Source organism: Maylandia zebra, linkage group LG22 (assembly GCF_041146795.1).
Source record: "Maylandia zebra isolate NMK-2024a linkage group LG22, Mzebra_GT3a, whole genome shotgun sequence".
Taxonomy (NCBI): Eukaryota; Metazoa; Chordata; class Actinopteri; order Cichliformes; family Cichlidae; genus Maylandia; species Maylandia zebra.
The window spans coordinates 22,187,971-22,258,483 of record NC_135187.1 but is presented as its reverse complement, the minus strand read 5'-3'; the positions used below and the strand labels follow the sequence as shown (position 1 = coordinate 22,258,483).

At 41.2% G+C, this 70,513-nt stretch overlaps 4 protein-coding genes, 1 non-coding gene and 1 pseudogene across 7 annotated transcripts; 4 read left to right on the top strand and 2 right to left on the bottom strand.

The window, feature by feature from the left end:
• The first annotated feature begins 33,394 nt into the window (after positions 1-33,394).
• On the top strand, positions 33,395-34,691 carry npvf (neuropeptide VF precursor). The gene is made up of 3 exons (XM_076879553.1): positions 33,395-33,567; positions 34,023-34,399; positions 34,511-34,691. Exons 1-3 carry the CDS (start codon positions 33,403-33,405, stop codon positions 34,578-34,580), a joined length of 612 nt encoding a protein of 203 aa, XP_076735668.1. The 5' UTR covers positions 33,395-33,402; the 3' UTR covers positions 34,581-34,691.
• A 2,260-nt stretch (positions 34,692-36,951) lies between these two features.
• On the top strand, positions 36,952-37,947 carry LOC101472417 (cytochrome c iso-1/iso-2 pseudogene; annotated as a pseudogene).
• Positions 37,948-39,569: 1,622 nt separating this feature from the next.
• On the top strand, positions 39,570-47,186 carry LOC101471647 (uncharacterized). Its single transcript, XM_004547861.2, has 18 exons — positions 39,570-39,976; positions 40,556-40,676; positions 40,761-40,870; positions 40,984-41,103; positions 41,344-41,388; positions 41,564-41,590; positions 42,409-42,480; positions 42,582-42,644; positions 42,734-42,760; positions 42,860-42,904; positions 43,070-43,105; positions 43,184-43,264; positions 43,433-43,529; positions 43,629-43,768; positions 43,950-44,069; positions 44,306-44,435; positions 44,947-45,049; positions 46,314-47,186. Exons 2-18 carry the CDS (start codon positions 40,574-40,576, stop codon positions 46,381-46,383), a joined length of 1,389 nt encoding a protein of 462 aa, XP_004547918.2. The 5' UTR covers positions 39,570-39,976; positions 40,556-40,573; the 3' UTR covers positions 46,384-47,186.
• Positions 47,187-47,260: 74 nt separating this feature from the next.
• LOC101471944 (peptidyl-prolyl cis-trans isomerase FKBP14) lies at positions 47,261-51,574 on the top strand. Its single transcript, XM_004547862.3, has 4 exons — positions 47,261-47,584; positions 50,195-50,346; positions 50,822-50,949; positions 51,117-51,574. Exons 1-4 carry the CDS (start codon positions 47,388-47,390, stop codon positions 51,273-51,275), a joined length of 636 nt encoding a protein of 211 aa, XP_004547919.1. The 5' UTR covers positions 47,261-47,387; the 3' UTR covers positions 51,276-51,574.
• A 53-nt stretch (positions 51,575-51,627) lies between these two features.
• On the bottom strand, positions 51,628-61,840 carry wipf3 (WAS/WASL interacting protein family member 3). 3 transcript variants are annotated; one of them, XM_004547865.6, is made up of 8 exons: positions 61,272-61,840; positions 59,086-59,183; positions 58,596-58,737; positions 56,617-56,778; positions 55,779-56,501; positions 52,821-52,955; positions 52,576-52,677; positions 51,628-52,472 (listed from the first exon to the last, which is right to left on the bottom strand). In XM_004547865.6, exons 2-8 carry the CDS (start codon positions 59,164-59,166, stop codon positions 52,432-52,434), a joined length of 1,386 nt encoding a protein of 461 aa, XP_004547922.1. In that variant the 5' UTR covers positions 59,167-59,183; positions 61,272-61,840; the 3' UTR covers positions 51,628-52,431. The 3 variants fall into 3 exon arrangements, with proteins under 3 accessions (XP_004547922.1, XP_004547921.1, XP_004547920.1); XM_004547864.6 differs by having other exon boundaries at positions 52,573-52,677; positions 61,296-61,838; XM_004547863.6 differs by having other exon boundaries at positions 52,573-52,677; positions 61,272-61,837.
• A 635-nt stretch (positions 61,841-62,475) lies between these two features.
• On the bottom strand, positions 62,476-64,431 carry LOC101472909 (uncharacterized). Its single transcript, XR_003021997.2, has 2 exons — positions 64,053-64,431; positions 62,476-63,624 (listed from the first exon to the last, which is right to left on the bottom strand). It is a non-coding gene; the product is annotated as an uncharacterized LOC101472909 (transcript).
• Between the last annotated feature and the right edge of the window lie 6,082 nt (positions 64,432-70,513).

Below are 70,513 nucleotides of genomic sequence, written 5' to 3'. Positions count from 1 at the left end.
GTCTCGGCTCAGCCGCATCTATCAACAAGGAGAAGGAAAAAAATGTCTCCGTCTTCAGTAAAATATGAGGGGGTGTAGTTCCAACTGTGATGTGCACCTTGCAAAGAATGACTCAGTAGAGGCAGCGAAACAAAATTACTGCCAAGTTGGTTTGTGCTGTGTCTTTGCCAGATGTTAAGCAAATAGTAAATCAGAATCATGCTTCATGATCCCCGAAGGAAGCAAAATGTTGCTACAAGGCCAGCGAGCATAAAGTGTAAGTGCGCAGTAAAACTTTATCTCTCCCGCAAAAGTTTTGCTGGTACAAAAACTGCGTTTGTACCATTTAATAGGAAATAACAACAAACAACTGTTCAATTAAATAAAATTTTATTTACATAGCACCAAATCACAGCAACAGTTGGCTCAAGGTGTTTTATATTGTCAGTTAAAAACCCTACAATAATACAAAGGATACAACTTTACCGCATTTGATCTCTAACATAGAATTTCGACCGCAGCTTTTGGCAATAAGATGCAATAAGTCTTCTAAATTATATGGACATATCTGTCACTTGTTCCTAAAAAGAATTTCCTTTGTTCTTTATTATATTCACAGTATGGTTTAAGGTGAATACTTTCTTGAAGTTAAGGGATATTTGTCATCCGGATAACATGCATTTATTTAAACAGCCAAAACCCGCAGTTCTTTCAATGGACCCAAGAGGCTGGCTATGAAAGTGAGTCACTCCTCATGTTACAATTACCCAATTTACAGCAGTAATACACATGTTTACACCCTGGTGATATTAAATTGGTTTTGTCTCTATAGCTTATTCCCCCCCCCCCCCCCCCCCCCCCCCCCCCCCCTTCATAACGACTGGGGTGTGACCATAGACAGTAAATAAAAATTTTAAAGAAAAATAGCTTCGGGCTTTGAAAACGTGGTCAGTGCAGATCTTTTATGGTCACAGTTTACCATATTTTAATGGCTGCTCGGAGCATAAATTAGCTCTACGTCTAAGTAGTTAAATGTTTCCAACATGGGCTTTGAAGTAAATCCAACTTTTGTGAAGGTTTAAATGTTCTGTTTTTGTTTCAGATCATCTTAATTTCTGAGTGCAAAGTTTGATTTGAATGTTTGTTTCCAAATCACTGAAAATGACACATGTGGGACGACTTGGAGAGGATGAAGGTCTGCTTGGACCTCCAGTGATACTGAATCTGCTGCTGTCTGTCTTTTAATCATAACTACGAGTACATTTGTTTTTTATTCTGTGGACGTGAAATTTAAATGTTCGCAAGTGTTGGCAGTCCCCAGGAAAAATAAAAGTACTGCTAGATGCCTGTCTTGTGTGCAGTAAATGTTCACCGCAGTGATTAATATTACAGCCTCTACAAGACAGTTTGTCTCGTATGACAAAAGACAGTAAACCGAGACATCAGCAGAAACAAATGGCCAGCTCTGGGGACATAAATAGCAAGATGTCAACACTCACAGTAAGACCCTGACAAAAGCCTTATGAAGCCACGCAACATAATTAAGAAGTACAGATGTACAAGTCAAACTTCCCCACCCTGCTTCTCAATTTCTTGTGTGTGTATTTTGGGTGGGGAGTTTGTGTGTGCCTCTGAGAGCTCTAAGAGCTGTGTTTGCTCTCTTGTCTTGCCTTTCAGCTCGAGCATTGATAGCTGTGACAAGGCAAGGCAAGGGGAGAGGGAATCTACTCTTTTCAGCAGGCTCTATTGCATTGAAGCAAGGGAATGCAAGGGTCCACCCCCCCACCCCTATCCCATCCTGCCTTTTTGCCCGATCAGTCAAGCAGAAGAAATCGGAAGTCCACTCTCCAACAGAGAGCCAGGACTCATTTAGATGCCTGTTCTCAATGACCCTACTAACTGTCAACTCTTCAGGCGTCAGGTTGGCCATAAAATGTATTAGAATGGATCGCTTTCAGTTCACTATTTAGTCTAGTCGGATTTGGCATTTTTCCTGTCATCTCTGTCCTGATATTCAGCAGATAATCTATTGCTTTCTATTCTCTTCTCTTCGTTTTTTCACTTCTATGTGGCGCTGATTGTCTTTGCCATCTATCTGTCCCTCCAACCATTTATTCCAGCAACATCTGTCATTTTTGTTGTCACTTAAATCATGCATCCATCAGAAAATCCATCTTTCAAGCAACACTCTCAGTGTATCCCTTCCTCATTCATCTCTCCATTTTGTCTTCTGTGAATTGAGTCGTGGTTGCAGCTGCTGCTGAAATACGGTGACAGGTTAGAAGTAGGAGACCTTCCAGTTGGCAATACGCTTGTGTGCTTTCATGCAGACAAGACCAAACACACCTGTGTGCCTCACAACATGCAAACATACTTGTGGAAATAAGCTGCTTCCTATGACCCATATGCCTACTCTTTTCATCTTGTATGCCAGGTGTGCTACTGCTCACATATAAGCTCTCAAATAAGATTTACACAGACAGTGAAGAGAGAGAGTTCACCTCTGTGAAGTGAACCACTAACCGGCCCGAGGTAAATGAATAGGGAGAATGAATTTGCTATGTTTGTGTGAGCGAGCGTATGTGAGCATGTGCATAAGCGGCTGTGTTTACGTGCATGTCAGCCTATACATCGATTTGACAGCGGGGTTAGAAGCCAGGGGCCTCTCGCGAACTCTCTCTTTTTGGCGTGTGAGTGAAATACAGGCCCCGTTGTCAAGGTGACAGCCTTTTGCCGCGCACACATAACAAACACACACCCACATACACATGTCCCTCTCTTTCTTACGCACTCCATCCACACTGTATTACTTTGTCCAGAATGTTAACTCACTGATTTTTTTCCCCCCACATTTCATTTACCAAATTTCTCCTCTTGCCTCCTGTGCCTGTATATCTTCTTGGCAAGTTCATACACGGTAAGAGAGCTCTGCACACACAGATCAACTTGCCTCATGCTCAGGCAAGTTTCAGCACTCAGAGTACTCGGGTTGCATTCGGATGCGCTGGCGTGAAGCAAACATTTGGTGCAGTTTTGCCACTCATCCAGGTGAGGGCCAGGTGCTGAGAGATGAGGGAGCAGAGTGAGAAATCACACTGAAAGTGGGAGAAGAAAAAGGCATATGAGAAGTGACACATTATCATTCTTTATTCTAATGTTTTGTTGTTCAGTAATTTGTATGTACCCATCCCAGCCTACTCTGCTATTTGTCAGTCACTTTCCCTGCATCGGTGCTCTTTATCTCTGGTTTCCTTAGATGATCTGTTTGTTTGACAGCTGGGAGGTCTTCCACCATGCCATACCTGTCAAAACCTGTCAAAAACCTCTTTCTGCCCTGTGGACACACACACACACACACACACACACACACACACACACACACACACACACACACACACACACACACACACTCAGACCCAAAGAAGACAGACAGATAGAAAGAGAATGAGAATGCATGTGCAGTAGATGAGCTATTTGCAAAGATACAGGAACAATTTAACAGTCACAATTCTTCTAACAAGCAGGATTCGGGAAAAGCAGAGACACTAAACCACTGATGGTTCTCAGTCTGTCCATGGAGCCTTCCTGCTTTTACTACAAATTAAATATATTCTCCATAAATTCAATCCTATTAGCTTACAGATTCAATATGTTCCAATAACTGTCATCACAATGGCTGTTTACAGCCGCTTGTTGGATACAGCTCTGCTCTCGTGCTTCTCGTTCGCTCCCAAATGGGAGTTTATTGTGGGATTGCAGGTTGATTTCTTCTCGTTAGGATGGAAAAGTTCACTGCGAATGCTTTCAAGTTGAATCATAGACGCTTTAACCAACACAAATAAAAGTGATTTATAATCACTGGTGCAAATCACAGGCATATGATTTAAAACAGAGCCATGCCAAAATACAGGATATCACATCACCACCAATTAAACAAAGCCAAACATTTACATCAAGAACTTGTTTGTGAACTTGCTTTCTCTATTAAATTACATTCACGCCTCTTGTTAAAAGTTCTTGATGTTACAGCTCCTGTCTGCTCTGACTGTCTGAAACACCATTGAGCTTTAAGTGAATAGTTAAAAAAAACTGGGAAATTTAAAAGAAATGAAGCTCAAATGTTTGGCCTTCTTTGTGCTGCACTCCTCGTAATATCAGCAAACACAAACAGAAAAAATGCTATCTTTCAGCTATGCTGTAAAAACAGGGTATCATTTTTTAATGGAAGAAGACATAATGATCAAGCATCAAACTGACAGAAATGTATGTAATTAGTAGCTCTGGATAGGGAGGGGTTATACAAATAACACAGCGTGTTTGTAAATGTATGTATTTCATGGATCACACTTCTTGTGTGCACCTAACCTAAGCCCCAGGGGTGAGCTGGGTGAGCTGCGCCTTTGGGATTCGACTGACTGAGAGACTCCTTCATTAATCTGAGGCTTTTGACAACTGTCTGTCGGCAGCTGAGGGGGGACTTCCACTCTTTTCGTCTCTGGCTGGGTTTGAGAACAAAACCCCTCATTAACGCGAGGCATAAATTTTGACACGGCATCTCTCATCACTGCCCGCCTTGACGTCTCAGAGAGAGTCTCACAGCTGACTCGGGTGTTTCCCTGAGTCTTGATTTAAGCAAAATGCTCAAAAATGAAAGGCAGGCGGTTACACAGTTGCATGCATTCACGCTTCCACCTAAGTACACAATCGTCGCTAAATTACTTTAAACTTAGACTTAAGGAATGCTAACCTGTCTGTGCGATCTGCAGAGTGCAAACAGTCCGTGTCGGTAAAGAGTGGATAAACAAAAGCTGTCGGGTCGAAAGTGATGACAGTGAAATAATAGAATCTGGAAAAAATCAGCTAACCGCTGACAGTCTGTCATTGTGTCTGATACAGTTTATCAATTACTGTTGATGACAGGCCAGTGTTGGTCTACAAGTTTAACAAGTGCTGGGTAGTTGTTCCTTCAGGTCTTGAGAGTAAAACACAAGACAGAAGACAAGAATCTGTGAAATTAAACTCTTTGATATCACTGTTTATTCCATAAAGAGCTGGGAATTCTCTCTGGTTTCATCTCTTGTCTGGTCTCATCGATTAATCTGTCTTCATGATCATAAAACTGTCACTGTTGTTCTGTCATTATAGTAGTTGTACTTAGATGGTCCTGACATGCTAAAAGATGGACAGTATGTGCACTGATGGATTTTTATCATGTGTGTGTGTGTGTGTGTGTGTGTGTGTGTGTGTGTGTGTGTGTGTGTGTGTGTGTGTGTGTGTGTGTGTGTTGCGTTGCTGTGGGTTTCCTTCCATGTGGGCTCAGCTGCACATCACGACACTTGATCTGCTCTCTCTTTCAGGCTGCTTTGCCGTCATGCTATGGCGTGACATGACTTCATTTCTTGAATATTCCGCATGCCGAAGCTTAGACTCTCAGTCACTAGAGGGAGAGATCTGTATCTCCACAAATCTACCACACTCATGTGTTCAAACAGCACTAGACGAAGTTTGCAAAGCAGTTACACAAAAGATAAAACAAACGTGAAAGGCTTTCTGCTGTCACTGTCGTGCCTTTCTTTGTTGGTTTTCCACTCCATGATGAATGACTGCTGTTATGTGGCTGTGTGTGCGCATCTGTGCTTGCATGTTAAATGTATAGATGTGCGCATACATGTGCACTCCTTTTCTGCCCTCGTCTATCCCACTGTCGTAACAGTTGCTCAGCTTTCACTGTCGTCGCTCGGAAAGACATCACATGTGTTCTCCTTCCCAGCGTATGGAGACTCACACAGCTCCGCACGCCAGATTCATTCACCACCTCCATTGTGTTTGGTTTATGTTATAAAGTGGCTCATCTTCATTCATACTTTCATGCCTTGATTATAATATTATGCTGATTTCCGACTACCATACTGCTGTATTTCTGGGACTCCAGGGGTCTTGGAGGTGCAGGGGGTCCCATCTCCCACTCACTCTCACCAAGAGCAGATGGCCCTGGTTGGGATGCACTGCGTGAATGAACCCCTATTGTCTCTGGATGTAGTGTAGCCGCCTAGCCCAGATGGCTTTTGTACCTTTTGTGTCTATGCTGACTTTCTGAAGAGTAAGACAGTGCATGCTGTCTGCTCCAGTGGGTGGTAGCCCTCTGCTTGCTTTCATTAGATTAATTCACTCTCTGTTTCTTTGTCTCTCGTGCTCTTGTTTTCCAGTGTGTCAATTCATTTCAAGTCAAATGTGCTTTACTGGCATGAGCGTGAATTAAGATTGCTGCCAAAGCAAAGTGCACAAATTTATGTTAATAGTAGGTGCTCAATTTTCACAGATACCATATAAAGCCAAAAGTATGTAGTCAGTCAAACTAAGTGAAAACCTCAATATTACACCAGTATTTAACAATCAAGCATGTTTTTTTCCACGAAACTAGGCTTTCCAATTATCCTAAATGATCAGAAATTTTGCACAGAAATCTGGTAATAAGGTGTGGCTTGGTATTGGTGTTCCGGTTTATGCCAGACTTGGACTGAATGGGACTGAGATCATGGCAGTGTGCAGGCCAGTCCTCTACAATAAACACGGAAAACTACTTTTTGTGAGTCCTCATCTCTGTGGGTGGAATCACTGACGTGTTGCATTCTTTAAACAAAAAGCTGAAAATACACTGATTTCTAACAAATCCTTGCATGTCGTACAGCTGTAATTCTATTGTAATTGCCGTTAAGGGGATTATCCCAGGCCATACAGAAGAATAAGAGCCAAAGATCAAAAGTGCTCAGAACCACGAAGATGAATGTGTCTGTATAGTTTGATGTCACATTCAGATCACCTGCAGGTTTTTGACCTCACTGCATGATCTTCAGCACAGATATAGTTTCCACAGTTTTCCTGAAGCCAGACTTTCTGGCACAGTTTATACTTATTAGCGTATGGCAACATAACTACAGAAATTCAATGTTCAACATTGTTCGCTCTTTGTTTGGAACATACGGCACGTCTCAAAACCTGCACGACATGTTGTTTTGTTTGAGGGCTTAAGTGGAATTCTGCATTTGTGGCATCAGTGGCTTCTCTTTAAAACTGTACTTTTTCCCATGCTCGGGCTTAAAACCACAGTTATATAGCCAAACACACGCACACACAAAGATATGACTTAGCTAGTTTGACAGTTTAGTTGATAGATGCTCTGGGAGATTATGAAGGTAATCAGACTGTGTAGGTATCTGTAAAGTGAGAGAGATTTAGATAACGCTCGCATTATATCAGTATATCTGTATGTGTGTGTGTGTGTCTCTGTGTGTGTGTGTGTAGTCTGTCATCTTCACCAAACCGCAAAAAGTCACATCAGCACACCACTTCTCTTCTCCACTCATTCCCATCTAATGGCTAATTTAGTGCTTAAATCAAGTCAAATGTCTAATGAAGCTACACGTCTACGCTAACACAGACCTCAGATGACCCTAACATACATACACGGTGCTGTTAGCGTGCACTGATCTCATCACAGGGAGGCATCGTGAGTTCCCTCGTGCCCGAAGGGGCCTCTACAGCATGATGCTGATGCTTCAGAGCACTGACTAAATCCCTGTCAGAGAGAGTCAGCCTGTCTGCCTGGCAGGCTGGCACTTCAGCAGAACATATTTACAGCAACCTCTGGAAGAAAAGGATCTGATTACAGCAAGGAATATATACAACTCATCAATCAGCAGGGAGGGAGAGAGACAACAAGGGGCAGACAGAGAGAGAGAAGAGAGGAGGAGGTGTGTGGTTCGGTGTTGTGGTTTTACTGGTGCTCTTAAACCTTCACACAGACATGCATAAAAGTGCACACACACAGACGTTCACACAGTTCTTTTTTCTGGCAGTGGATGTGGGTCCAGAGAGCAGTCTGGTGTTTCAGTTTCAATCTCCCTCTTTGCCCAGATCAAATACATGAGGCGGCAACTGAAGATGATGTCACTATCCCACAGCTGTCCCTACCACTCAGTGCTACACTCACGCAATATGCACATATGACTGTGTGTGTGTGTGTGTGCTTGCGAAACGCTCCACTGAGGTCAAATCTCTCTCTGTCTCCCGCTCTTTAATTCTGTCTTCGTTCAGGATTTTGGCTATCCTGCACACCATGTTAAAAGCCACGGCCTGGATCAGGTTCTCTCCATGTGGATACGTGACACACACAAATGTGCACACACACACACACACACACACCGGGTACTCCGATTGTAGCTGCCGGGAATGGCATGGGGGAAGAGTGGGAAAGGGAGGGGAAACGAGGGAACGCGGGGAAGCTTTTACAGCTGGCCTATCAAAAGCAATCAAAGGATAACAATATTTTATTCACACAAAAAGAAGCCACACGGAGAACTGATCGTGTGCGCGCGCCGTGGAAATGGAGCGAAAGTCGATACAGACAATATCGCACTTCAGTGTCGTTTTGGGGTCTATGTTTCTCATTCATTCTTTTTGTCAAACTCAATACTGATCTCAGTTATTTTTCAGTAATTTACTTACATTTCTCTGTTTTGGCAAAAACCAAGTTAAAGGGTTTTGTCTGAAACAGAGTAGCTAAAATCATGACAAATCACATGAGATTTAAATTCATCTACGTTTATAAATGGGTTAACTACACCATAATGTAGCCACACTGTGACAGCTGGTATTGAATTCACCTCCTGAGTCTGTGCACATGTGCATGAGGACAGATTTCGTCAATGCAATAATGTTGTGACTGAGAAGGACACAGCTGCAAAACTTTACAGGCTTGTAGTTCAGTGAAAAATGAAGGCCGAGTTCATAGATGAGTGTGTGGTCCATGAGTAAAGGCTAAAGGACCCTGGAAGCACTTGGGCCAAAGGAGCATTGGCCCTCCCTTTTTTCACCCACGTCCCAAATTCCTTTTAATGTGAAAATACTCGCGGTCCAAGAATGCATCGGCCTCATGGCTGCTGTGATCCCAGTGCAAGGCTGTTTCTCTTTAAATATGTTACAAATAAAATTAGATTTAGTCTTCAGTTTTCTGTGGATTGTAGTTTATGTGTTTAACCCTCTCAGGCTCAAATTAAACTTTTTGTTGTTAATGCGCAACCAAGTCCTGCAGTGGTACTTCTGAGTAAAAAAAAACCTCATAAAATATGTATGTGGTTGTTAGTTTTTAACTGTTGCAAATCGGCAACGCCTGCCTTGAGAGGGTTAAAGTGATGACTAGGGCATTACTACGCAGTGAGCTCTGTGCTGCCAGTGTGACTGTCATGGGATTCCTCGCAGAGGTAATGAAGAAAAATAGAGGTAAAGCTTGATGCATATGGGAGAGATTTGCCTCTCTAACATGTACTTATTATTGTGAAAGGGTGCATTTTAACCCAAACCCATGATCTTTTCCTAAGAATAACTGAAGTTGTTTTGGTGCCTAAACTGAACAACACAGCAACTAGAAAACAAAAATTCACACACAAAGGAAAAATGAAAATCTTAGTTTTTCTAATTTATGTAAAACTTTGCACGTCGACAGCATCTCCTCTGATCTCCCTGTCATGTCTTACTACTGCATTCACAACAAGACGATAATGTCTTCTAAAAGGTCTAAAATACAATATAGAGTTGGTTTTCTTTTGTTCTTTAAGAGCATCTGGGTTGGGCTACAGCCTGGGTTCTCAAACTGCGGAGCGGGCCCGTCGTGTGGTACAAAGAGCCAATGCAGGTCATTTTTAAGTTAAGCAAGTTAAGCATGATTTTTGAAGGAGGAAAAAAATATAGTAAAGGAGGGAAAAAAGGAGGGGGGAAATAAGATGCTATCAAGCTTAACTATATTTCACCAAAATCCAACTTGGGTTATATTTTACTGCTAATGATTGGGGGAAAAAATGAGATGTGGGATGTGAACTTTTGCTTCTGAACAGAGGCCAGCCAGAAAAAGCTGCGATGCCCTGAACTAAAGGGGTGACTCAATGCAGACGATCGGCCAGCACGAAATTACTTGGATGATGTTCGGCACTTAGCAGACATACAGCGTATTTATTTTCTGATGTAACTTTTAACTTTTGAAACAGAATATAACCGCTGAAAATGAGACCTTCTTATGTTCAACCAATATTATTAACATGTCTTTGCATTTTCCAAGACAGTTTAATAATTTTATGGGGGGAAAATAATAAGGGAAACACACCAAGTGAAAGGGATTACACAGAGCTGTGCGGTCTTAGCACGACGGAGCACTTAATAGAACATTAACTACTCTTCTTCTATGGGGGGTTAACGTATGAGAGGTGGAGAACTTCCTGGAAGTGAAACATGAGTGCTCGTACTGTAACTGTGCGCAGCTACGTTTATGCACTTCAACACTTGCATTCAGGCCTTGAATGCAGGACTTTTAGAGAGCTGTTATATTACATCTGCAATGATTTAATTAAAGGTTTTTCATGACTTTTCCAACACTATGACAAAAGCAGACATGCACTCTGTTACAACTAAAGAAAAAAATGACATTTGGAGCCACTTAATGTAACAGTGGACTTGTTTTTCCCTCATCTGGTGTGCTAAAGGAAACCGGTGGTAAGTGAAGTGCAAACTCAGCATTTGGTGAGCTCATAATGTGCAAGTTAGGTGAAGAATATTTTATTAAATTATGTCTTGATACTGCACCGTATGAGGCTCGTGTCTGCTTTTAACCAAGCGTTTGCTTTGACCTGCACAAGGACACTGAAGGAAAAAAATAGCTCACATTTTTAAAAAGAGATATTACTTCAAAATCAGATTTGTTTCCTTCTCCTGTGAAAACCCCACATAAAGTGAGCAGTAAATGAATCAAGGCAGCACATGTTTCCTATCGCCCACTTTCTATATGAAAGTCTCAAATATTGAATTAGTGATAATCCTGAACAGACACATCTGTACTATTATGGTTGCTTTGGGAATTCTTAGAAAATCTTTTTTTTTCTAAAAATTCCCAATGTGGTAAACTGAAGTGACTTTGAAGAGACTGAAAATATGCATGCTTGCACTAAAACTAATAAGATTTTTTTTTCCTTACATGTTCAAAAACGTACTGTTCCTGCCTCATTTGCTTCAGGCGCTGCAGAGGGTTCAGCTGCATCTTGGGGAGAGGTCGGAGGTCGCAGCGCAGCTCCCTGCGTGGGTGTCTTTTAACCATTTGACCTCCTCTGACCCGGTGAACAGCAGCCGAACTGGCTGTCCAACTGGGAGCAGAGAGAAGGCCCAGAGGTCAGGAGAAGAAGCCTTTTCTCAAACTTGAGCTTCTTTTCCTCTCTTATTTCTGTATCTCACTTTTCTTCCTAAAATGTAAATATTTCTTACAACAATATTTTTATTGTCTTAATTTGGCAATAAAAATAAAGTAGGGATTTTTTAAAAAAGAAGAAGAAGGAGAAGAAGAAGAATTGTTTTATAAGACACCAGGGATTTTCTATTTATTCACCAGGTTTTAAAGATGTTTCCAGAGCCCAAGGATAATGAAAGTCACTCAACAGATAAATGGCTGTGCAAACATTCAAGGAAAGCAAGAAAGTGGCAGGGGTTTCTTCTTGTCTTATTTATTTTCACGTGCAGAACAGAAAGTGTTTCAAAACTCATTTAATTTATTTCTGTTTTCCTTTTTCTTCTTCTTCTCACTACTCTATTTCTCTCACCGCCGGGTTTCTGCTTCTGTTTTTACATTTTATTGCCGGACCTCAATCACTCATCTTCGCTACCATCCATGTGTTGTTTATCTCTTTCCACTTGAAAAGACTGTAGGCTTTTATACTTGGGGTGAAAGGATTATATCTTAGAAGACAAACTAAAGCTGTGGCAGATTTTTTTCAACCTGGCCAGAGCATTTTACACTCTCTCTCTCACATACACACACACACAAACACACACACCCTCTACTTGGGCCCCTTTTAACTCCCCTCATTCTTCCCATCCTCCAACTCCCCCCCTTCTCTCTCTCCATCTCATCAAGGGTCATTTGCTCAGCTTCCTGCCTGCCTGTCTTCGCGTTTCCTCTCCTGTTCTTATTGGTGGGTTTCTGCTAGGCTATGATTGGTTTACACTGAGAGTACCTCCCCCTCCTTGACAGTCATTAAACACCTCCTCCTTTTCTGGGACACTCCCTCTGTCCATTAAGGGCAGCCCCCTCCTGACTCCGCCTCTCCTGTAAGTGCTCCTCCTCCTCTGCAAACTGGGGAAGAGGTGTGTAAGAGTGCCACCTGGCGGAGAGTGCGTTTTGCACTGAGCATCGTCCGGCTTAAAAACTCTACATGCTGCACTAAATGCGCTTCTTTTACATTCTTTTTTAAAAAGTCGTCGAAAAAGAATAAGCCAATAAATAATTAAAGGAAAAGGTGTGAAAGCAAGAAAAAATGTCAAAGTAAACTGAGAAGATTTTTTTTCTTTGCATTTTAAATAAGATACAGGTGAAGAAAACATGAACTTATTCATTCTAAGAGAATAAATTGAAGCCACAGAAAGTTATAACTGTATGTATACTGTATGTATACTATATTTCTTCAGTGAAACTGACACACTTTCCATTTGCTTGAGCTCCCAACAAGTGCAGAGTGCCTTTACAAAACCAGCCCCATGTTTTGTTATTTTAGATTTTTTTTTTTATTCATCTGATAAATACGTACACTGGTTTTAGACTAATGTGTTAAAAATCAAAAACAGATGGTTGTCAGTCATTTAGAACCTCCGTGTGTATCCAGGACCCATTATTTAACCCATGGGTTAAATAATCCAAATTCCAGCTTTTCAGCAACTAAGAAGCGTACTTGTTTTAGAAGACTGTTTTATGTTTATGATCCAAAACATTTCAATGAATTCCTTTAAATCATTTAATCAAAGGCAATTTGGGCAATCTGACCCTGATTTTTCTCTATGCAAAACACACAATCTCTAAATTACTTGTTAGCTCCACAATACGCTACTTGTGAAGATGCTGTGAAATTGCTCTCAATTTTCTCTGGGCATCTCAGGCTAATCATCATCTGAATAGGAGCCATCAGTTCAGCATACAGATGATAGACGGTGTGTACGCTGAAGGATAAATTGCCAAGTCAGGGCTGATAAAAATCAAAGTATATTTGCGGGGTGACAGGTAAACTGACAACAAGTCCAGTCTCCTTCTTTTTAAGCTCCTGAGACTACCAAGGCCTCAATAACTGAGAACCTAGGCAGACATCTGATTTGTTTGTGGATGTTTCTTAATATAGTTTATATGTAAATTAGACAAAGGGGAGTTGGGGTTTGTTTGTTTTTTAAATTGTGGACATATGTGATGATCTGTGTCTATTCTTCTCAACATTTGTCAACAGATCCTAATGACTTGGTCTAACCAAAGCCTGACAACTCTGTGCTGCAGGGCTCCATTGTTCCTTAAAAGCTACTCAAACTCTTAAATGTGACACATAATGGCATTTAGCTAACACTATAAAATGAAACAGACCCTAACAGATGGGGTAGTTGCTGTTGCTAAAGATTGCAGTGCTGCCTTATTTGTCTTTATTGGTTAGCAGTAGAGTTGATAGCCACTCAAAAGCTGAGGGGATTTAGATTTGAAAAACAGGGAAAAATACATTACTGGTTTTGGTCCTTGCTTAGGACTTATTAGAAAATATTTGTTGTTTTTTGTGTAATCCTGTTCTGTACAGTTACCACATGTCACACCCTATCTAAGTGGGATAATTCACGATCTTGTCCTGGGATTATCTCCATAAGGGCATTGCAGTCAAATTCTGCCTGCGTAAAAGGCTAAATACTTTTATATAAAACTCTGTCTTTATGTGCTAAGACATATTTCCAAATGCTTTTCATTGGGCTTCCTTTTTCATGGCTGTCGTGTGGTAGACGTAGATCTATCTATCAGCATCCACCACCATCCGAGACACAGAATCACTCGAGCGTCTGTCTGCCCAGCGTCACTTTGTCTTCCCTTGCATTATAATGCTGTAATTCCACATAAATTGATCTGATCATTGATAATACCATACCCCTTCACCAAGGTTTGATGAATGTGTCTCCTTGCTGAGTGTACAGGCATGTGGAGTGTTGTGATGATGACCTGGCCGATGTCTAAGTGCGGGGGGAGATAAAACTTGACATAAATCAGCTCAACGGGGCGATAACAGCGTGCTCCCACAAATCAACGCAGGAATCTGAGGGTGTCCCTGTGCTCGAGAGGAATTCTGGGAAGTTTGCCAAATCTCAGCCAGACACTGAAAGGGACAACCAGGAGTCAGTGGACTCATTCTTGTCTCTTTCTTGCTCTGTTTATATTCCTTTTCTTTTCGCTTCTGTCTGTATTTGCTTTATTAACTGAAGTTTTTCCAGTTAATAAGATTATTTTAATTGCAGGTGATTATTTTGAATTTGACATCAGCAGTAATGTTTTTGTTTTTTGTTTTTTAAACTGAGGAAAGGTGATACAAGTTATTAGTAAAATGGCTTAGTCTTTTAGGCAGTAACACATCTCAAATATAGAAAACTTTGAGCACTCTGTAAAAGACTGTGTGGACGTTCAGGTTTAGAGGAATCCATTTTGAATTTTCCTGAGCTATTTAGGATTAGTGCTGAGAAAAGGTGAATATGTCTTCATATGGGGACACTGGGTTTATTTTATAGCATAATGCCATCCAGTTACCATTGCTGAACAAAGTATTAAACACTTTCTTCAGCAGAATAAAGTATAAGGTGCAGAAAAGCAAAGCTGTAATGTCCCCGTATGTAGAGTCTCAGGAGGCTTCTCATCATCAGGGGTGCAAGAGACAAATCAGTCAGTTTAGTTACAATGGAGACTTTTGAAAACTATTTTCAGTGATCAAAGTTCATCACTGCATCTATAAATGTAAGACAAAACTGTATATAAAAAAAGAGCAAGATCGAGAAAAGCTGCCGCTGAGATGTGGGATTCAACATTTTTCTGCAGTTAGTCAGCTTAGCTGCTCCGAGATAAACTGCAAAGGAACAGCTAGCTCTCAGTGCTCAGGCCTAAAGTCATCAACCGGTGTGTAAGTACTTACATGGCATCAGTAACTTTGACATCTGCTAAGGCGCGATTCACGCGGAACAATAAATACAGGTTTTGGAGGAAGATATGCTGCCATCAGCAGGATGCCTTTTCTCTAGGAAGGTTTGCTTATTTCAGCAAGACAGTGCCAAACTACATTCTACATACTAAAAGAATTCAGTGATCTGATCTTTCTGCAATCCATAAAATTAAAATGATTTGCAGATTATTGCATTCTGCTTTTGGAAAGTTGTATTTGCAGAATTGACTTATCTTTGTTTCCACTGTATCTTCTAGGTTAGTACTTAATTAATTGTAATATAATGAAATTAAAAGACACACATGAAATTCAGGGGATATCTCATAAACCTAATACATACAAGTAATCATAAACACGAGTGCAATATTTGTCAAGAAAAACGTATTTCTGGAGGGCTGACGTGGTTTAAATCAAACTTGGGCCGTATTTCTATCAAGCAAACAGCATCTGTTTTCAAGTACGCAGAGGCAGAGAGGATGGGAAGGGGGGGCCCTAAAGCACGTAAATGGAAAGATGAAAAGGCTGCAGGGGTGGTGAGGGATGAACATTAAAAACATTAAGAAGAGAGAATTACAGTGGCAGCGAACAAGGTCTTCAAGGGAGTGCTGGGGGAGCTCAGCGAAAGAACAAAGGGAGAGCTTGAGGTATAGTGAAGCCTTCTGCAGATAGGACTCTAGATAAGTATTCGACACATGATCGTAAATCTCAAACCCCTTAGTCTGCAGGCTGAGGTCAGGGTCAGAGAGGAAAAGCCCAAAGAGAAACAGGGGGGGGGGGGGTTGTAACACAGAAAAATAGATTGAAACAATAGCCATAAAAAACACTTTATTCTGAACCAGATGTGATTCAGATACTTTAAGCACAGAGGTGAAACTGGACGTGGCAACATGGAAAACGGCAACAATGATAAGTTCGCGTTCATTTCAAATGAAAATTTACCCGCAGGCTGTCATTAAAACCTGCTGCCTCTCAACAGGCATTCCTCACATTCTGTCTGCGTCGACAGCTCCAGTGAGTCATTTGTGCATCTAAAAACACTAATCACACCTTCAGAAACAGGAATGATGAGTGAGGTCATCCATACTCCTGTGGCGCAAATATTTGTCACAGCTGAACTGTCCAACGGTTGCTAGATACAGATACAGAGGTGGAAAAAATGTTTCTTTTTCTCTCCCTCTTGATTTCCCATCAAGAGAGCAGACCTCTCAATCATTACATCAATTTCTGCTCTATGCACTATTTATCATTGTGATCTATCAATGTATTGTCCATATAGTTTGTCATTACATACATCTGGCTTCATGCAGCAAGATAAAAAAAAATGTCCTTTGTTCATGTGGCAAGTGGCAATTTCAAAGTCATGATGTCCTTGCATAAATACTAAAATAAACTACACAAGCTATATTGCTGTCTCTTTGTGTCAACCCTTTGATAGACTGGTGGCCTGTCGGATGAGTGGTTAAGAAAAATACTTCGGTTTAAGAACTAAAACAACTTTTACGTTTACATTTGTCAAACAGGCGTGGCAAAACATGACACTGACATGTGGACTGGCAGTTATGTTACACAACACCCACAGAGAGCCCACGTGCACAGTCACATAACTGCAGAAAATAATCTGGGTTATTTCATGATCGTATACTCCAATGGATGATGTGCACCTTCTGATATCCCAATAAGTGAAGTCTGCCAAATCAAAAGCATATTTGAAACAGATGATCTGTTGAATAGCATGTGGCTCACAGTTTTTGCACGCCAGGAAGAAAGCTCTTAAGAATGGGTCACATGATAAGAGGGGTTATCGGAACTGTGTCGTCAGAGCCAGAGGCCACAGTCATCATCAGTTTTACAGCCTTCTTACTGACAGACAGATTACCCATGGCAATAGGGGGCTATACTCACGCCAGGCCATTCAGCACTTAAGCTAAAAATCCAAACCAGAAATCAGTGATTTGCAAACCTCATAAATTCTTATTTTATTCACAACAGAACAGAGGAAACGTATAAAATGTTTAAAATGAAACATTTTACTGTTTCATGAGAAATTATGGTTTATTTTTAATCTAATGGCAGTAACACATCTCAAATAAGTTGGGAGAAAGGAACAAAAGACTGAAAAAGTAAGAGAAAAAGCTGAAGGAACATATTAACAGTAATTAGGTTGACTGGCATTGGTTCAGTAACATTATCAGGTATAGAAAGAGCTTCTCAGAAGTAAATATGGGTAGAGGTTCACCAAAAAACTATCTACAATTAATCTACACTGTAAAAAGTCATCTATAGAATCTACCCAATAAATCTGAGGTAACAATTTGCATTGACTTTTTTGGGGTATATTTAGTTCAATATATTGTGTATAAAATAACTTCAATAAAAAGCTATGAAATACTTAATTAAATTGGGTAAAATTTACCCCATATTTATGTATACATTCAACAGCTACTTATTCATTGAAATTAGGTAAAATTATCTCTTGTTTGCTAGTTGGTAATACCTGATAATTAGTAATAAAATTTAATTATTATCAGTTGATAAACATTACCTATTCATATAAGGTAAAATGTACCCCCCCAAAAAAGATATTCAAATGGTTCATCATCTCAATGTTTTTATCCCATAAAAATACAGAATAAAGTGCAACACAACGGCTAATGCAGACAACACTTTCAAAGGCCACTCAGTCCATTTTAAAAGCCAAAAGCACAGAAACTCTACAAGGTTGTTTCTGTGCATGTACGTTATCAAACATATGGATAGATAGAACAGAACACTAACACCAACATTCAATAGTTTCTGTGCTTGCTGTCAGAAGAAAAATTACAGCTCCATCTAGCTATGTCCTCTGGGAACAAGAGGGGAAAGGTGTGTGCATTGCATAAGCTTATTTTTGAGGCCGTGGACCTAGGTCAGTAGTTTCGCCCCGTCTATTTCCAAAAACAGTTTTTGAAAAGTGTCAAATGTGTTCTTCAGCTCCTTCGGATATTCGAGGTTGAGGGCATATATCAGTCCCATCAGCAGTACACATGCCTTTGTTCGGATTCCACATCCCTCCATCACTTGGTTTCCCTCAATCACAATGGACACATCTGATGGATCCTCCTCAGCCATGATGTTGTGGATCACGATCACCTTCATCATATTGTCTGTGTAATCCTCACATTCCTACATGTTAAAAAGAAAGAAACAAAAAGCATGCACACATTTTATTTTATTTAAGATGCTTTTTCAATATATTTCAGTTGATCTAAAGAGGGGAGTGGACAGAAGATGAATGGAGAAGGGGAGAACAGGGGATAGGAGAGGGCAGGAGAGAAGAACATTAGGATCCCTTGAGTTAATAAGTAAACTGTTATCAATATGACAAACCTGGCAGTCATGAAAAAGATCTTCTTGTCTTTCCCCGAGGAAGGTAATGAGGCAGCAGATAAGGAGATCCCTTTTCTTCTCAATGCTCTGTGTCTGTAGGGAGATACAATTTAGTGAAAAGACTAAGTCGAGTGATTTACTTACATTAAGACTGAATTACTTAAAAACAAAACATGGCTGATGCCTCTCTCCAGCTTTCAACAGGTGAGAGGCTGGGTACACCCTGGACAGTCAATCACAAGGAAACATAGAGACAGACAGGATAAACAACCATGCACGCACACACTCAAACCTAAGGACAATTTAGAGAGACCAATTAACCTAACAGCCATGCTTTCTGACTGTGGGAGGAAGCCGGAGTACCCGGGGGGAACCCACACATGCACAGGGAGAACATGCAAACTCCATGCATAAAGACCCTGGGCCGGGATTTGAACCCAGGACCTTCTTGCTACCCACTGCAGCCCTCCATAATTACATATTTGTGAAAAAAGTCAAATAACATAGGTCATTCAAAGTGTCCAGCAGAGGTCTCATCTTGGAACCAGCGGCTCCTCCTTTGGCAGGCATAAGCTGCAAAAGACCTGGTGTGTACTCATCAAGTTTCAGCATGAATGTCTCCACCAAAGAAACTGTGGTGATGTGTCTGAACTCTTCGATGAGCTAAGAAGTAAGGGGACAAAAAAAAAGACATTTCAATTTGTTGACATTTGTTTGACATTTGTTTTTTGGTGGATAGGAATAGTTATCACACATACTCACCTGAGCCTCAGTGAATAATGCTGGCCACCTTTCTTTTAACTCACCCACAGAGGGGCAGAGGCTGACCACTCCAAGTCTTCGGCTAGAGAACGTTTTATTCATTTTATCTGCAATTATATTTGCATTGTTTTTCTTTGTTATTTCATAAATTAATTCCAGCCTCTCTTTCTCCAGTGTCTCTTGGGTTTCTCCAGTAGGATGCGGAGGGAGATAATTAACCTCTGCTTTTTTTTGTTGGCTTTTTTACATTCTTTGATGGCACTGCATCAGCTGGATGCTACCTTTTTAAGGCATTAATTTCAATTTCCGGGTAAGAAAATTTTCGAGATCTTAGCTTGGCACGGTAATTGTGCATCTTGTTTTTTATGCGCTGCTGCCAGCCATATAAGCTGGCAAATGATAATAAGACACGGAAACTTTGAAACCAAGGCTTCAGCCACTGAGAGGATCTGCTGATTGGTTGGGTAAGCAGTGTACGAAAAAATTACTTTTGCAAGGTGTTGCATTGCATCACTGCATCACAGTTTGGTACGGAAGCTGCTCTGCCAGCAGGACATTCAGGACATTTATCTCCAGCGATGCCTCCGTAAAGCACACAGCATCATCAAGGACCACAGCCACCCACAGAGCAGACCACCCAGCACATCAGCTGTTCTCCTTGTTACCATCTGGCAGACGTTACAGGAGCCTGTGTGCTCGGACTACAAGACTCAAAAACAGTTTTTACCACCAAGCCATACGACACCACAACACTTAAACACACACAACACAGCACTCAGAAGCTACCTGCAGCTTCACAAGTACTCTGTTTAATCTGCACTGGTCACTCCACTTTATTGTCATTGATATTTATATTTAAAAGTGCAATACTGTAATTTTCTGCTGCTCATTCCTGTGCAATATCCCATCTGCCCTCCCATCACATTTCTTTTCAAGATTTTCTTATTTAATCACTAGTGTACATATATTTATATTTATAGATACATATATATTTAGTCATCTTTTCTCTTTTACCACGTCTCTCTAATATTTTGCTCCTTACTATTTTTCTATTTTCTTTATTATTTTCTTTTATTTTTATTATATTTTCTCCTACTGTATCATGCTGCTGAGTGACTGCTGCTCGTCAAACACATTTTATTGCAATGTTGACCCTGTGCTAACTTGCATATGACAAATAAAACTGAAAAAAAACATTGTTGCTGAACACTGGCATCCATGAAAGGTCTTCCAGTGTTGCGATATGAGTTGTTTGCCTCAGCAAGGATTAGTTGTATGTCTCGGGAAAACTCCGGTACTTGAAATGGCACTGGCCACGCAGCAGGGCGACATGAATCAGGGAGAATGATGGTGTCACTGGAACTTGACGATGCGCAGTCGGACACCTGTGAGGGTGCATCATGATTGGCAGGGCAGATGTCCGTTTCAGTAGTACTTGCAGGATGAGTGCTCACTGAAGCCGAAGAGTTCAATGCAGACGATGATCCTGATTCACATACTGGTTGTAATTCAAGGGTGATTACTGGCTCTTTAAGGATCACTTTAACAGTGGCCTTGTCATACAAGTCAGCAGTTGAGATGACACTGAAAAACTGATTGTCAAAGTCTTTGTCTTGGTATAGCAGTCCAAATTCCCCATGTAGCTGGAAAGTTTCAGTAATTATGGAAACAAGATCTTCCACTGTATTAGGAATTCCTGTTGGAAGTGTCAACTTATGAATGCTGTGTTCTTCTAAAACGACTCTTAACTGGACTGCCATTGTTGTTTGGTTTGTGTTTCCTCAGCTGTAGAGACAGAGAAAGAAAAGAAATTGAGACAGGTTATTAATAGTTGATAAGCTTACATGCATATATTTTCTTCATTATCTTCTGCCAGAGAAATAAAAGCAGAGATTTAGTTCAGTAGAATTTTGAATAAATAATTTTTGATTGTCATTTTAAGAAGAGGGAGATAAGGGCAATGTTTCTTTCAGTTCAGAACGTTTAAGGATTTCTGTCTCTCCTGTGGGCTCTACTTTGAAACTCCTCAGGTGTTCACAGTACCAGCCTCTAAGCAACTTCAGAACAAACACAGGAGTTCTGTGCACAATGACTATTTGATGGATTTCTGCAAAGTCAGGTAGGCCTCCTGTTGAGCCAAACGGCAGCATCATGCCAATATTATAGTCTGTGCCTAAAATGGTTGCTTTATTTGTCATGTTCACAAAGTCTTCCCTGGGGAACTTCCTTGCAAGGGACTCCTTAATGCTGTCTTTTAGAACATCGACTGCCACTTGAGTCTTCTGTGACAATAAAAAAAAAAAAAATAAAAAAAAAAGTGATTTGATTTGATTTGATTTGATTTGATTTGATTCTGGGACACTGACAGTGCTGGCCTTTGGTGGTTGTAATCGTGGGTATGATACGCAATCATCGATTGGTGTTTTCTTGCCATTGTCATGAGGATGTTTCTACACCCAGTCTGCCTCACAATCCTTTTAAAGAATCGATGTTTGGCTTCAAATCGCATAGTCCAGAAATGTACAAGTAAACAGTTGTAAGCAAAGGATAGTGCTCGAGAAAGTGATGTTTTGGTCTTAGTTTCTCCTCTGGGAACACTTCTAAATATCTGTTACGGTGTTCTGAGATCTTACTTTGCATGTATCCTATTGTGTGATCTGTGTGGAGAGGAGCCATGACAAGCTCAACAACATCTTTCAGGGTCATCAAAACCTCCCAAGCAGGCTCATCTTCTGGTACTTTGTCACCAATCATGAGTGGTATCATTCTCAACAAACACCAGTTTTTGTGTGCATTACCTTCTACACTTTTTCGCGCTGTGAAATTTGGGGCAATGGGTTGTGGACAGTTTGTTTTGTCACTCCATTTGTAAGGAAAGAAGCGGATGGAACGGTTGAGCTGCTCAAGAGATATGTATTTCTTCCTGATTAACACATCATGACAGAGTGAAATTTCAACAGGTACAATCCCTTCAAGCAAATCATGCAAAGCATCTGGGGGATAACCTGATGTAGCATGAAAGTGACTGAGTCTGTCTGAGATTGGACACTGTCTTTTAACTCCACAGTGGTGAGCTTCTGCAGGATCAGACAGTGCTGCTTTGACATGGATGGCATAGTTGGACTTAGTCCGTAGAGGAAACAGTCCTTCTCCTACTTCATGCTCCTGGATCTGTGACCTTTCGCCAATGCAAAAGCGACAGAAATGTGAAGCTGAAAAGCTTTCAACAAACCCGCCTGTTGAGTGAGCGCCAAAATTGTCAGCGACTACAGTAAGTACAGTGCCCTTGACCACTTTGCCCAGACTTGAAACAAAAATACCATTATCTTCAAAGGACTTCAAATCTTTGAGCAGTGGGTCCAAAACATTTGCATAGCCAAACTGGTTGACATCATTTGCCTTGCATAAAATGGTTAAGTAAATGGAAATCAGTATAGATCTCAAGGTGGCAGGTATGTCTGCAAACACCCAAGACACAGCTGTGACTTTATGCTTCTTGCGGGATGTTCCCAGAGGGTTGCATATCTCAAAGTCATCTATATAAAGGATGAGTGGGAGTTTAAGTTCATCTTCACATAAAAAGCTGTTTTCTCTTAGTAAAGATCCATCATTAAATGATTTGTATTCCGAAGAGACATCAGATGGCCTTTTGTTTTGTAATATTGTGTTTTGAATGTCTCTGTTGTCCACAAGTTGAGATAATAATGGGAGGATTGGTATATACTGAAATGTTTTATTATCTGTACTATCAAGTATGTACTCAACAGGTTCAGTCAATGAGAGATGCTCCTTTCTAAATTGCTCTCTCCTGAACTGACTGCTTAAAGGCCCTTCCACTCTTAAAGCAGCACAGACAGGGCTTAGCCGGCAAAGGTCTTTGACCAGTTCTGAAATCACTGAGTCTTCCAATGTACAGCCATGTTTTCTCAAAGTGCTCAGAATTATTTCTTTAATGACGGGACCAGATGCAGATGCTGTAAGGAAATGAAGTTCCTCTACTAGTTTGTCAATGCATGAATTGGACACATTGAAAATGCTCTCCATTTTCAGGAGGAGTAGCCCCACTTTCTTAGTAATAATTTTGTTTAAGTCCTCATCCTCCTCAAGGACTGAGCCACATTCATTGTCATGGTCAACAATGTCACATTCTTCATCCGGGTTCTTTTGGTATTGATGAAGAACATTAGTCTTGAAATCTTCCAAGGAATGTGGGTTGTGTTTTCTACTCTTGTGGCTGTGGAATGTTGTGTATTTGTTAACCTTATAATCACAATCCTCAAAAACACATGGCACAGTTTCAAACTTTTTTAGATGGCCACCAAGATTTTCAAAAAACTGCCTCTGTCAAAAGAGCATGAATTACAGACAATGCACGTGAATGAAAGGATGTTGCCTGGCTGGGATGACTGTGAATGATGCCTTGACAAATGTGTCCTTAATGCACCCCATGTCTTGACAGTGCAAGGGCAATCTGCATGAAGGCAGGGTATGGAGTGGACTCGACCAAAATGCCCATGTATTAGCCTGACGTGTTTCAGCAGGTCTAATCTTTTTGTGGTTGTGAAGTTGCACAACTTGCATTTCCAGTTCATTTTCCCATAACTGAGGACTTTGGTTAAGATTAACCACATGTGATTTATTTCATTTAGAAACTTGCATACCTATAAAGGATACACCGGGGGTGGGGATGTGGGTGGGTGCATCAGCCCTAGAACTGGTAACAGAGTCGTCTATCAGTGAGTCTCTGCTTGTAAAGGACACATGTGAGGACCTGAAAAAGAGGGCAAATAGTGAGTGTCCACATACACAGATTCTTCATGCAACAAAAATAAGAAAATACATTACACAAAAGAAATTTTCAGATATGTACCTGGTTACAAGTTATTTAGCTAACCTCAAAATTTCTCTGAGTCTCTTTAATAAAGGTAGAAATTAAACATAAGGTGAATATTGTTCTTCAGTTTTTCTTTGCTCTTTGCTCCTCTCCTTCATCGTTCTTTCTCCCTTTCCTATTCCTCAGTCATGTCTGTCCCGTCTGTAACAACTGAAAATAAAATAAAATAAATAATAACAACAAAGGTAGATCAAACGGACCAATATGGCAAGGCCGTGATGATCCATTTGGGAAAGTAAATCCATTGGGTCTCCTTGTTGGTCTTCAGACAACAATTCTGACGGCTAAAGAACCAAATGGGACAGGCAAAAAAAAAGTGAAGTTGACTAAAAGATCTCAGAAAGCAACATCGTGGACATCTAAAGAAACAGCTAAGAAACACTGAACTCTATCAGTCTGGAAACAAAGTAACAGTCTGGTTACAAAGGCATTTCAAGCGCTTTGGGAATCGAACCACGATGAGGGCCTTAATCCAGAAAATGTGAAAAACCTGAAGGCCTCACTAGTCTCATTTAATGTACCCTGAAGCTCAAATGCACCAGGACAATAATGCAAAACACAGCAGCAAGATCATCTCTGAATGGCTCAAAAAACAACATGGAGGTTTTGACCTGGTCAAAGTGCAGACTGCAATCAGATTGAGATGGTTTAGCATGACCTTAAAAACTCAGCCCATGCTGGAAAACCCTCCAAAGTGGCCGAATGAAAACAATTCTGCAAAGAAGAGAGGACCAAATTTCCTCCACAGCGCTGTAACACACTCATCACCAGTTATTGCAAATGCTTGATTGCAGTTCTTGCTAGATGACAAAACCACTTATTAGGTTTAGAAGGAAATTACTTTTTCTACATGAGGTAAAGTTGGAGAGCTGTTTCCCCAAACTAAATGAAATCATCATTTAAAAAACTACAATCTGTATTTACTCTGAAAATCTGTGTTAACATTTGAAATTGGAAACATTTAAGTGTAACAAACATGTTAAAACATAAGTAATCAGGAAGGGGCATGTATAGGAATTTCTTTTACTTATGTATTAATCACATTATTTTATTGTATGATACCTTGGTGCCACTGGATTTTAACATGTCTGACACTCATACAGTAAGACAAATGGAGGGGGTGTAGTAAGGAAGTTGGGGGAAGCAGACAACTCCACAGGAAGAGTCTTTTGTCTCTTTGAGGACTCTGGGACGGTAGCAAGGGAGTGTGAACCTTAAGGTGTGAAACAGCTGTGTACTGCCTTTTGTTCCTGGAGAAGGTATTTAACTGAGAGCCATGCTGGGCTCAGGGAGACTCTGCTGACCGTCTGTCCCACGGTCATGCAGGGACTTCATCAAGCTTGGTTGTCTGTTCTTTGTGTGTTTGGATTAAAGAATGTTAGCTACCGCTCACCGCTCGTCTGCAGGCTTTATTTAAATGGAAAACTTCCACAACAGGCAAAAAAAAAGCTTTTTGCTAAAAAAAAAAAGATTTAGAGCAGAAGTTTTTTGCACTGCATTTTAAAATCAGAACATATTGCATTTATTTACAATTAAAGACACACAGAGCAGAAAGTGTGTTACTGTTTTACATCCACAGACACACAAGAAAAGAAGCAGGCAACATGAGGTCAAGTTATGGCAATTTTATTTGTGTATTTCAGTACATGTATTTAGATTAGAGTTTTTAAAAAACAAACAAACGTCCCAAGAAGAAGGATGGGGTGAAAGAAAGGTGGAGAGAGGAGGAAGAAACTATTGATGTCCTCAAACTCGATGCTGCTGGGTCAGTTCTTTCTCAGCAGTCTGCTCCAGAATCCCCTCCTGTCCTCGGCTTGCTTTTCTTTTGCCTTGAGTTCTTTTAAGGTTTTGTTGAGCTGCTCCTCGGCATCTTTAAATTTTTCTTTCAGCTGCTGTTTGGCCAGTTTCACTTTCTGTTTGAGGAGCTCTTTAGCTTCCTTTTTGTGCTTTCGTATTTCTTTAAGTGCGGCTTTGCAGTCTTTCTTGGTCACCGCAGAGCCGGTCATTTCTTTCTTGAATACCTTCACCTCAATTCTCTCTTCTGCAAGTTCTTCTTGCACTTTCATCAGTTCCTTCTTCATGTTTTGAGTGTAACTCTTACACTCACTCTTTCAAATAGATGCAAGTAAAACACAGCAGAAAATAAATAAAGTCAAAGACTCAGCGGTCCTGTTGCTCTATTTTCACCTGTAAAGCAGGACTGGAGCAGGCGGAGGTTTACCCTGGTGCAGGTGTGCTGCGGTCAGTTGAAGAATCTGCGAGTTTCTCTGTGCGTTTCCCATTACGTTGTTGTGCACTCGGTGTTTGCTTGGAAGTTTAGGGGTTTTTTTCGCTGTAAAAAGAAGTTTTCTTCCCACGCACAACGGACGCTAATGTTTTTGTCACTTTTTATGGAATCAAACTCAAAATAAGGTCAGTACTTCCACGCTTTAAACGCTGCATGCTCATACTCTCTCCCACAATCGATATGTGATCCATTGTTGATCTGCACACAGCTGTTGTCACTAACGGCACACTCGCTTACGTCACTGTCGTGAGACATTCTCGCAAAAAATCACGGTTTTAGTAACGCAGTAACGCAGCGTTCCTACGGGAAAGTAACGGTAATCTAATTACCGTTTTCACAATAGTAATCCCTTACTTTACTCGTTACTTGAAAAAAGTAATCAGATTACAGTAACGCGTTACAAGTAACGCGTTACTGCCCATCTCTGAACATGAGTGAGGAGAAAACTGGAGCAGCCAAGCAGGGAGCTGCAGGTTGCTGGTTTAAGTCTCTGTTCAGATGCTGGTGTCTCCTCTCTCTGAGATGTCTGCAAACAGTCCCAGATAAAACAATAAGGATAATAAACAAACACGTGACTAAAATAACAATTATGACTCTGATGTGTTTCATGTGTAGCAGGATGGCCTCTATACAGCAGTCGCTGCAAGCATCCACATCGCCACACTTACTTTTCTTTAAGCAGGCGTGCTGGGGTCCTCCTAAGGAAAGTTTGAAACTTCATTTCCTTCATGCTGGTGAACTTTTTACCAAATATTTTCATCAAAGCTTCTCCATCACTGACAGGGATTGTTTGGATTGTCTGTTACCCAACAGCTCGATAACTAGCCGGGAGCTCGAGGGTCACTAGAACGGCACAACTCCCGGCACATCATTTTCAGATCACCGCTGTCTTTCGCTACTCAGGTTAAACGTAGGTTTACATCCGGCCTACCCGACCTTCTGAGGACCCGGCCCACATAGCCCGCGAAGGCCGGGTCCTCAGGAGGATTCAGCCCATGAATTTGGACACGACCTCAGTGTTCCGATTACCTTACATAAGACTCATGGTTTGGGGGTATATTTTACTGCATTTTTTAATGTAATGTTGTTACTCTTAAGAAAAGGGTATAATAAACCCATTACTTTATAATTCCTTAGCTGAGGGCAATAATAGAGTAAATTTTATATGATTTGCATAGATTATATATACCTCTCTCCAAAATAGCTTTTATCAGTGCACAACTTCACAATAATGTCCCTCAACATGAAACTGTGAAGACTTTAAATATCTCATTAAACATAACACATAATACAAAGTACATAATAATATCAAAAGACTGTCAAGGCTGAAAGTCAATTTTGAATCCCTGTGATCTTTAGGCTCTCAGTTGACACTGCATTAAAAGCAGGGATGTATTTCCAGAAATCACTGTCTGTGAACACGGTTCACCACAAGGTGTCATTCACGAATTTAGGTTTAAGCTAAATTCGAGCAAAGAAGAAGCCATAACCTAGAAACGCACATCTTCTCTTTGTCAAAGTTTTAAAATTAACTGGTCAAAATTTACAGTCCTACCGATTAATTGCTCCTTCCATAATTCCTCTTCTACACCACTGCAATCGGGAAATATAAAATATTTAGGTATTAATGTTTCTCCCAAGCTTGCAGATCTAACTAAATTAAACCATATCCCACTTTTAAAGAAGGTAGAAGATGATCTGGCTAGATGGAAATGTCTACCCATATCACTCATGGGAAGGGTTGCCGCTATAAAAATGATGGTCTTACCAAAAATAAATTATTTATTCTCAATGATCCCAACTAAACCGCCACAAGATTGGTTCAGATCTCTAGATTCATGTATGTCCAAATTCCTTTGGAAAAATAAACCCCCACGTATAAGCTTAAAAACACTACAAAAGACCAAGGATAAAGGAGGACTAGAACTGCCTAACTTTCAGCACTACTTCTTAGCCAACAGGCTTCAGTTTATCTCAGGATGGCTAAAACATACCCTCTTAGATGAACCTTGGCTAGATGTAGAACAAGCACTTTGCAATAATCTAGAGATCTCAGACCTACCATTTATCAGCTCAGACATCCAACGACATGAATGCTTTAAAAGCATCAACATCAGCTCTTTTCTGACAGCATGGTGGGAGTTTCTAAAATTGACGGCGTCTTCATTAATCCCATGCAAACGTACACCTATCTGGAACAACCCTGACATATTACAAAACAATAATATGATAAACTTTTCAGATTGGAGTGATAAAGGAATCAAATATTTAGAACATATACTAGAAGGAACAGAATTTATTTCATTTGACAGACTAGTTACACAATATGGGATAACAAGAAAAGATTTTTAGAATATCAACAAATTAAATCCATAGTAAAAAAGAAATTTAAACCGGATCAAGTTGAACTACAAACACCACCAAGTGTGGTTCAATTTCTTACTCTTAAAACCCCCAAATTACTATCCAAAATATACAGAATGCTTTCTAAAACAGATGAATCAATATCACTTCCTATTGCAAAATGGGAAGCGGATTTATCAGTTAACTTAGACCTAAACTTCTGGTCTCAGATTTGCTTAAAAACCTTTCATCTAATTAGAAATCCCAGTCTTCAATTAATTCAATACAAAATATTACATAGAGTGCACTATACAGGTCATCGGATGTTCAAGATGGGCTTTACGTCTACCAACAACTGCTCACACTGCCAAACCAATTCACCGGACAATTATATCCACGCTCTTTGGTTCTGTCCACCAGTTCAGAAGTTTTGGCGCGAGATATGTGAAGACTTATCGAAGTGTCTGAAATGTAACATTCCAACTTCCCCCTTAGTGTGTTTGTTGGGCAGCTTATGGTTTTCACTGCCCTATGCATAGCCAAGAAAACAGTCCTCATGAACTGGAAAAATAAAAATAATCTTAATTCTAACCAATATAGAAATGATCTATTAGATTACATTAGTCTTGATACAGCCTCTGCCACCACATCAGATCAATTGCTCTGGGCTCCTTTGATCAGCTCCATCACCTAGTGGGGGTGGGGGGTCATAGTTTGGTCCCGCCTTCACTGTTGTGATTGGTGTGGGGGTAGGGACAGGCTTAGGGCGTCGGGGGGTTCCCCGGAGGCATCTTCCTTGGGGGGCTCAACCCGGGGTAACGGTCATGTCCGGTTAGGGGCTCTGTTGGCTCTCAGGTGACTGTTTCCTCGCGGCTGCGTGCAGCGGGGCTAGGGGAGGGTCTGTGCTGATGGACGTGGGTTACTGACCTGGTAGCCTGGCTGCCCCTGGGTGGGTCCGGGATGGGCGTGAGGTTCTGGGGGCGCTCCATCTCTGGGCTGGGACCCCGACCGGGCCTCGGGGGCTTGGGTCCTGGTTGGTGTGTTGCCGGGGTTGTGGGCGGGTGGGTGCATGGGGGCCCAGCCCTGGAGCAGGGTGCCGCCGGTGCATCGAGCCACCTGGGGGGCTCTTCAACTGGTGGGGGAGATTGTCACATCTTGCAGGAGCTTTCCTCTCCTCAGGAGCTCCCTCTGCAGGAGGGGGAGATACAGGAGAGGTGGAGGAAGATCTCAGCCTGGGTGTTTATTGTCTTATGTAGTCTGGAAGATGAGTGGATGGTGGGGTGGGTGCAGTTTCTCTGTGGTGGGGTTGGGTGGACTGTTCCGGGCTCTGTGGGGCCGGGAGGCGCTGCTGCACTGGGCCCCGGTCTGGATGGGCCTGAGCCCCCTTTCCCTGGCGGGTCGCGGAGTATGGGGGTGCCTACTGGGGTCAGCGGGGGAGCTGGCCCCAGGGAGGGGTCACTTGCCCCTCCCTTCCTTCCCTCCCCATCTCCAGCTGCCTCCCTCTTCCCGCTCCACCACAACCACCCACACATGCAGGACCTTGGAGTAGGGGTGTGTCACCAGGGTGCAGAGGAGGCTACCCCCCCCCTCTGTCCCCTTCTGGCTGCCTCTGCCTCAATTTTATCCCACAACTTAGACATTCACATTACTCACACTCTCATTACACATACATATAGGATCTTGGGGGTGGGCACGATACACGGAGTCCAAAGTACCATCAGGGTATACACCCCACCCCTGGCGTCGTTTCCCACCTCTCAATTTTAAATACACGTAGACATTGAGGGCTAGCAGGAGGGACCATGCGCTTACCTGCTGCTCTCTGGCAGGTAGCTCCATGCCCTCCTGGGTTTTAAATGCACCTTAGAACACACATGCATCAACACTACAATGAGCGGGTGGAGGGAGGTTTGGAGTCTTCTCTCACCCACATTCTCTGCGACCTGCTGGAGCGGGGGGGCTAGGAGGAGGAGTTGGCCGTCCGACTGCGGTCTGGAGTGTGGGGCCTTCCTGCTGCTGCGGAGTCGGGGCGGTCTGCCTCCCCCCACCGCAGGGAAAAGGGTAACACCACCAGGGTCTGGGTGCAGTTCCCCCCTCCAGGGGCAAGGGTACCTAGACCCGGTTTGTAGAGTACGCTTGGGGAGTGTGATCGTGTGTACAACGTCTCTTTATGTCTGTCTCCACGTTGGTTGAGTGTGGAGTAAGTGCATATGAGAGCATGAGGGTGGGAATGGATGTTTGTGTCTGTGTGTGCCTGTATGTCTGTGTCTATATGTCAGGTTGGGTGTCAGGCGCCACCTCTCTGGGGACATCTCAGGCCCTCCAAGGTTTGGAGGCCTATCTCCCCCTACCACCACTTCCCCTGCCGGTGGCGGACTCCCTCAGGTGTCGGTGCGTTGGTGGTTCTTTGTGTCTGGGGATGGGCGTCCAGGTACACACCGGCTCACTCCTTGGCGGCCGCTTATCGGGGCCTGGAGCCTGGGGCTCGCTCGGGCCACTTCGGAGGTGGGGTGCCCCCGGCCTCTCGGCCTGGGGCTCGGTCACTCAGGCGCAGCTGGCTGCCGGCGGAGCTCACGGGCGCGTCACTGCAACTCCCCCTGGCTTCTGCTCCGCGGCTGCTGAGTGAGCCCTCATCTGGGACTCTCCTCAGCTCTTTCTGGGACAGTGGCGCGGCCGCCCCTCTGTTGGTCTTCCTTGGTCTCTTGTGTTCTGGGGGCCTCTGGATGTCTGGAGTTTTGATCTTCTCCATACCTGCTTCATGCCCTGGAGGACGGGGCTGTGGCCCCCCCACACCCTCTAGCAGATCATTACATGAAGGAACCTTTTAAAAAACAAAAAACAAGCGCGTCCATGCTCACAGGTGTACACACGGGTGATCACACCCACAAACTACACCCTTTTTGGCTCCTACCTCAAAGCACACTGTGTTCTGTTGATCTTATGTGCTGCACAATAATGTTTAATATTTAGTATTTACTGTCATATTCCCATATATCATTGTTATGTTGTTTATTCTATTACTCTTGTTCTCTTCTGCTTGTTTTCTTTTTTCTTTCTCAGCAGGTGACCCAGGTGATTGATATATGCATTTTTTTTCTTCTTCTTTTTTTTTTCTGCTCATTCTGTTGGTTTATGTTTTTTGCCCTTCTCCCCCGTCCCTCTTCTCAGCTGTTTCTCTTTCCCTCTTTCTTTCTCCCCTTCTTTCCCCCAGTCAAGTCTGTCCCGTATTCAGTAAGTGAAAATAAAATAAACAATAAAAGGTGAATCAAATGGACCATTACGGCAAGGCTGGGATGGTCAATTTGGTAAAGTAAATCCGTTGGGCATCTTTGTTTGCCTTTAGACAACAATTCTGATGGCAAAAGAGCCAAACGGGACAGGCAAAAAAAAAAAAAAGTTTTAAAATAGACTGAGGAAAAGTGTAAAAACAGCGTTAGAGTCAGACAAATCAAAATTTGAAATTCTTATTGGAAAAATATGGATGCTGCATCCTCCAGACTAAAGAGAGGAAGAACCATTAGGTTTGTTATCAATGTTCAAAAGCTTCCATCTCAGATTTTACAGGGATGCACTAGTACCTATGGAATTAGCAGCTTGCAGGTGTCTGCATCTTTTAGAGCAGCATACATTCCCATCAGAGAAGGCCTTGCATATTTCAGCAAGACAATGCTGAACCGCATCCTGCATCTATTAAAACAGCATGGCTTCATAGGAGAAGAGTCCAAGTGCTGAATTGGAGTCCAGATGTTTCACCAACTGAAAGCGTGTGAGGCATTATGAAATAAAAATAAAAAATAAAAAAAAGCAGCAGCTGGTCTCCTCAGGTCCCGTTCATGGACTGGGATGCTACACAGTGGGAAATATGGCCCTGTCCCAGTGGTTTCAAGAACTGCTGCAGCTATTCAATTCAAATTGATTTAATTTTTTTTTTGATTGTTTTCTTAAAACGGTACACTTTTTCACTTTCAACATTTTATATATTTTAAAATATGTCTTCATGAGATTTGCAAGTTATTGCATGTTTTTTTCTGCTTCTTGTTTTGTTTTGTTTTGGCTTGGTTTTTTATTTTTTTATTTTTTTTATTATTTTTGGACATATTACACAGCATCCCAACTACTTCAGAACTGCGTTTGTAGATGCGTAGACCAAGGTGTTTCTTATAAATATCACATTTTTTTTAAAAAAACATATAGAATAATTTAATATAATAATTCAAACTAACTGAATTTTCAATAACTTGAATAAAATTATAATTGCTCTTATTTTTCTCAGGCCGTCGTTTCATACATGGTTATTTACATGCACGTAAATGTAAACATTTTAGTTACACTGTAAAGAAAACTTACAAGAAATCCTTACAAAAATGAATGTTTTGTTCTGGCTCACTGTAAATCAAATTGTGATGCTAAAAATGTGATATGTGGTATCTTTGTTGAACACCTGTTTTTGCTTCCTGTCAACTTCCTGCTTTCAACCAAACTAAACCGAAAACACACTGACTGGTTCATTCAGCAGCCTAATTAGGACATACATACCTCCTCAAACATATCCTTCAGAGAAGGATAATTAGTAGGGTCAGGAATTTCCTCCTGTTAAATTAGGCTGAAGATGTATGTGCATGTGTTTGACTGTCTTCATCACACACCGCCAGTGACGCATGCTTTCAGGGACCTTTAATACCTGCAGACACTGTGGTAACCATATGTCCTCAGGCTGCTCAGAGAAGTTGTGAAATATGGTTGTTAATATGTTGGTAACAATGATACTGTCTGCGCTCCTGATGCTGCGGGGTCTTGGAGGGTCTGATGTACACGTCTTTGGGAAATCGGTCCGCAGCGGTAAAAACTTGCTCAGCAGCAATGACGGCACATATTCTGTGAGGAAACAGCCGCACCAAGAGGTAAGAAATAATTAGACCCATAACTTGTTAGTAAATGAGTAAAACATGTTTTGTGAACTGATTTAACATTTCAGAAATTGGTTAAAGTGTGAAAACCTCAAATAATCTTCAATTTCTTGAGCTTAAAAATTTAACCATATGGTAATTTTAGCTGATGTACAAGATTGTTAAATGAATAGCTGAGCAGATTTTAAAAAAGGCAACTCAAATAGATCATCTTGGGCTCTCCAAAATTAGCTTTTGCAGACATTGTTTCACTTTTTTGCAGAAAAATATGGGGTATGAGCATAACCTGTGGTGGCAACTAATGATTGCTTTTGCTGTGAACAAAAAAATTTTTTTAATTAATGAATGTGAGAAAAAAATGCCCTTGACCCAGTAGTGAACCAGCAATTGTTTGGCTTGCAAAACTACTGAAACAGTGCATTATATTTCATCTGATCTCTTGTTTCTAGACTAAAAATAAAATCCACAGGAGCTTAGATCTCGAGAGCTTCAATATACACGTGGCTCCCACCACCAGCAAATTCAGCCTCCCGACCATCGTCAGGTTCTATCCGCCCACTGTCAAACCCCTCCACCAGCACGCCAACATGCCATTGCGCTTTGGGAGACAGAGTCATCCCAGTGATGAAAGGACACCAAACTCCTCTCCCAACCTGCCCCAGAGGTTTGGAAGATCCTGGGTGGCAATTCGAGTGTGTGCAGAGTGCCCGAGCATCAGACGAGCACCGAACCAAGTGCTGTCTCAAAGATTTGAGAGGAATAGTCCCTACTGGAAGCTTCTGAGGACTGTTGCCATTGAACAGTTATTAAACACTGGCTTGCACTGGTAGGTAAATGATGTTCTTAATGGTTTATCTATCTTCAACCTCGGGTGCACTCCTGAGAAGGGATGGGTGTCCCATTGTGCATTTGCAAACAGTGTGCTTTGTTCCTACAGGGCTGAAAACTTTGATTCAACAACTACCTCAGATGAAGAAACAGAGCTGGAAGAAAAAAAGAGTAAATAGTGATTTTTGTCTATAGGGCTCTGTAGGATGTAAATATCAACATTTCTTTATTTTACTGTATAAACAAGTGCTTAAAGTGAAACATTTGAGGAAAATCTTGTATGTCTCTTTAAATAAAGTTACACATATTGTGATGGAAAGCAAATTTTCATATTTCATACTAAGTCACAGAAATTTTTCTCTTACATCTGACTTGACTTTGCACAGTTGACCTAGCAACGGTCATGAGCAATGTTTAAACCTCAGCCCTGCAATCACAAACTGTTCCGTCCTGATCCAAAGGAGTGTCAGTGGGCTGTGCCATTGGGAATAAAACTGATTTACACAAACATTAATATCCTGTGATGGTGGTCCATTCCTCCAGCTAATGCTGTGATTATCTCAGACATTGTTTAAATTTTTTTTCATCAGTTTTGCTTTTCAGTACTTCTTTGGAAAAATCATTTTATTGTTGAATTTTTTTTTAACCTTGCAGTTAACTATGTTAGCACCCGGCATCCACTGAAACCCTGCCGATACAGGAGCAACTTTACGGCATGTGACCCTGCAGTTCAGTGATAAACCACAAGGGGGAGACAAAAACCCAATCAAAGTGGCCACTGTGATCTTTCTGCTCAGCCTCTAGTTTGAAAATTTATTCACTTTTTTCATAATAATTCCAGTAAATATATATTTAATAAAGAAAATATGCTTCCTTGTCTTCCTATAGTGGCGTGTAAATAAACTCCTCGTGTCCTGGAAACCACCAACTATATATGTACGTACTCTGTCAGTAGTGGGGGTATATCAGGGTAATATGTACTATTTCAATGGCCAAAGAGGTTAGAATACTGGTGATTGGTGCAATATCATGAGATAGTTTTAAAAAAAACCTTCTGACATTTTGTATTCAGTGTTTTGTATATCAGTGGCTAGGTTGATGTGGAGGTTAGCGCTGTCACCTCACTGCAAGAATTCAAACCTTCTCAGGGACTTTGTTGGGTTTTCCTCTGGATTCAGTGTAAGTGTGGGGTTAACTGCTTTCTAAGCTGGTTGTAGATGCAGATGTGAGATAGAAAATACTTTGAGAAAAAGTAAATAAACATAACTTGCAATAGCATTAAAGAAAGTATGGCTATCCCGTAGCCAGTTTTACACCCTTTGCATTAGAGCCTTAGCTGGATAACACAACAAATAAAAAAATCTGTTGGCTGGCCTGGACAGTGTGGTTTTTAACAGATGAAAATGAGGAGCTGTGTTTATAAATCCATTATGGTTGCATAATGGTGACAAATGCATTTTAACCTGCAGATGAACCTTCAAACTGCAAGTGGGGATCACTGTAAAAATAGATTTCATAGAGGTGTTTATCAAAAGGAAAATTTATACTTTGTAAGTCTATCTAACACTTTAAAGAGTTATCTTACAAAACAGAAGGCTTATAGGGAAGGAAGTCCACATTAAAGCAAGGCAGTTGTGTTTCTTTAAAATCTTTATTCAATTAATGTAATTTCTTAAGTTCGAGCAGACAATTGCATTACTGTTAGTATTACAGAGTAAAGCAGGGAAGTTAACACATAAAACATTAAGCACACAGAAAAGTCACACACTCCCACTGTTTCCTTAGTACTGTGCATCCTGTACTGCGGGCACTATCACTTTGTTAGATTAAACTCTTTATGTCATCCACCGGTTAAAAATTCATTCACACCTTTCTTGATTCACTGGAATGATTCTGAAAATGGTGACACTGATTTTGTTACTCCAGACTGAGGGAAAATGTGACCACCTTGGTTGTGTTTGGTCTCCCTCTAGTGGCCAATCATTGTACTGAATGAATGTCCTACTGAACCACTGCATAGTCAACCACCCCCATTATAAATTTGAGATCTTACTTTCTGAGCTTAAAAACTATCCGGCGCAACGCTGAAGCTGAAGCTAAACACTGAACTTCTGTCCAGAGGTATTTCAGCCACAGTCCAATATCTGCAAGTTTTCCCTTTTGTTTATTAACTGTTCATTTATTTGTTTTTTATGTGTCTTTTTGGAGGATAAATGATGGCATAAATCTTTTCTCACTTTGACTTTTTAGCAAAAGCGAGTCAATCTTCCTGTTAAATAACTATTTTAGTTTTTTTTTTCTTTTAAACTTCTTTTTTTTGTTTTGTTTTTTTGTTTTTTTACATGTTTTTGTTCCCAGAACATCTTGTTCCACATTTCATAACTTGTGCATTAACAGCCTGGAAGTTGGTGAGTGATTTTTTTGACTCTGGGCTACTGTTACATGTAAATATTTGTGTAGTATATTTCCACTCGCTTCATATGTTACTAGTTTGGGTGTGACTCATTCCAGGTTGCACACTTCGCTTGTGTCTCCTCCCAGCCACTGGTAATGGGGGATGTCAAGAAAGGAAAGAAAGTGTTTGTGCAGAAATGCTCCCAGTGCCGCACAGTGGGAAAGGGGGAGAGCCACAAGGTGGGGCCCAACCTGTGGGGACTGTTTGGAAGGCAGACAGGGCAAGCACCTGGCTACTCCTATACACAGGCCAACATTGATACAGGTACCATTGCTGTGCAGAACTCACCTTGGTTAGACTGACAGATTGATTGATCTCCATGCATCTCAGCTTTGTGAAGCTTTGTGTCTGAGTCTTTTCTATGTGAAAAGATGCAAATCAGATTGGTGGAAAATTAAAGCGGAGTGAATAAGCCAGTGCTAGCTTCTTCTGTGAAAAAGTCAATCATAATCAATCTATCCTCTAAGAACTATTTCTTCATCTTCAGCTGCTCCCTTTAGGGGTCGCTACAGTGAATCATCTGCCTCCATCTCATTCTATCCCTCAGCATCATTTTTCTTTTATGCCATCCCCCTGCATGTCCTCACTACATCCACAAATCTCCTCCGCAGTCTTCATCGTCTTCATATTCAACATCCTGACAGAACAAACCTTCATAATCTTATAAATTTCAGTAGAGCTTTGAATGTGAATTGTAATCTGCATTTTAACTCTTCTGTACTGGAATTTATGGGAGTTTTCCCTTGGAGTGCTCAGTAGTGTGTATATTTCTGCTATAATATTAAGAAAGGATATGTTTCCCATACCTGATGGCCAGAGCAGCAGGCCTGAACAGGTAGCACAGTAGCCAGCATTCTTCTCCGATTCACCGATTTTAATCTCAAAGAATTAATTTAATTATTGTGTTTTCTTTTTTAGATATTGTATGGGATGAAGACACAGAAAATCCAAAAAAGTACATTCCAGGCACCAAGATGATCTTCAGTGGCATCAGAAAGAAAAAAGAGAGAAAGGATATTATAGACTATTTAAAAGAAGCTTATGAGGCGCATAAACTACTGCTGATCGATGCTTGTGTGGAACATTGTTAGAACTTTGTTTTCTGTTAACACATAAGTGTTTTCTGTTTAGATGTATCAATTTGGGCAGGCTTTGTGTAAGAGGTTTTTAATCATCTTTTCAAACCACTGGGTGTTACAGACTTCGATCGTTACAGTGCTGCTCTTTACTTTCACTGAATTCATTTCTGTTTTTGTTTCTGTTCTGTGTTTTTTATGGATAGTATGGTCAACAAATAGATTGCTGTTGTATTTTTAAAAAGATAAGAGAATAAGGAACAATGTAAAGTGCTTAGATTACTTTAACAGGCCTCATTCTTTATACTGAGTTAGCATGCTATTTTACATTTGCCAAACACCATTGACTTTGACCTTGTAGTGTTTAGTTAATCTTATATTAAATTTTTGCATAAAAACACAGCTGGTGTGATTTTTTAAGGTTGCCATTTATTTTCTTGAAGCACTGCTTTGTTTTTAATATGTTTGGCTTCACCACACAGCACTAGGATTCTAGCAGACAAAATTTTAGATTGAGACACTAATAATATATTCATAGAGCATATAGTTTTGAAGGACAAATTACTTTGCACCAACAGCCAACAGCTATCCTGAATCCTCTGGGTTTAAGATTACAGACGGATAAAAGTGAGCGGGGAGAGCAAATGAGTTAAGTTTGTCCAGCAGGTGTCTATCCTCCAGCAGTCCTCTGCTGGCTCCTCCATCACACACTGCTCATTATCACTGCACATCCTGATTACTATCAGTGATTTTGCCCTTTTCTCCTTTCTCCTCCCAAACTATGTGGATCAGACAACCACCCCCACAGGCAATGGATGATCAGGATCTATTCCTAAGGAAGTTTACATACTTCACTGGGTGCAGCAAAAAATGAGAGATTTTTTATCAGTTAGTTGTGGTGAGTACGGTGTACCTTACTGGGGGAGCAGCATCAGAGCTAGTGACACCAAATGACTGAATATACTAATCACAAAGGCTGGCTCTGTGATTGACTGCAAATTGGACACTTTTGAAGATGTGGTGGTGAGGAGATCATTGAACTATCTGCTATCCATTATGGAAAATCTTGGCCACCCGCTCCACCACTTACTAGACAGGCACCTGCTCTAACAGATTGCAAGTCTGGTAAAGTGTCTTGCACCAGGCCCTATTTGTCTAGCTGTCTATTTTCCTTTGTAATCTTTGAGCTTGCTTTCACATCTGGCAGGGTGGATGAAGTGCAGCCAGACACGAGTTGCTTACTCGTGTCTGGCATCCAAATAAAAAAAACATCCAAATAAAAGTTTTTATTAACACATAACATATTTCCTGCAGTATCCGAAGCAGCATTGCGTCTTATTTTTCATCTTTATATACAAAATAGTGCAATTTAATCGGACAACCAAAGTGTTAATTGGTAAAAAAGATAAAGATAAAATCCACGTTACAAACAATTATCACCAATAGGCTCGATCAATCAGCTGTTAGTGAAACTTTATTTTATTTTATTTTATTTTATTTTATTTTATTTTATTTTATTTTATTTTATTTTATTTTATTTTATTTTATTTTGTTTTGTTTTATTTTATTAAACGGACAAAGGTATCCAGCAGAGGGCGCCATTACTCCAATAAAGAGCTCACCACTGAGGACGCAGAACGTGCCAGGCCAGTGCAGGCACGCGCAAACTTAAATTGCGTTATGCGGCCAGCTGTCCTGAACCCGATCCAGATGACACAACAGTAAATGGTCCCGCGATCCACGCCCGCTGGGAGCTGAACAGCACACCGCCGTGTCTGCTCCACTCAGTGGCTTCTCTCTCTGATGGGCTCTGAGGAGCGCCAAGAGAAAAAACAAACGGTCCTCTGAGCTGCAATTGTGTTGTTATTGACCGGCGGTGAAGAAGCGGGTCGATAAGTGGATCGGATTTATTAGCTCTCCAGATTGGCTACACAAATGTCAGAGGAGCCACAGTACTCGGGACTGCACAGCGCGCATCTCATTTAGACGAAAGGAGCGCCGGACGGCGTGTCTACAACAAGTGCGGCGCAATTTCGAGCTGAAGGTAAAGAGATCGCGCAAATGAAATCCACGGGATGACATTTATTAGTGGTTTAGGGCTGTGGTGTCGTTTCGACAGCATGTACTGTTTAATCAATAGGCTGCGAGAAGAAGAAGTGAGCGCCAGTGACGATGTGATATGGAGTGACACGTGAGCCTTTATCAGCATCTTTATGCAAAGCCACCCTCTTTCTCTCTCTCCCTCCTGTTATTGACCTGCATTGACCGCATGCAGTGTGAGCGTGTTAAAATGGTTTGTGTGAATGAATCTTACTATTGTTGACAAGCAGTGGCCTCCCCTCTGTCTAATTCTGGCACAGAGGGTGGGTAGGTGATGGTGGTAGTGGTGGTGCATGGCTGGAATTACAGCGGTGTTTAAATCTGCTGCAGTGTGGAGCTGCAACAAGTTTATGATGCTATAAGGAGAGAGAGAGAGAGAGGCTTTAGTGGACTGAAGTGATGAAATAGTGACACCCTCAAGAGGGAATAAGGAAAAGTGACAGGTGCCAACTACTGCAGTAAGCTCAGGGAACAGAAATAGAGTGTACTGTGTGTATAATCGGCTGCCCTGTGTGCGTTTTAGGAAAAGTAATCCAGCAGCATGGACCTGGAGAATATTGCAGTTACCTTTCTCATCCTTCTGTCTCCTGCGTGGGCCTCATCTCATCACTCCTATATGGACGCCATCCTCTCAGCCCGCTCAGGTAAGTCCAGCTTTGCGTGTGTGTGTGTGTGTGTGTGCATGTTCCACTCCATTTGATGCGCACTGCTCTCTTTTTTCCTCTCAGGCTTCAGGTTCCTGGCCGAGCCGATGAGGTTTGACCCCTGTTGTCTCATGTCACCTCCTCCACCACCACTCTTCCCTTCTCCGCCTCAGCTTTGGAAGAGGGTCAGCCCTGTACGTCTTCACAAACACACCTGTTTCTATACAGCCTCCCCTACCTGCCCGATGTAGGCCACTGACTTAAAAAGAACTTTCTCTCTGATTGTGTGTTTACTGATCGAATGAAGGACAGCAACAGCCTGTTGGAGCCGAGTGTTTTCGGAGGGGAGGTGCAGATAAAACCAAAGCCTGTGATACCAGGATGTCCGCCTGGACCTCCGGGACCTCCAGGTCCGACTGGCCCAGAGGTAAGGCTTTACTTCTAAATAAATAAATAAATAAATAAGCTGCTGCACAAAATCATTCTCTAAAAGCAATTCAGCCCGATTTAGCCACAGAGCATCCACCTGACAGCAAAACCATTCTTAGACAGCAGATGGACATATTGTTAAACAAGCGCAAACCTTTTTAGTATTGATTTTTCTACAAATGTACCATGCTCATTATGGGATATGTGAGATTTATATAAATCTGGTGACATTTTTCAGGGTCATAGTGGATTGCCCGGCATAAGAGGACCAAAGGGAGAGAAGGTGTGTGTGTGTGTGTGTGTGTGTGTTTTGAGGGTTTTGTTTGAGGGGTGGGGGTGAGTGAATTATGTCTCTAATGCAGTTTTCTGTAAAAGCATTTGTGTTTGTGTGTGTCCTTGTGCTCTTCTCTGCTCTAACGAGCACCCCATCTCCTGCCCCTCCATTTGTCCTCCTCCAGGGAGAAATTGGACGTCCAGGGTTAAAGGTGAGCTGCTCATCCTCTCCTGCACATCTTGTGCTCCTCAACTCTCTCCGGTCCATCTCGTCATCTTGTCCTTGGTGTAATGGGATCAGGATTTTCCCCACTGTCTGCCTCTATTCTCCCCCCTGGATGCATCCTGGAGCTCTGTGATGTGATTTGTCTATTGATGTGCTCAGAATATCCTCTGCAGCTGCTAAATGGGTTCTGCTGCATTAGTCCCAGAAGATGCTCGTCCTGCAGCAAACTTTGATCCCGTTGTCCCCTCACCTTGCTGTTCCTTTTTTCTCCTCTGCTCCGGCTTCCTCTCTCCGTATTTCTTTTTCCTTGGCCTTGCTCCAGTAGCTCTCGTACCAAACTCTAGTCCTGCTGATCCAGCCTCTCCAGCACTCTACTTCTCTACTTTAATCACTCTAAGTGCCTTTGCTCTTCGTGATAAATCACTCCACACACATACACACACACACACACAGCAGGTCCGTAGAGTCTCTACAGGCTGCGGTTTTAATGAAAGGCAGTTAAATGAAAGCACATTGCTTAGCATGGCAGCAGCTCTGCAATGCTTGTCCGGGTGTCACGGAGATGTTCGGCTGTTGTCTATCATGTTTGGCTCTTTTGCCCAGAACCCAGATTGATTAGGCTTTCATTCCCGTCCAGTAATTTGCAGTGCTTCTAGAGCGGAGTCTGAGTTGGAGGTCGGACTCTAAATGAGTTTGCAGCAAAATTCTTCGTGCAGTTTTAGAGTAGACGAGCAGCTTTTTGTGTTCACATCACTTTTACTGAAGCGGGCAGAGAAACTGTTACTGGTATTGATGTTTTTGTAGGGTCGTACTGGAGCTCCAGGCCTGCCAGGCAAACAAGGAATTCCAGGATGGCCTGGCCCACAGGGGCCCAAGGTAAGTGTCATGACTCTTCCTCCAGGCACAGACACATTTTTGGGTGCATTTTGTTTTTTACTCCTGACACCTGAAATACATCTAGTTGTATTTTTTCTCAGGGTGAGAAAGGGGACCCCGGACTCATGGGATTACCAGGACTGAGGGGACCACCTGGAATAAAGGTTAGTGGCATGTTTACAGGACTACCTGTTTGATTCTTATTAAGCTTTCTCTCTCTGATGTACTCTTGTCTCTTACTCTGTCTTTTCAGGGTTTACGTGGTTACAAAGGGGAGAAGGCAAGTTCTGTGTCACATCCTCTAACTAACTGCTCTTACTAAAAAAGTGTCATATCCACATTTTCTCTTTCTCCCCTCGCCCCAATTCTTTTTTATAAGGGAGCTCGAGGCGATCCTGGACCAGTAGGCCTAAAAGGCGATAAGGTTTGATACACTCCCTTTTTTTTAAATTTAAAATTCAAATGATTTCAGACCTTTTTCTTGGTATGGCTGTTTCAGAGTCCAAATAAATTACTGTTAAGTATTTCATATACATGTTATGATAAAGTCAGTGTTCTCACAACAAGCTCCCATTCTGTCTCTGAACAGGGTTCAATTGGTTTGCCTGGGATGCTTGGACAGAAGGTAAGAGTAATTAAAGACTTAAGAAGATGAAAGATTTGCTTTTTATCCAGTTATTCCTCAATTTTGCTTCTCTCAAAGGGCGAAAAAGGACCAAAGGGAGAGCCAGGAACATCAGGGAAGAGAGGACCGACTGGGCGTCCGGGGAAGAGAGGCAAACAGGTGAAAAAAAGAAACGTTCTTAAAACAGTTTTGGAAAATATAGCCAGTGAAGTGGGGTCTTTTACCTCACACACACACTCACTGATGCTGTTCCCATTGATTAGCACTTCTTTTTTTTTTGCATATTTGCTTTGTAATCTACTTTCTGGTATTTTATAATTTGCACAGGGTATGAAGGGCCAGACTGGGGCCACTGGATTGATGGGCCCTCCCGGACCTCCAGGTCCTACTGGCCACCCTGGGCCACCTGGTCCTCCTGCATCAGGTATAGTAGCTCACAGACATGACCCAATCAGAAGCAGTATCCCACTGGCTGCTTGTGTGTTATCCAAGTTTATTTTTGTAAACTATGTGTTTCTTATAGGTCTCTATCTAGTAGGGGAAAAGGGGGATAAGGGTCTTCCTGGTCCACCGGGTCACTGTAATTGTGAAGGTGCTCTCGGACCAAATAATGCTCCTTTTGGAAGTTACACACAGCGGCGGAGTGGAAATAAAGTCACAGCGGTAAAACCACATCCTGTCACAATACTGTTATTGAGTATTTAAATTGGCATGCTTTCACTGATCAGTGTGTGTGTGTGTGTGTGTGTGTGTGTGTGTGTGTGTGTGTGTGTGTGTGTGTGTGTGTGTGTGTGTGTGTGTGTGTGTGTGTGTGTGTGTGTGTGTGTTTCATATTCACCACAAGATATTTGTGGTAAACAGTGAGGAGGAGATGGACCATCTACAACAAGAGAATGCAATAGCATTCAGGAAGGATCAGAGGATGCTTTATTTTAAAGACAAAGATGGATGGAAGCCCATACAGGTAATTTCAAAGCATTTGCAGCACTGAGCAGCAGCAAGTCAACTGTATGACTATATGTACTGATGAAGGCAACGGTATGAGGCTGAAAGCGCTAGAAGAAAGTGGGGGTTTTTTGTAGATGGTACACAAAAGCTTTCCAGAAAATAAACTGCAACTTTAGCCTCAATGCTTTGATATCTTACATGCAAACCACTAGACTCAGAGGAAGTTGGAGCTTGTTCTTTCAATTTTTCTAGCCCTTCCAGCCATACCAGTCTACTGAGAAAGTCCCAGACAGAGTTGGCGTGTGTGGAGATGGAAAGGTGCAAGCCCAGCACGGAGAGGAGTGTGATGATGGAAACCAGATTGTCACAGATTCTTGCCTCAGTGAGTTCCGTGTTTGCTTTGTTAACTTGCACACCTGCAGAAATAGCCTGTAGAGGTTGAAATCTCATATAATGCAAGATGTCCCAATTTGCTTATCTTTCTTTATCTCTTACAAATATCCAGCTTATGTGAATTTAGCTGAAACTGCTTTTCATTTGTCTAAATTAAAAAAAAAAAAGTCTCCAACTGTAAAGTAGATTGGTTTTGCTGCTGATGAGGTACCCTGCAGAGCATAACTCCAGTACACCACAGAGTCTGATCCCACATGGCATAGGATGAAAGCTAGTAAGCACTGTGAGACCTTTCCTTGATCTTTCATTAATCTCAACCCCCCTCTTTTTTCTGCTGCCATCCTCTCCCTACTCTCTGCTTCTGTTCAATTAAATTAGCAAGAAAATGCTGTATTGGCATCACTGAAGCAGACTGCAGTGCCAAAGAAATTAGTAATGTCTTCTCTCTCCCTACCCTCCTCTGCCTCCTGCTGTCTCTCACCTCCTTTCCCTTGTGACAGACTGTAAGTGGGCCTACTGTGGAGATGGCTACAGGCACGAAGGAATAGAGGAGTGCGATGGAAAAGACTTTGGTTACCAGACCTGCAAGTCTTATCTCCCTGGGTATGTTCACAGACAGCTCTCAGAACACAAATGTAGAGTCCATTCATTTAGACTTGCTCCAGAGACCAGATAACTCAAGATGAATCCATTAAAGTGTCAAAAACTGCATTTCTAATATGGGACTCTGTGAGGACGGACTATTTGGAGCCATTTTCACATGGCCATTTGAGAAACTGACGTTTTTGGCACACATTCACGTTGATTTCAGTTTTCAATCTCAGATTTTGTACTGTGTTAGCAACTAGTGAGCTAGTTACTGCATCATCTTTTGTCTTCTTGCAGTGTAGTAATCAGTGTTAGGGTGACGTAGTGAAATTTAAACATGTTTTGTGAGCAGCACAGTTTGAAACAGTCCGCTGGCCGGGCCTTTCTACATGGAGTTTGCATGTTCTCTGCAGCTACTCTGGGTCGTCCCACAGTCCAGAGACATGCACGGATTAGGTTAACTGGCAATTCTAAATTGGCCCTGGGTGTGAATGTGATTGTGAACAGTTGCCTGCCTCTCTCTGTTAGCCCTGCAATAGACTGTCCAAGTTGTACACAGCTGGTATATGCTCAAACCCGTGACGTAACACAGTATATCTCATTTCTATATCATAGCAAAAGCACAGTTTGGGGTTTTCAGTGCCGTACTTTATTTAGGCCAGGATTTCTGTGAGTCCTGACTTTAAAAAATATAAAACATAAAATGTTATTAGTGAGCCATAAAGATGCTCACATGCAGATTTTTTGTTTTTTAACATGTTTTTAACTCCTTTTTATGGACTATGATGGCATCATAATTTCTTATATAGTTAAGAACCTTCAGCGGCCTAAAATACACATGTGTGACAAGTTCAGTTGCTCAGCTCCTGGGTCGTCTACAGCGAAGAAAGTTCAACATACCCAGATTGTCTGATGTGGATTCACTAAATGCAGCGCTGCTTTAAAAAGGACAAAAGCCAAAAGATTAATTTTGAACCACCTAAGCAAAACACAGGGTTAACCCTGAAGTTAAGGATAAGCCAAAATCCTGCTTTGTAAAACAAGCCTCTGTTGGTATAGGAGGAGTTTGCAGACAAAGATACAAACAAATACAGAGAGAGAGTTTTTGTAAGTATAGTAAGTGTTACTGTATGAATATAAGAGCTCATCTAATGGTGGGTCTGCTTTGAGAAATAAGTCAGTATGCTTATCTTCCAAAAATAGTCCACTCACGATAACTGTAAGACAATGCAGCGCATCAATTGCACGTATTACAAACCAGTTTTTGTGTCTCCTGCAGGTCCTTTGGGCATCTCAAATGCACCGACTCATGCCTCATTGATTCTACTGGCTGCAAGTACTTCACCTGAATTCAGAGGTTTGAAAACAGCCTCAGTGGATCTTTGCAAATCCTCTTGATGATCATTGTGATCAAAGGGATTGTACTTCAGATTTCAACTGAAGTCTCACCACTTTAAAAAAAAAAAAATTAATTAATTAATAAATAAACGACAGACTGAGAAAGAGTAGTTAAGGGAAGCTCTTGTGCCTGTTCTGAGCCACGAAAGGTCACGGGAGGTGTAATCTCTAATTGACCTCAGAAAACAGCTCTTTGCTAGTGTCACTTCATCGGCTGCAGCACTGTTACGGACACTAGAACTGTTGGGAAACATTTTAATGATTTCATGTTTGTATCATACGAAATAGTTGTGTATGACTTGCTGACTGTTAATGCAGAAATAATCTGTGTTATAAAGCACTTTTTAATATGAAAAAGATATAGAGATATATGTACTGTAGTATACAAATCAGGGGTGTGTAAGTGTGTTTATTCCTGTGCAATATATTACAAAAAAATGCAGTATATTGATGAAGTGCAATGCTGTCATATTGCATGTAAATGTGTTTTTTTAGTGCACGACAGACCGCTTTAACCAATGCTGTAAATATCCAAGCCAAAGTGAGGCCTTTTAGAAATGAATGTCCAAATAACTCAGATGGAAGAGATGGGAAAAAATGAATGTCATCCAAAAAAGGATCATATTTGATTATTGCAGCAGCATGTGGGGGATACATCAAATCATTCATTAAACTGTAATTAGCTGATAATCTGCCTGCATGACTGTACGTTTCATGAAGCACTGTACACTAATAAAGATTCATTCAGATGTTGCCAAAGGAAAGTTGTGAGGGGGATTGTCTGTGGGTGGGGCTGCCGAAAAACGATCAGCCAATCAGAGGAAAACTTCCTGCAGCGACTTGTCTCTGCCACGTAGAGGAACAGCTGCACGTTTTCATGCCGCAGCAAGTCTGTTAGAAACTTTTTAGCTCTTTGTTCAACAGGCTGTTTCTTCTGAAAGCTGACTGTGTCAGCATGCTGCTGGTTGTGCTGAGCTGGCTCTGCTCCTTCATGCTGGTGTCCGTCAGCAGCGGGGGGAAGCTGCCCGAAGCTGAAGTGACGATAGAAGTTCTGCACAGACCTTTCCTCTGTCACCGAAAGTCCAAGTATGGAGACATTCTGCTGGTGCATCATGACGGATACTTTGAGAATGGCACCATGTTTTTCTCCAGGTTTGTTTCATGGCTAACGCGAGGCTTATAACGCTCAAATATGATGATGCAACTCTGTCAAGGAAGCAATGAAGGAGCTGGCTGAAGGAGAGATGCAGTGACGTCACCCTGGTTTCATAAACAGCTTTTATAGATTTAAAACTCTCGAATGTCGATGTTAGCATTTATCTGCAAGGGATACAAAGTTAAATGTTATGTCAAACATGAGGCCCGTGGGCCAAAATAGGCCGGGCAAAGACTCCAATCTGGTCCACTGAACACATAGCTGTAAAACTTTTAACTACTGCCAAAGACTTCCCCCAGGGCCATTCATACCACACCAAAGTTATTAAGTAATAGATAGTCAAATTATATGACACAAAATTTTCAGTCTTTTCACTAAAATGAGCAAAAACTTTTTTTTTTTAAAATTACATGGTAAGCTACTAGCAACCAGAACTTTTTCTGTAATTTCATGGCCAAAGAGTCATGCTGACTGATTTCTTCCATGAACTACAGCAGAATTTCCTTATCATGTAGAAAAACTGAGTCATACTATTAAAAATTGCTTCTTTTCCTTATACTAAGACATGTGAACGATTCAATGTGTAGTTTAACTTCTTTACACAGACAGAAAGGGGAGTTTCACTGGTGGGCTGGACCAGTGAAGTGGCCTGTATGTGGCCCACGATGTAAAATGAGTTTGACGTCCCTGCTTTAGTGCAAGAGTGTCAAACATTAGGTCCATGGCCAAAAATGGGCCCAGCCAAGACTCCAGTGCGAGCTTTGGAAAATGTGATTAGGATCAATTTTGGACTTTTAACTGTATTTTAAGTTTTAGAGTAAAGACCTCCCCCATGGACAGTTGTATTACACCAAATTAACAGTTTAAAAATAAAATTAAATAATAATAATGTAAATTAATAATATTATTGTAAAGTAGATTTTCTGTGAACTAACAAATTCTTCTGTTTTATAATTACAGGACTGTCTGGGCAATGAGCTAGCAGAACATTTTTTATAATTGTACACATTTCTTTCTTACAATTAATGCCCAAAGAGTCGTGGCAACAGATGTTTTTCATTTACTAGAGAAATATATAACAATATATATCGGATGACGATATAAAAAAGTATGTTTCATTTTACGCTATCGTTTGTTTCGTGGTGTCGCAAAATAAACTGTTTACGGCAATATTTTTTCATTGTTTTGATGATCACTGTAGTGGCTATATTAATTTCTTCAAGTTCTCTCTTTCTCTTATATTTTATATAACCACACTACAGACGGACAAGTGCCTGTTTTTATGCGTTGTGGTTAGCAACAACTACGGTAAAACCATCGCGTGTCCGCTTGTTTATGTTCCACATAAACCTTTCACAATAAAGCTTAAGATCCTGTTGAGACTTTTCAAAATAAACAGAATCACGTGAAAGAGCAGATTATTAACGGATGAGAATTAAAAAGGAGCCGCCAGGTGCTAAAAAATAAACCTTAGACTCAAATAAATACTCACAAAGAAAACGGCGGCCTTTACAACTTATGTCTAAAAATGTATAGTTTCATGCATCGGTTAAAACACTTGACTCCGGGTAAAGGACGCGCAGCTGGAAACACTTCCCGCAAGACGAGCTGCCCGAGATTCACAGAATTTACAGAAATTGTTACATTTTTGTGATTTATATCGTTATCGGGACGATAGAACTCTTATATTGGGATATGAGATTTTGGTCATATCGCACAGCCCTACCTCTCGTGCATCCAATGCTGACAACAAGCAGCTTTAGTCTTCATATTGGCTGGACCTCACAAATGTAAGGTTTTGACACTGGGTGGGTGGAAAAATAATATCCCTCTTCTTGAATTAATGAAAAATACTTTATTTATCCCATAAATAATAACATCGACTGCCAGATGACTCTCTGCCAGACAGATATTTTTTTATGACGCAATAATACAGCTATTTTCTCTTGCTTTAGACTCAGGTGGTAAAAGTGACTCAGGAACACAGACACAAGGCTAACACAGGTCTTCAGAACCTCGCACTGATGCCATCAGGGTCTGCGTCCTTGCTGTAGTGTGTAGTTTCTCCAGCTGTCTTCTAACCAGGCCAGAAGACAAACAAGCAGGGGTGGTTCCTCAGATGTGGGGTGGATGTGGTTTTAATGAAGAATAAGTGGAGAACTCATTGAAGGTGATGAGGGTGTTTACTGAAGGAGGAGGCTGCAGAATGCCCTTCATGCTGCACTCTCCTCAGTTCCTTTTCTCCAGACATGAAGGCGTCTTTTTTTTTTTTTTTAACAAGCAGTTCTTTCGGGTCACTGGTGATCAAGGTTTATTGTTCTTAAAGCAGCATACAGTTCCAGCTGGAAAGATAGTGTTCACTTGATATCTTCTGAGATGGAGCTTGTCGATTTGTTAATGTTCTCTCAGTGGGGTTGGCTAGGTCCACAGTCTTTGAAATCACATAGAGCCTGCAGTAGAAAAACTGTCTGATTGGAGAATTCATATCAGCAGGAATCATTATAACTCTGAGAAAAGCATCATAATTTCCTTGACCTTTGATGACACCTCAGACCTTCTCTACATCTCAACTTTTCACTCTTTCGACACCTGTGTTTGTTGACCAGTCGAGTCAGCGGTGACAAGCAGCCAATCTGGTTCACTCTGGGCATCAGAGAAGCAATCAAAGGCTGGGATAAAGGCCTGCAAAACATGTGCTCAGGAGAGAAGAGAAAACTGGTCATACCTCCAGAACTGGCCTATGGGAAGGAAGGAAAAGGTACAGAAGCTTCATCCATATCTAAGAAGTTTCACTGCATGTTTTATGACACGGTCTTCTTGGTGTCTCCAATTCTCACAGTGTGACATTATTATGCACGCATCTTATTATACTTGTCTTTCTTGTTCTTTTTAATTGCTTTCTAGGAATGAATTCATTCAATGTCTCTGAATGAAGGTTTCATTCAGTGACATTAGTCCACTTATTCTCTACGTGGAGCATGTGAACAATACTGTGCTTTTTTTGTCCGGTAAGCACAAACCACTCTAACCCATAACATCTGTCTCTTCTGTTTCTAACTAACCTTTCTAATGCCAACAGATTCACAGCAATAGATTTGCTTTTTATTCCTTTTTACCATCTGTGTTCTTCAACGGAAGAAAACTTCCTGGATGCTTACTGGAAGTTTTGGCAATATTCAATTTCAGTTTGAACTGACATCTCTGCCCATTACCCTCCTGTTCTCTGTATTCAGGTAAGATTCCACCTGAAAGCACGCTTACCTTTATCATCGAGGTGCTACAGATCAGAAATGGACCTAGGTCACATGAGTCCTTTCAGGAAATGGACCTCAACGATGACTGGAAGCTCTCCAAGCATGAGGTGAAGATAACCATTGAAAACACATATGAAGTTACATGGATCGGTTACATATCCCATGTCACTCTAGACTTTACTTTCTGTACAAAGAGGAAAAAGTGTGATTTCTAATTCATTTTATTATGTTTGTACTTAAGTCCCAGTCATCCTGTTCTTTTCATGTCTGCCAGGTGAAAGAGTATCTAAGGAAGGAGTTTGAGCGTCACGGCTACCCTCCCAACGACACTCTACACGAGAACATGGCGGAGGATATCTTTGCCAAAGAGGATGAGAACAAGGACGGTTTTATATCCTCTAGAGAGTTCACTTACAAACACGATGAACTGTGAAGTCCCATGAAGCGCTGGTTTGTGTTTCGTGGTGGAAATCCTTGTCAGAGACTCTTTGAGGTTATTTTTGTCTGTTTCAGTTTTACAGAAGCTTTAAGTCTGTGTTGCGTGACGCTGTGTGTGGTTAAGTTTAGTTGCAGATTGTTTTTTAATTTTGTGATTTGTTTATGAAAATCCTTTTTGGGACCAAAGTTAGATATTTTCACAAGTCTAAATATCTGTGTGAAAACTGTCGTGAAATATCAGGTTAATGTTTTTTGCTCTTTTTTATAAATGTAAATAAATTTTGGGCAAACTTGGGAAGACTGAATTAATGTTGTGACACAATGAAGAATAACTCAAAACCACAGGAGAACTTTACCTGTTGTTTTAATGGGGTTTTTGAGATAACACACACATGTTTACAGCCCTGTTTGTGCAGCTTTGGGATTGTTTGAATGGATCAAGAGCCTCAACTCAAAAAAGGACCACTGTTTAAGGCAGATACATTTATTAGTTGTTTTTTTTTAAGTAAAGTATCTGTGTAAACTTTTTAGTTGCTTTGGTTTATTTGTTGGTGACAGATCAAACCAACAGGTGGCACTGTCCTCCCATGTGTTAGTGTTGGTTAATACATGAGGGGCAAGAAAATGGTACACCTAGTTACCCAATTGCTGCCACCAAGGCAAGAGCTGAGACTGAGGTATGTTTGCTTGTCTTTAGCAACGTAGTCACAAAAACTGCCTGCTTGAAAGCAAATTTTACAACTACAAGTGCACAGAGATGATGGTTAACATATTACAAACTGTCAAGAGTCATGTTAGCGATAATTAATGGAAGACCCTGTTCTTCTAGCCTGTGTGTAGAGTCTGAATGGAGCTTATGAGCACAAGCAGGGCGAGTGCTTCTCCTCTCACGCACACAAAACATTCTGTACTTGAAAAGGTCAGAGGTCACATAGTCAGAATAAGACGGGTCCTTGTTTTGATGCTTTGAAAATGCACAACCACACGCACACACACAAATGCACCAAACACAACAACACACACACACAAAGCCTCTATCCATGCAAGTCCATGGCAGTAATGTCAGTTTAACTGTGAGGACTCGTAAGAAGGAGAAGGAATACTGAGATTTGTCCTTTTTTTGTTGCGTGTCACGGTGCTGAGATCATGACTCATCGGAGGTGTGTCCTGATCCCTGGTGGTTTGGGGTTCACTGTAAAAGAACAAGGAGGAAGAAAAACAGAGCTCAGCAGATGAGACTACAGTGCTGAGAAAAGAAAAGCTGAGGAGTAGTAACTTTGCTTTGTGGCTACCACTGTTTTCTTTGCTGGGGTAGATCCGTGGGAAAGGCTTGAATTCATCGGGTGGGGGTAAGTCTTCTACAGGGTGGAACTGGAACTTTGATTCAAAGTCATCCGCTGGAGTAAAGAAGATGCAGATTAGAAGTTTCTACCCTTTTAAAAAAAAAAACAATGTCCTTCTGCTGAGCAGCAAAAAGTAACTTTCAAAGTTTACATAAAAGTTATACATTTGAACAATAAAAATCCTTTTAAAATCTTACCTAAGCTCTGAAGATGTCCATTCCTGAGACTGGATGGGGGCATGGGAGGAGGTGGAGGAGGAGGAATGCGGGTGGACAACTCTGTGGTGGGGGAACGGGCGGGGGGAGCAGGAGGAGGAGCCAGTCGACCCACACCTGTTAATAAGTGGGCATCAGAAGAAAAAGAACATTTAAAATAAAAACAAAAAATATACATTTTATGGAATTTTGATTCAGCCTGGATGACCTCTGATTTCCTGCTTCTAAATATAGAAACTAAGGTTATTGTACTTTGCCGTATAAATCTTAGAAATATAATGTTGAACCGGATGCTTACTCTGAATGGCATTATCTTGGCCTCCAGTAACACTGTGAGGAATCTTGGATTTGTTTTTGACCAGGATATGTCCTTCATTGCGCGTATTAAACAAATACGTAGGACTGCTTAGTTCCATTTATAAAATATCTCTAGAATTAAAAATATCCTGTCTCAGAGTGATGCTGAAAAACTAGTTAATGCATTTAAAACTTCTAGGCTGGACTACTGTAATTCATTATTATCAGGCTGTCCTAAAACTCCCTGGAAAGCCTCCAGCTGAACAAGAGTATTGAAAGCAACAAGAAAGTGAGAGTATATTTCTCCTATACTGGTTTCTCTTTACTGGCTCCCCTGTTACACCCAGAATCAGATTTAAAATCATTCTCCTCACATACAAGGTCTCGAATAATCAGGCCCCATCATATCTTAAATCTCGTCTGAAGACTCACCCTTTCAGTTTGGCTTTTAAACCCAGTATAGAATGGTAATTTCATTTGGATTTCATTGCCTTTTTATATTGTTACTGTTATTTCAACTTGTATTTTATTTTTAGCATTTATGTTTTTATTGTTTTAGTTCTGTTCAGCACTTTGGTCAGTGCTCACTGTTTTTAAAGCGCTTTTTAAATAAAGTTGGCTTGGCTTAAAGACCTCATAATACCGTATCACCCCAACAGAGCACTTCACTCTCAGACTGCGGGCTTACTTGTGGTTTGTTTGGTATTTAAAAGTCGAATGGGAGCGGAAGAGCCTTCAGCTTTCAGACCCTTCGTCTGTGGAACCAGCTTTCAGTTTGGATTCAGGAGACAGACACCCTCTCTACTTTTAAGATTAGGCTTAGAACTTTCCTTTTTGATAAAGCTTTTAGGGCTGGATCAGCAGTCCTAACACCTGTTTTTCTTTCCACTCACAATGTGTTTATACACCCCTCTGCATGTAATCATTAGTTATCATTAATCTCTGGCTCTCTTCCACACCATGTCTTTGTAACGTCCTCCTCCCCTCACTCCCAACTACTCACGGCAGATGGCTGTCCCTCCCTGAGCCTGGTTCTGCCAGAAGTTTCTTCCTTTTGAAAGTGAGTTTTTCCTTCCCACTGTTGCCAGTTGTTCATAAGGGCTCATCTAATTATTGAGATTGTCTCTGTTTTCTCTGTATTATTGTATTGCTCTTTACCTTACAATGTAAAATGCCTGAAGGGAACTGTTGTTGGGATTTGGCGCTATATAAATAAAACTGAATTTAACTGAATTAAATTGCTTTTGAGAAGCTTCGAGTCTGGCCTGTAGACACTGGAGAGGAATAGAGAAAACACTGTGGAAGGATAGACTTCAGAACCTAATCAGCACACCAGCTGTGATATACACTCATTTTTCTGCACAAAGATAAACCGGGTGTCACCAATTTTCCTATTTTCATTTTATGCTGGTTAACTGCCTATAAATGCTTAAGGTTGGTTTTTTACAAGATAAAAACATCTTAAAGTATAACATTGTGTAACAGAGCTTCTTCAGCTAGTAAATATCAACTTTCTACTCTACACTGTGGCATCTATGTATGGGATCAATCATGTAAATGTTCTCAAAAAAGGCTAATAATACTATAATAGGTCTATCTCACCCTGTCAGAACTGTTACCATCAGGTAGACAGTACTGAACAAGTAAAACAAGCAGAAACAGACTGAATAACAGCTTTTATCCCAGTTCTATACAGGCATTAGATGCTGCAATGGCCACACGTGTTTTGTGCAAGAAGGGGTTGTGAGAATGGAGGAAGGCTGCTTTTGACTTTTGTATTTACTTTTATCTCTTATACAGTTTTATGTCGTTTTTATGATGTGAGTGATCTTTGCACTGTTGAGATTGAGGCTAATTATGCTGTACTTGTTGCATGTAATAGTGGCAATAAAGATATTCTAATCTACATGGATGGGTTTAAACCTGTCTTCTTTCTTATGGCAAAAAGGGCTTGACTCCTCTGGTACAAAAAGATACCAAATTCTATTGAACTTTGACCCTCTCCAAAAAATGACGCCACTACTTACCTGATTTATCTCAGTAGACACTTCCTAATGAGTTAATTACCTTAACCATTATGTAATCCACATTTAGAGTAAAGTATGGCTAGGTATGATTTAGGATAAGATATTATCCCTTGGTCTCTCAGTCAGGTCCTCCACCTCAAACTTCATGTCCAGTTTTAAAAAGCACATAGCAATGGTGAAACTGCTCTTGAAGCTTGGGGCTTCACAACAACCCTTCGCTAACCAGTCGGTGAGGTCACAGTAGCTACTTCCATCTTTTACAACTATTATTGGGAACTTTCTTAGGCCACACCCTTAGCTGAACTTGTTTTCTGATCTCTAAAACATTGCTTCAGCGCAATCGTTTTCTTTCAGATTTTCTTTTAATTTTCCTTCTTTTTATATCATCACCATTAATATATCGAGTCAGCTCCATTTACATGACTGAATCATTTCTCGCATAAAGACAGAATTCAAAAGATTTTCCAAAGGCATGAAGCAGTGGTTTAAACTTTTTATCTTTCATACAGACTTTATCCGTTTCAATTATGGAAAAAACATGTAACAGGCAACAGGTTTATATTTATAAACACAAGTGGCATTAAAGAAGCATTTTTACATCCTGTTGTCCACCTACCTGCACTCCTGGGTATAGCTGGTGGCCGTCGCGTGGGAGCGTTGCAAGGGTATGAGGGAGGCAGAGAGCGCATTGCTGGGGAAGGCACTGGAGCCACTTTGGGTGGTGGTGGAGGTAGGGTAGACGGGCAGCTTGGAGTAATGGAAGGTGGCAGAGAGGGAGGCGGCGGTGGGGGAGGCGGTCCCAGGGGGCTGTCCCGAAGAACAGGGAACCTTGAAGTTTCAGAGTAGACTGCAGATGAAGGCGGAGAGTAGAAGTACCCCGAAGAATGGTCCCCTGGGATAGTTGACAGAGGCTGGACAGTTGGAGGCGGTGGTGGAGGAGGAGGAGCAGGAGGAGGAGAGGGCTGGGAGACAGATGAGTGTTGCGAGTGCTGGATGGGGAGCCACATGGGCTTGGTAGTCTGGGATGGAGGTGGAGGTGGAGGGCAGGAGGGGAGAGGGGGAGGCTTGTTACCTGGCCGGTCCTGGAAGGCCTGAGGCGGGGGAGGTGGGGGAGGAGCAGAGGGAGGGGCAGGTGGAAGGGGAGTGGAAGGAGGGAAAGGTGGCGGGTGCATGCTGCTGTGAGAGGGGGAGGGAGGAGCAGAGGCCGAGGGGGCGAGTAGGCGGTGGACGGAGGTTTGGATCTCCGCTTTCCTGTCGGGTTCAGGGAAGCTGCTGGAGTCGGCCGATGAAGGAGGGTTCCACAGAGGCTTCAGAGAGACTGATGAGCTCGATCGAGACACTTAAACAGAACAAACACACCCAAGAGGAGCCATTTGAAAGGGAAAAAATGTTATTGTGACTACTGACAAATCATAAATATATCTATGAGCAAGAATATGACATTTTGCACCAACCTCTGGTTTTGCCTGCTAGGTCTCTTTGTCCTGTAGGCCTGAGAGTGGGGAACCCTCCAGCAAATAGCCCACTCAATGATGGACCCACGGGTGCCATGCCACCCGATGAGGCCTGAGAAGTGCCAGCATTTCCAGATAAATCTCCTGTGCTAGCCTTGGAATCTGGGGAACGCCATGTGCACATGTTAGTAATGAAATAACAGCAGTGCAAAGGCATGAAAGCTTAATAAATCATGTGGTCAATCACAATATTTGGTCTAATATCATTATAAATGTATTCACTACATAACATTGTATATCTTATAAGCTCATGAGTTTTGTCCCAACAAGAGCTTGTTTTTAGTGCTGGAAAAAACCTAATGAAGCTAACATCAAAAACTCAAACATGTGCAACTTTCACACCACCACACTTACCTAACCTCCCAATATTATTAGCCCCCTGAGAAAATGACCACTGCTGTGCAATGATGTGCTTTAACTTTGTAATGCTCAAAGCTTTTAAAAATCAAGTTAAAACTGAAGCTTCCAATTTACATAAATTGGAAGCTTCAGTGAGGGGCTGAGCTGTCGCTTGATTAAAGCATCATGCCAAAATCAAAAACAAATCAGTTTAGACTTAAGAAAGAATTGCTGATGCTTACAAAACAGGAGATGAATATACAAAGTTATCACCACCATTCCCAGTGTCAAGACGTCCAGTGAGTGCTATGTATCATTAAAAACTTCAAAGAGAGCCGCACAGTACAGAACAAGTCTGGCAGAGGTAAGAAGCAAAAGATCTCAAAGAATCTGATACTGATGAATGACTGTATTCAGAAACTGTCAGACTGTCTCACGGAAGATATTCACTAGAACCCTGCACAGGAATAGAGTCTGAGGTTACAGAACAAGAAAAACTCAACTTTTGCAAAAGAAACACCTTCAGGCCAGACTGGAGTAGGCCAAGTACAATCTGGAGAAAGATTTTGTAAACTGGAAACATGTCCTTTAGTCAGATGAGATTAAACCAGAGCTCTGCTTACTCTGCTTAAATTTGGAGAAAGAAGGGAGAGACGTACAACCCAAGAACAGGGTTCCCAAAGTGAAACACTGCGGTGTGGGTATTATGTTGTCGGGACCCTTCAGTGCATCTAGGAATCTCGCCAAGGTGGAAGGAATCATGAAGAAATAAGAATGTGTGAAGATCTTGTAGAAAACCTCAAGCAGTCAGTAGCAAACCTGGAAGAACCTCCAGAAGACCAAAGTCAACATTACTGACTGACTTGAAATCTACTGATAATATGTGGGTTGAACTGAAGACCCTGGTAGTTTTTCTTTTTGTAAAACTATTTTTTGTGCAAAGTCAAATAAGATAAGCATCCAAAAAATAAAACTACAATGTTTAGAAAAGCTATGTTAAAATCCCTTGCTCTGTTTAAAATGACTTGGAAATTAAAAATTTCAGAGGGTCCTAATGATCTTGTCTTCATCTATACACATAAAGGAATTAGTTACTGATTACTTTTTTCAAGTAACTTGACCAACACTGCACACAGCACGCACGCATATCTGTTTCACAGTCTTTAGTGATATTGCACAGGGTGTGTTGAGTGGTGACAGTGCACAGTGTTTTTGCCTTTTCTATTGTGTCAGTGTATATAATACCATCTGTCTGTTCTTCCTGCGTCTTAATCAGCTATAGGGCATTCCTTCCTGAAGCGTGCACTGGCCTTGTGAGTTCAAATATAGCACAAAGACACCAAACATCCCCCAGTCTTCTCCCCTTCTTTGTCCTTCACTTTAATATGTCGAGTGTTTCACGAGAACACATCACACTGGCATATTTCAAACTACAGACACACACTATATGAAGCACCCATTCACCTACGAGAGTGGCTGAGTGGGCGCTACTGTGATGTAAGGATGTAACATTTAGAGAAAACAAACTGAGTGTGTCTGTATATGTGCAGGCTATAGGATGGTCATGTTGTGGGACCTACTATTGACGACGGGGGCGCTGCGGTCGTTGACCTGCGTGACTTTCTTGAGCTTGGTTCCTTTCTGGATGTCTGCCAGCAGGGCATTCCTTCCACCACCTCCTCCTCCTCCGCTAAACTGGACCTTGGGAGGATCTAATGGACACTGAAGAAAAACAGAACAAAAAAGAAGTAAGAGTGGAGAGGATCACTTTTTTGTTTATGCAGACAGACGTTACTGCTGTATCCAGAATCTACTGAGCCATGTCTTTGCCCTGTTCGCTGGCTGCAGCAGCTCATTTAACAAGAGGACACTATGAGCCTGCTGGGGTAACGTAACACTCTTTTGCCACTGACAGCCTGCTGTCTGGGTTGTGTGTGTCTAAGTCAGTGTGTGTGTGTGTATACTAGCTCAATTAATAATGCAAATGAGCTCCAGATGGTCGATGATCAGCAAGAAGAACACAATGAGTGTTTGCAATTGCATAAGAGAGTTGCTGGAAGAATCTTATACCTGTGGCAGGGCAGCACTGGGTGGCGGTGGGGGTGGCGGGGCTGCTGGTGGAGGCGGAGGGGGAGGTGGGGGAACCGGCATGCCTCGGCCTCAAATACCTGGAGAAGACAAAGCGCACTCTATTGCAGGAAACCCTGTATGCAGTGCTTCGAGGTTTTTTATTTGCTCCGCGTCAGAAGAAGCTACTGTGTACTGGGTGCATTCGATGACCTGTCACCCTCTTCCCCTGAACAGGAAGAGCTTTCACCACCATACAGCACAAAACAGGAAACAGCAAAGCGCTCCATCCTCTCCAGAGAAATCTGACACATCTCCTCCTTTTCCCACAATGCCCCATGGCAGATTACTTCAGGCTAGAACAATGGAGAGTGTTGTGTGAACAGTAATGGACCCCTACCCTTTATTCGAGTCAGTGTCCAAAGGCATTTACTGCAGTAACTGTATGGAACTTCATGGAAAAGAAATTAAGGAAAGTCCAGAGGAAACAACAACAGTGTCCCAACACACTGTTCTATTCTTTTATGTTTCAGGTTGTACTGAGTGTAACTGTGCAAAGAAAGCTTTTAAGAGCTACTGGTTCAGTAATCAAAGCCCCGCTAAATGTCCACTACAACAGCGTTCCAGGAAACAGCTTGCGTACAGAGTCATGTCACATGTTTCAGCTTCTACAGCTAGTAAATGGTCCACAGTGACAGTCGCTGACATGTCCACCCACCATCTTGACATCATGCATTTTTGATAAGCTGTCTTCCTCGGCTGACCGGCTGAAAACAGCCTGAGGTTTGTGCACAAACCTCAGGCTGTGGAATTTGCACATGCTCCTCTTTAGCAATTTAATAAAGCACACAACAGAACCTGTTTTTGTTGAACACATCTCTCTTGTCGTCTGGGGGAAGAGAACTAAGCACAATTACTCAAGTACACTATTTCAGTCCAAATTTAAACTTGTGTACTTTATTTGATGGTTTTATTCAGTTACAAGTTCCCCTACACTTTCAATACATTGATCTTCAAATGGCGTAATTAATTTTTGGATTGGTTTGGGAACATTTGCTTACTTCTTATTCCATTTAAAGCCTTGTTGTATTAGACAGGAGAAGCTGGAAACACAACTGTTTTCCGACATCAGGATAGTTTCACTTGTTGGAAATAGTTTTCAAACATGTAAACATATGATGACATCATAATATGGTTCTTTATTGTGGATTAAACAACTAAGCAGCACAGAAAGTATATTGAAATTACCTGAACTGTTAAGCTTTAGTGCCATAAAATGCTTAAGTTATCCAAAGACATGAGATATTAAAAGCACTGTCAATAAACATAAGTGCACAATAAGTGCTTTTAATTAAGTAATTTTATGGCTAGCAAATACCTTTACTTGAATATGTTTTTGTAATGGAAGTAACGGATCTGAATCATGCTACTGGTATTCTGTCTGTGTGCAGTTCATGCTTTCCCTCTTTGCAAGTGGCATGCTGTCCTCCGTTGCTATTTCTATCTTCATAACTGTGTCAAGCAGCCTCAGTGACACTGCCAGTTTAGCTCTCTAAAGGGGGGAAGCTGGACACCGGTCAGCTGAGGTCTTCCAGAACAGGTGGGGAAGTAAGTGAGGTGAGTACACCTCTCACAGCAGTTGTTGCTTTTCTTTGTACCTCAAGTATGAGCTTAATCTTCCCCAGAAAGAAGATCTGATATGACAGCTGCTGCAGCCAAAAAAAAGATGGATCACACTTTTTATTTTCTAGTAATTTATTTCCATATTTTATAATCGTTACAAAAATCCCAACCAATTTGTGATACGTCTTCACAAAGAATGGCTGATTTTGCAAACCCAGCCCAAGAATAACAGCCAGGATTAGCACAACACAGTGGTTTTAAGTAATGTCCATGTATGTTTTATTTATTTATATTTTTATATTATTCATTCATTAATTTATTATTATTATTATTCATTCATTATTGCCCATTTTTGTAATGCAAAATGTATCTGAAAGGACATTTAAAAAAGGGTGGGTACACTTGATGCTCCATGCCTGTGTAGGGAGCTCGAATAAATCCAATTCATCTGCTATAAACATTTCTATTTGGACCTGCATTTTTAAACATTTCATTACAAACTTCTGTGAGAATAAAAACATTAAACCGTTACATGCAAAAGTGCACTCGTTAAGAAATCGCCCTACCTTCAGAAAATGTCAGAACTTCACCTGTTTGCAGAGAGAACTTCAGTGTGGTCCGTTAGCGCAGTGCCCTCTGCATAGCGGGACACTTGTGAGAAAGTTTCCAGGTTATATTTAGTCAAATGAGGACACTTCGTATCACACGCCTGGGTTGTGGTGCTCTTGCAGATATCTTAAAAAGTTCCACAAACTTTATTTTGCTTAATTTTTGAGTTTATAGCGGAGACGCTGACGACACTGCAGCACAACAGCCCTGGCTGTTTTCGGTTTATTCTCTTGGGAGCGCAGCGTCGGGGGCGCACAGAGTAAAGCCACACCTCACTGCTCCACAGTCAACGACACAGAGACACACACAGAGAGAGAGAGAGAGAAACAGGATCAGTGTCGTTGGCTTCGTCCGTGCTGAAGGAGCCAAAAGACTTTCCCTCTTATTGAGTTACACCAGTGGAAGGAGACAAGCATTGTGTATCCACGACTGTGGGTTCTGACTGCGCGGTAAAGACGTCTGAAGTAAATTCTTTGCCCCCTACAAAACTACAGTTTGTTTTTTCTAAGTATATCTTCCTCCTGTTCATTGCAGTTTGTTGCTGTATGACAGTCTACTGGCGGTACATTATTGCCCCTTGTGTTGAAGATATGGTATTACAAGTCGGTCTTATTCATTTGTGCACGCACAACTTCACACTTACACGTTTAACTGTTGCACTTTAGCAGCTATGAGACAGCCGACAATAAATATGGTGTCATTGTAAAAAGTATATCAATTATAACCTTTGACATGCACTGTGCACACACACAGATACACACCTTAAACAGTGACAGAAGAATGCCGCGACACTGGCATACTCCTCCTTTTAACTACCTGTGACTCACACCTGGGCTTAACATCTACTACCTGCTTTATTTAATTAGCTGTAATTCCTTGTGAGTGCTTTTTTTAGACATTGTGATGAGAACACACAAGGTTGTCACTCTCAACACAGCTGCCAAATTTACTGACATGTTTTTAGGTGGGGTGTTTTTTGCTTTACTCCATCTTCAGATTTTCTTATTTATTTCCTTATTTGGTGTTATTGTTGTTGTTATTGATGGGCTTTGCTGTGTTAAAGTTGTTTTTAATGGGGACGAAGAAGCAAACTTTGCACTGCGTGGGTTAATCCATCAACAAATGGGGATTCGTCAAGCACACAGACACACACCAATCAGCTGTAGCAGATGTCAGATTTATTTCTCATATTTTGCCTTCATGTAAAACTATTCAGAGGCCATCCAAAAGCAGAGAAGTCTTAAAAAGAAATTAACATCACTTCCTTGTCCTCATTTCATCTGCCTGGATATTTCAGCAGTGATGGCTTTGCTAAAGGTTTTGTGCAATATGTCAATTTGAATCCTTCATTGAAGTATTTTATGCATTTTGCTGACAAGTTTTGTGCATCTGATTAAGCACTGCTAACAAACCATTTTTTTCTCTCTCTGTTTTCTTCACACACACACACACATAAAGGAACCATTTACACCTTCATAAACACCCTTATAGCCCTTATAAAAAGCACTGTAAAATTATTGTTACACATATCCTTCATTATTAGGTTTATATTATTAGATATTATTTTCTATTAATCTTATTACAGAAAAAATGTAAACATTTTATGAGCAGTTCCTTCCTGAAACACATATGGAGCACTGAAAGGAGAAAGGGCATTCCTGTTTTCTAAGTGTAATATTGCTGACACTGTTTTTTTGGCTTTCTGGCAAAGTGCATCAACAAATGTCTAAAATCATCCTTTTTTTCCAGTATTGGGCTAAAACTTGAATGCTCATCGTCTTCATTATCACCAACATATAAAAAAAGAAGAAAAAAAAGAAAAATCAGCAGAATTCCTGGCATGCTTCATGAGAGTGAAACATCTTCATAGACCTTGATTTCTTCTTCTCCTCCGTCTTCAAGCATCTCTGTAAAGCAGTCTTTGATCGCCCGGCTTTTTACTCCTTGCTGTCACCGTGCGTCCTCTCTCCCAGACGTCACGTTCTCTTTCTCTTTCTGCTCTATTGGAATAGTTGTACGGATCTTCTTCTTTTCTTTGAATCGGCCTGAGCGCGATATATTCATGTTCCTGCGACAAGTCTGCTCATTGAAGACCGAGTCCAGTCGGGAGTCGTCGAAGGTTTCATCGCTGAGCAGGCTGGAGCTGTTGTTGGACACCGGCTGGGAGGCCTTGGAGGCTGCAGGAGAGGATTTTGCCCAAGGGTCAAAGTTCACATCAAAGGCTTGATCCTTGGAGGCCTTTTTCTTTGGCAGGAATGCCTTCCACCATGGGGTCCTCTCTGTCATCTTTGACTAAAGGGATGCAGTGACCTGTAAAGAGGAACGCAACCCATCAATAATTTTTAAGATTTTATCATCTTTTACAGTATTTGTCCTTTAATATAATCCAATTTGAGGGGCCAGTTTGTCATTCTTTTATCATTCATATATATATATATATATATATATAGTTGGTTTAGTATTCATGCTGTTCTACAGCCTTATGTCCACTCATAATTACTACAAGTGTAATTTCTGTTTTAATGTCTTAAATTACACTTTACCTAAATGTTTGCCTATCTACATATATTTTAGATGAGTGAGAGGTGTCTTGCCAACTAATCCTATGAATAACCAGTGTAACCATATTTAGCGTCGCTGTAAAACTGGTTTAATGAGTCTGAGAGTAGAAGTGCAAACCCAAACCGAGATTCACAGGCGATCAATACGCAAAAAGGACTCAGAAACACTTATCCTACCTGTGTTGCAAGAGGTGGCGTGGACAGTTAAAACGACCCTAATAAAAGTGTCAGCGTCGGGCTTTTAATCGTGACGAGCTATCTATAAACAACATTCGGTGTCCTCTTCTTTACTGGCGCAACACCTGGAACAGCAGTGACAACAGTCCTTCAAAGGTTCGTAGACGTATCCATCTTACGCACGAGCCAAGTACTCTGTCTCCTTAAACTTCCCAGCAACAAAACCTTTTCTTTCTTTTATGTTGCTCTTATCAAACAACTCCGCTCTACTCCTCAGCAGTTCTTGATAAAAGAAAACAAATGAAGTGACAGACTAATAAGGAGCGGCTTACACTTAACCAGCAGGTTTCCGCCTCCGAAACTTTGATGAAGAAACACCTGTCCTCCATCCTGATTGGATTGGACCCTTTGCGCTTGTCACGTGAACACGGTTCAGGTGAATACATTGGGATGGTAGGCGGGGCGTGTCGTTGCACGGCAACACGACCCACGGGATCGTACAGCCTCCTCAGTAACAAAAAAAAAAAGAAAAAAAGAAGAAGATTCCTTTGTCAAAGCGGCCCAACCCTAAGCCAGAGAGCCAAATTACGTTTCAGTGTTTGGACGTCCTGTTTTTTAGGCTCTCGCCTGTCGTGCAAAGGAGAAGAATGAGGTAGTGAAACGTTTATTCAACGAGTTAATAGCGCAATTAATACCCGTCGTGGCTGGATTGCTGCTCGGTAGCGTTCAGTTCAACCGCATGGATTTAAATTATAGCCTGAGTTAAAAATCATTACATTTCAGGTGTCTATTGACGTCATTTTACTGCTCTAAACGTGCGCTAGTGCTGCTGTAAATTCAAATTTAATGGGAACAGTTTGGCTCTCCGCCAGATTCATTCAGTTTCATCCACCGAGGCACTCTCATGTGTTCCTTCCGGGTACATTTGCTTGTCCCTGCATTGTAGTTTGTCTCTGGAGTCTGTCACTAAGGCTCAATGTGTTATAATGTTACAGTTTTATTACTATTTCATTATTATTATTCATTAGAGGCTCAGCCTTTGACTTCACCTGTTATATACATGTATACATACACACACACACACATACATACATACATACATACATACATACATACATACATACATATATATATATATATATATATATATATATATATATATATATATATATATATATATATATATATATATATAAGTTTAAATAAATTGAACCCTGTTTGATGATGTTTCAGATCATCAAACAAATTTAAATATTAGAAAAAGATAAGAGGTAAACATAAAATGCAGTTTCCAACTGAAAGTGTTTGTTATTAAGGGGGCAAAAAATTCCAACCTACATCACCCTTTAAAAAGAAGTGATTGTCCCCTAACCCTAATAACTGGTTGGACCACCCTTAGCAGCAACAACTGCAATCAAGCATTTGCAATAGCTCGCTTCGAGTCTTTTACAGTACTGTGGAGGACTTTTGGCCCATTCTTCTTTGCAGAATTGTTGTAGCAACATTGGAGGGTTTTTGAGCATGAACCGCCGTTTTGTTTTGGATCGCTGTCCTGCTGCAGAACCCAAATGCGCTTCAGCTTGAGGTCACAAACAGATGTCTGGACATTCTCTTTCAGGATGTTTTGGTAGACAGCAGAATTCATGGTTCCAGTTACAAAATCAAGTCTTGCTGGTCCTAAGGCAGCAAAACAGCCCCAGAAGATCACACTACCACATTTTGATGTTGGTGTGATGTTCCTTTTCTGAAATGCTGTGTTACTTTTACGCCAGATGCAACAGGACTTAAACTGTCCAAATAGTTCAACCTTGTATCGTCAGAATATTTTCCCAGGGTATTTTCTTGGAAGTCATCAAGATGTTTTCTAGCAAAACTGAGATGAACCTTTGTGTTCCTTTTGCTCAGCAGTGGTTAATCGTCTTGGAACTGGGGCCATTTTAGCCCAGTCTCTTTCTTATGGTGGAGTCATGAACGCTTACCTTAACTGAGGCAATTAGGGCCTGCAATTTTTGCACTCATGACTGTGCACAGGTGCCCCGTCCAGCACATATCAGCAGAATGCAAGATGCAAGCTAGGACACTCAAGTGCCTGGGATAGTATACGGGAAGATCTGTGAGGCTAAGACTAGAAGTCTTTCAAGTCCCGATGGGATGAGGACAGCAGTCCTGTCCTGTGGGACTTTGAATTTAAGACTGACAAGGAGGTCCTGGCCAAGAAGCAGAAGACATTAGATGTGATAGATGAAGTACCACAGGCTGGAATAACAACTGGAGCAAAAGTGAAAGGTAAAGTCCAAAGTGGCTGATACGCAGATGGGTAGGCAGATACATAAATGTAAATTCAATGATTTTATTTTTCTATTTTATTTTCAGTATGAACACCAAGATCCAATTTGCCTTTTAACCCTTGCTAATTAGGGAAATTGCATCACCTCTTTGCTGCGCTTATGAAAGCAGTTTCTCTGACCATGGAATCCCACAATGGTTTCTGTGTGGCTTGCTGTCAACAGGGAATACCCAGTCTGAGCTGAGAAACACAGAAACAGAGATAGAAAGAATATCAGGGAATCCTTTCTATCTCCCTCCTCCGAAACACAGGTGAAAGTTGTTGCTATGGCAACGGGAAACTGTTTGCAGTTCCTCTTTGTCTCTCTCTTTCTGTTTCAGTCAGTGTCCTGCATAACTGGGAGACTCCCTCTCCTCCTCTCCCGTCTGGGCCGAAACTCTCTAGAGTTATTTCCTCTTTCCGGTGCGAACAGAAAGCTGGTTGTGTTTGTACTTTGTTGTTCCTGTGCTCAAACAGAGGTAACCGTGAATCCTTAACCGACCATCATTTATGCATTTTCACCCAAGTAAACAATACCATTTTTTACAGTACAATTTTTTTTTGCAACCTTGCACGTAAACATTTTTGTCTTAAATAAACTGATTGATAATGAACTGGCCTTTAAAACAGAAACACGATGCCTTCAAGTGTCATGTTTTGGCATTCCACTTGCTTTCGTGAAGCCATTTCTCACATTTGTGAAGCTGTTTTTTTGCCATTTTTGCCATGTGTGCCATATTTCAACTTAGAACTGCATCACATTATGCTATTATATTATATCTTCTCCCAGTCTTTTCTTCCAGCTTTCTCTCCTATATCGCTTCATCTGTTCTCCTCTCCCCTAATGCTGCAAGCAGCCTTGCTGAGAGTTGATATTTAACTTCAGCCCCACCAGATAAAGAAAGCACCCATGCAGTTATTTTGAGAGGAAGATCTACAAAATAAAGATTAGCTTCCAATCCCAAGAACACTGAACTGATTATTCAGGGTGAAAATACAGAGGAAGAGCATTTGTCCCTTGAAACAGTAAAGCATGTGGAGAATGTGAGTAGAAAACTTGAAGTTGCAACACACTGAAACAATGACCTTTATTGCAGGTGTTCCCTCCATTTGTATCTGTTTCTGTGTGGTTTGACTGTGTGCCATTAGAAACATAATAAATCAACACTTTTTTCTCACAGCCACACAGTCACAAGTATGCAGCAGCCATGCAGAGGAAATGAACACTTTTAGTCACTTTAGGGAGGTAATGTTTTAAAATACAAATAATTATTATATATTTGTGCTCTGTCAGGTATAAAAAAATCATTTTTAAATGACTTTGAATGGAATTTAATCTAGTAAATGTGTACACTTGGGACTTGAATTTGAGTGCTCTTTTACTTTTTCCACTGGCAGGAAGTCATATATTGTCAGCAACATAGTATAACGTCCTAAACCTATATATAGATGTCATGACTCTTTAGTAGGTTATGACAGATTAAGACACAATGAGTTTACCATTAGGTTACAAACCTATAAATAAACATTGACTCACATGCACACACAGTTCGACTTACGTGTGCCCATCTGCGCTCGTGTTTCCATACGCGATGACGTTGGTGCGTTTGCATCACACCTTATGCGTATGAGTGAAATTTGATAAACCTGAAAATCTTTTTTGAGTACTGAACAACTGGTTGAACCAAGGTGTGCTAGCCATGGGAAAGAGAGCAGGAAGGCAGCCAGTTAGACTGGTAGAGTCAGATAGAGAAAAAAAAAAGAAAAAGCAGCAGAGGAAGTGAGAGGTTACTGTATCTAAGGATAGTAATGATGTAAACAGAGGTCTGTCTGCAGACAACATGAACCCCTCTGAGCCCTAAAACCACAGGCCACCTCAGTGACAAATTCTGAATCACAGCCTAAAGACTATAGAGGTGAAATACCACTAAGAACTGGACCAACAAAAATAGTAACAGTTGTTTGTTACTTTGGGTGGAGTTTGGATTTGCATTGTATCTTTTTAATTAAACAGTTTGCATTCCTGGGATGTTTTCAGTCAATGTTTTTGGAACTATGAGTAAAGCAGCGAGAAACTCACCATAGCTTCACCTGTGATTGCTGACGTTATGAGAACGTCCAAGAATGCAGAAAGGAATCCAACAGCTCTCGGCCAATTTTCTTTCTATTTAATGTGTTTCTTTTCGTGAATGCAGATACACGCACATGAACCTAGAACTGCACCTACCCATGGTAACTTTGCACTGGTTTTGAAATGGTTGACCTTAATGTACAACACTGCTACATGTCAGATCTTAAAATTGCCTAATTCCAGTTGCCTTTATCTTTAGATCTTTCCATTATTTTTCTGATGATACAATACCTCCTGGCAATGGCTAAACAATCCTGAGATTCATAAATAGCACCAGAGAGTAATCAACAGACCACAATGTATTCTCTCTAAGGTGTTAGTAAAGGTATAAAATGTCACACAATGTTTTCAAACTGCAGTTATTATAACCGATTGTGCAGCCATTAATTCACTGAAGGACAGGCAGTAATGCAATGCACTTGCATTTATACAGTGCTTTAATCTCTTACTCACCACTCAAAGACTTTAGACTACAAGTCATATGTTTTTCACTTTCATACAGTGCTTTATCTACCTCGCATCCATGGCCAGTTTTGAATTGCCAATCAACTGAACGTGTCCAGGACTGTGGGAGCAAGCCAGGAAACCCACGCAGGGACAACATGCAAACTTCGAACCAGGAAACTGCTTGGTGCCAGGCAGCATTGCTAACCAATGACAAAACCAGCATTCGGTTGAATTTCTGACTGATCTACATTATTGTACAAAAGTCTTGAACCAACCAGCATTATCTCTGCTGTGTGGAGTGTGGTCATGTTGGAATCCATTACAATGTGGCTTATATCTGCCAAGGTCTTTACATTTTATTTACTGATTTTTTTGGTGGAAAATTATAATGGAAAGCCTTATAACTTGCAACGTATGATTCATACAAGGGTGGTGTGTCTGTGTCAAGCTGTAGAAAGTAACATAGGATTTCACGTAGGATGGTATTTAAAATACTGTGTCACAGTTGACCTCTGACCTGTCGCTCAGAGTCAAATTGAGCGATTTTAAATGACAATTGGTTTTCAGACTGACAGGAACAGGTTCACACGGGATCATTTTTGAGTACAGTTGATTAATTTTATTACGACTTTGTTATGTAAATTATAGTAAAATGTCCTAACTGTTTAAATTCATAACAATTTGAATACAAATACAATGTATCTGAATAAGTATTTTTTTGGAAAACAAACTGCCAGAAACTTCTTTAACTTGATACATATCACTGTCAAGTGTGTTTAAATGAGTTTCAGCAGGGCAAATAACAAAAGGCTGCACTTTGCACTTGTTTTTACTGCACTACAAACGTGTTTGTTAAGCCACTTAACACTGACCTTTGAACCATTTAAGCATAAAAAGGCACCTAACTCAAGCGATGAATCAGTGTTATGTCTACAGCTTAGCAAAGAACCAGTTTTAAAATGTAACTTCGGGCACTTTGTTATGAGCAGCCTGTAACAAAAACACAGAGTTTGTTTCAGTTTTTTTAGTCAAATCTATGAACAACGCCAAAGAAAACACAGTTTGACAGGCATAAAATTCTGGTTTTGCAACAACAAAGTGATTCCCAAAGAGCTATTAGCTAAAAACTGGGCATAACACCACATGCTGTGTACTGTGTCTTTAGAAAATGCCAGGAAACTGGACAAGTTCAGGCAGAAAAAGAAGTGGCCGGCCTAAAAAAACTATGTACAGCAGATGAACAGTATCTGAAAGTCATGTCCATAAGAAAGAGGAATAAAACCAGCCAAGATCTAACACAGGACCTGAGAGATCCATCTGACCCTGCAGTTGATCCATCTACTGTTCACTGAAACCTCTTTTAAAAAAAATGGCCTCAGTGGAAGGGTGGATCTCATGAAGCTATTCTTAATAAAGGGAAATGGGAAGAAGAGACTGTCAAATTACACAGTATTGGACTGAAAATCAGTATCAACAGGTGTTATGGAATGATGGATCCAAATCAAATTATTTGTTACAAATCATCATCAATAAGTAGAGGGAAAGAAATGACACCAA

What these genes read in the sequence shown, in the direction of transcription:
- npvf (XM_076879553.1), top strand. Translation starts at nt 33,403, where the DNA reads ATGGTTGTTAATATGTTGGTAACAATGATACTGTCTGCGCTCCTGATG. An exon ending in GGAAACAGCCGCACCAAGAG is followed by an intron (nt 33,568 to 34,022) that starts GTAAGAAATAAT and finishes TCTTGTTTCTAG; the next exon opens with ACTAAAAATAAAATCCACAG. An exon ending in TTAAACACTGGCTTGCACTG is followed by an intron (nt 34,400 to 34,510) that starts GTAGGTAAATGA and finishes TTGTTCCTACAG; the next exon opens with GGCTGAAAACTTTGATTCAA.
- LOC101471647 (XM_004547861.2), top strand. Translation starts at nt 40,574, where the DNA reads ATGGACCTGGAGAATATTGCAGTTACCTTTCTCATCCTTCTGTCTCCT. An exon ending in TTGGACGTCCAGGGTTAAAG is followed by an intron (nt 41,591 to 42,408) that starts GTGAGCTGCTCA and finishes ATGTTTTTGTAG; the next exon opens with GGTCGTACTGGAGCTCCAGG. An exon ending in TAGGCCTAAAAGGCGATAAG is followed by an intron (nt 42,905 to 43,069) that starts GTTTGATACACT and finishes GTCTCTGAACAG; the next exon opens with GGTTCAATTGGTTTGCCTGG.
- LOC101471944 (XM_004547862.3), top strand. Translation starts at nt 47,388, where the DNA reads ATGCTGCTGGTTGTGCTGAGCTGGCTCTGCTCCTTCATGCTGGTGTCC. An exon ending in CTATGGGAAGGAAGGAAAAG is followed by an intron (nt 50,347 to 50,821) that starts GTACAGAAGCTT and finishes CTCTGTATTCAG; the next exon opens with GTAAGATTCCACCTGAAAGC. An exon ending in GGAAGCTCTCCAAGCATGAG is followed by an intron (nt 50,950 to 51,116) that starts GTGAAGATAACC and finishes CATGTCTGCCAG; the next exon opens with GTGAAAGAGTATCTAAGGAA.
- wipf3 (XM_004547864.6), bottom strand. Translation starts at nt 59,166, where the DNA reads ATGCCGGTTCCCCCACCTCCCCCTCCGCCTCCACCAGCAGCCCCGCCA. An exon ending in TGGACATCTTCAGAGCTTAG is followed by an intron (nt 52,678 to 52,820) that starts GTAAGATTTTAA and finishes TCTTTACTCCAG; the next exon opens with CGGATGACTTTGAATCAAAG. An exon ending in CCCCAGCAAAGAAAACAGTG is followed by an intron (nt 52,473 to 52,572) that starts GTAGCCACAAAG and finishes GTTCTTTTACAG; the next exon opens with TGAACCCCAAACCACCAGGG.